At 43.9% G+C, this 71,844-nt stretch overlaps 2 protein-coding genes across 2 annotated transcripts; both read left to right on the plus strand.

Annotated features, from left to right (window-relative positions):
• The first annotated feature begins 15,030 nt into the window (after window positions 1–15,030).
• On the plus strand, window positions 15,031–17,550 carry S100A11 (S100 calcium binding protein A11). Its single transcript, XM_007530676.3, has 2 exons — window positions 15,031–15,183; window positions 17,258–17,550. Exons 1-2 carry the CDS (start codon window positions 15,037–15,039, stop codon window positions 17,399–17,401), a joined length of 291 nt encoding a protein of 96 aa, XP_007530738.1. The 5' UTR covers window positions 15,031–15,036; the 3' UTR covers window positions 17,402–17,550.
• A 21,138-nt stretch (window positions 17,551–38,688) lies between these two features.
• On the plus strand, window positions 38,689–54,796 carry S100A10 (S100 calcium binding protein A10). Its single transcript, XM_060201680.1, has 3 exons — window positions 38,689–38,882; window positions 52,026–52,173; window positions 54,404–54,796. Exons 2-3 carry the CDS (start codon window positions 52,042–52,044, stop codon window positions 54,563–54,565), a joined length of 294 nt encoding a protein of 97 aa, XP_060057663.1. The 5' UTR covers window positions 38,689–38,882; window positions 52,026–52,041; the 3' UTR covers window positions 54,566–54,796.
• The last annotated feature ends 17,048 nt before the right edge of the window (window positions 54,797–71,844 follow it).

The following is a 71,844-nucleotide window of genomic DNA, read 5'->3' on the forward strand; positions in this document are numbered from 1 at the left end:
CAAGAAGGCTCTCCCCTTTGGGGAAAAAGAGAGGGAAGGGAGGGAGCAAGGGAGGAATTTGCTCGAGGTTTCTGAGAAACATGTCTCTCCCACTGGACAGGAGCAAGGGCATGCATGGCCTGGATGTGCCGACTATCATGGTAACATAGACCAAGGCTAAAGCAGTAAAAGAACCTCATTCACTGACCACTAGGCTTCTGAATCCATCAGTCCTGGAATTTCTCTTGTCTCCTCTAAACAGTCTTCTGGCTATAGGAATAACCATTAATAATTACATGGTCACTTAAACTAGAGTGGGTCTTCTTAGAGGCAGAATTTGGACCTAAGAAACTGGAGGTAGGCATCCTAGGTGAAGGGAAAGACTTACAAGAACAGAAGTCATTAAGTGGAGACTGGGATTCCTGAAAACTGGGAGATATTCAAAGTATGCTCAGTCAGAATCATAGCCTGGCTGCAGGTCCTTAAGCCCCCACGCCCCCACCCCAAGCACTAGACCTGGGGCTCAATGGGTAGGAGATGGGCTCAGGGAGGGAGTCGGGGAGGGGGTGCTTCAGCACTTAGATGGACAACACTCAGATGTCCAGGCTAGAGTTGAGGCCACATAGTAGACAGAGAAGAGTCTCAACCATTTTATTTATTTCTAAAGAATCAGTGACATTTCATCTTTATTTGTTCTCTCATGTAATATTTTATTTGTTTATTTTTAATGAAAAAGGGATACAGAGAGTGAGATACAGAGAGAGACCAGAGCAATTCCCAATTCTGGCATATGGTGGTGTTGGAGATTGAACCTGGGACCTCAGAACCTCTGGTATGATAGTCTTATGCAGAACCATTATGCTGTCTACCCTATGTGTTTGTTTTTTTCTTTTGACAAGGGGTGAGACAGACAGAGAGGGAAAGGGACAGAGAAGGAGAAACATCTGTAACACTGCTTCACTGGTCCTTTGGCATGACAATGTGTGTGCTCTACCAGATGAACCACCACTCAGCCCTAGAGTTTTTGATTTGTTTTTTCTTAACTTAGTTATTTGATAGAGTTGAAAGAAAGAGACAGAGAGAAGAGCCACCTGCAGCACTGCTTCACTGCTCATGACTCTTCCCCCTTACAGATGAAGCCAAGGGACTTGAACTCACATCCCTGTGCATGGTGGCACACATCAATATTTTAACAACTATAGAGTAAGGGCTGGAAGTTCACCCCTGCCTACAAATGAAGTGAAAAGTTTGAGTTTGAGCAAAGTCTGCAATGAAAGAAGAGCAAGCAGCTGGGGCCATACCACAAACAGCCTTGACTTCATCCCATAAAGAATGTGGACAAGAAATGAAGGGAGACAAATCTACAGGGAATATTTTGATGACATATTCAGACCACAAGACACTGGGCACAGATCTGACATGGTGTGACCTCTGAGGAACAGAAATATAACTCCCATGTGAGAGGGGTCATTCTGAAAGAGACAAGTTTACAACTCCGACTTCAAATAGCTATGTAGACGACTGGAACAGTGTCCAGCCGTCAGAATGAGAGTCATATGAAAGAAGAACATGTAGATGCATTCTGAAAATGGAGGAAAATGAGTCAACCTCATCCCTTAAAAAGCAAAGGGAAAGCCAGGGAGATAGCTCAGGTTGGCAACACAAGGAATGCATGCCTGAGGCCTCAGAGGCCCCAGGTTCAATCCTGGTATCACTTTACACTAGTGATCTTCTCCAACTCCCTCTCTCATAAAAATAAATATAAATGTCTTTTAAAAGATGGGGGCCAGGCAATAAGGCAACCCAGTTGAGTGTATACACTACTATGTACACAGACCTGGGTTGAAGCCCCTGGTGCCCACCTGCAGAGGGACACTTTATGAATGGTGAAGAAGTGCTGCAGGTCTCTCTCTCTCTCTCTCTCTCTCTTTCTCTTCCTCTCTATCTCACCCTCCCCTATCAATTTCTTTCTGTCCAATGAACTAAAACAGACACCTGGGTGTGGTATATTACATCAAAGCAAGGGATGCTGGGGAGGGAGGGGAGTGAGGGGAGGGGGTGAAGAGAGTCTTGGGGGTCCTGGTGCATGATGGGGGGAAAGGACCTAAGTTGGAGATGCAAGTGCTCTGTAGACACGTATCATAAGGAGATGAGATATTACACCCATGTGCCAGTAACTGCACTGTAATCCTTTGATGCCCCCTAAAAATGATAAAAAGAATAAGTTCAAGAAAATTAAAATGTGGGAGTTGGGCGCTAGCAGACGTGCTTCACCACTTATGAAATGACTGCCCTGCAGGTGGGGAGCTAGGGGCTCGAACCGGGATCCTTATGCCAGTCCCTGTGCTTTGAGCCACGTGCACTTAACCCACTGGGCTTCCCTGTGCTTTGAGCCACGTGCACTTAACCCACTGGGCTACTGCCCGGCTCCCTCAAATTCAATTCTTTGCATAAGCCAAAGCTGAGACTCAGCTCTGGAAAAGAAGGAGGAGGAGGAGAAAGAAAGAGAGGGGAAGGAAGAAAGAAAAGAAGGAAGGGAGGGAGGGAGCGAGGAAGGAAGGAAGGAAGGAAGGACAACAAGGCAATAAAAAGGAAATAAATAAATATTTTTTTAAAAAAACTTTAAAAAGAAAGAAAGGAAAGGAGGAAGAAAGAAGGAAAGAAAGAAAGGAAGGAAGGAAGAAAGAGAGAAAGAAAGACAGACCTGTGGTCCAAAATACCTGTGGTCCTGCACTTCCACTCCCAAGATCTATTTAAAGGACATAAGAACACTAATATGAAAGGATGCATGGTCCTCCCAGGCTCACAGCTGCATTATTCACAATAGCCAAGAAGTAGAATCAACTTAAATAATCATCTGAAGATGACTCAATATAGAAACTGTTGAATATATATTCAATAGTATATTACTTGATCATGAAAAAGATGTTGAGGGCTGGGAAAACAGCAAAAATGGTTATGCAAAAGGCTCTCTCATGCCTGAGGCTCTAAGGTCCCCAGCTCAATCCCCAGCTCACAATAAAGCAGAGCTGAGCAGTGCTCTGGAGCTTCCCCCATTTGAAAAATAAAATATTTAAAAAAAAACAACAAAAGAAACTTAAAAAAGAGGAAGTTGTGCCTTTGTAAACAAATGAGTGGAACTTGAGGTAATCACAATAAGTGAGAGAACTAAAAGAAAGACAAATAAATGCCTGATAGCTTCACTCATATGTAGATTGTAAGTAATTAAAATAAGCAAACTTACTAACAGTAACAAAACTATTTTTAAATTAAAATATCAAAAGTTGTATTTATAAGGAAGAAAGAGAGAAGAGAAAAAAAATCACTCTAGCACATACAATAATGAGGACTAAACTCAGGACCTCAAGCTTTATCTACTGTGCCACATCCCAGCCCACCAAAACACTTCACTTAGACTGAACAAACTCTGGTGGTTATCAGAAGGGATGGGGAGGAGAGTTAGGGGAATAAGTTGAAGGGTCTCTTAGTGTAATGACACTAAAATTTCCATAGTGGGTGTGGTAAGACTACCACACATACATAGGTGTGAAGCTATACCCCTTAAGATGAATAATATCATAAAGTAATGCTGAGTCCATTAAAAAACTAAAATTAGTTGATTGGTTGAATAGTAAGGCAACCATATGAAAAATGCAGCTGGCTCCCTCTAACTTGGTTAGAGATGCCTAGCAGCAATGAGGATGCAGGGGCATTGACGCTAGGGAGCCAGAACAGGATCAGCAATTAGGACAGAGACAAAGGGAAATGAGAGGAGGGAAGGACCTGGAGGGATAGTAATAAAGACACCTGGACTCTGCAAAGCACACCTTACACAGCACATTTTCTTTTAATAAACACAGCAATACCTTGAGTAGTAATTACAATTCATCTGGCACCCTGGTCTTAAAAAGCCCTTTTATGTATGTTATCTCCACAATTATAATCCATCCCCCATCTTTCAGATGGGAAAACTGAAGCTCAAAAGTCAGAAAGCAGCTTATCTCTTAAGGTCTGGAATTCAAAATCAGGCATTTAGATTCAGGACTCAGCATTTTCGTTTATATCCAGAGATTACAGGCAGGAGAAGCGGGGGGGGGGGGGGGGGGCTGGGGAGTGTCACTGCTGAATGTTTCTAATGTGACCTCAGTGCTCTGATGCTTATCACTTTCTGGAAGGATCCCAAGGATCCCATTCCTATCCAGTCAAATTTTAGGAATCACAACACTTTAATCTTTGCATCCTCAGACCCTGGTGCAGGAGCCAGTACTCAATAGATAGTTGTTGAATCACTTAATGAATATAGATTTCTTGGCAGAAATGTCTTCAGATCCTCCTCCCCCCCAAAAAAAAAGAGAGAGAGAGAGAGAGAGAAGGGGAAAAAAACAGTTGAATAATTCTTGGAGAAGCAAGTCATTTAATGTTATGTAAACATAAATATTAACATTAAGTTAAATTACTATTAAAGTATACATAATTTTAAAATTCTGTTTTATTTATTTATTTATTTATAAGATAAGAGAGCAAGAAAGAGAACCAGACAGCACTCTGGTATATGCATTGCAACGCAATATGTCTACTTAACTGGGTGTGCTACCACCTGGCTCCCACTTGTTCTATTCTTTTCTCTTAGAGAGTGAGAAAAATTGGAGAGGAAGAGAGAAAGAGAGAGGGAGAGAGAGAGAGACCTACAGCACTGCTTCATTGCTTGTGAAGTTTCTCTTCTGCAGGTGAGGACTGGAGGCTTGAACCTGGGTCCTTGAGCACTGTAATGTATGTGCTCAACCTGGTGCACCACCACCCAGGCCCTGCAAACAGGACTTTCTAAGGACTTCGGGTTGAGCCCTATCCTGTTAGAGCTTATTTTGTATAGACAGTCCAGTCTTCGAGGCTGAGGGATGCCTAAGAAAGATGATTTCCTAGTTGTATGAAGGATGCTCCAAAGTTCATATGCTGAAGCTCTAACCCCAGGGTCACTAGGAGAAGATTTTGGTTAAATGAGGTCAAATGACTGGGAGCTTGAGGCCAGATGGTGGTGCTGAACCAGAAAAATAGATGAACACATGCATACTCTCCTGATTCACCCTATGTAGGTATTATAATCTATGTGCCTGGTAGAGATTTTTATTTCCTCTGTGATATAGGGACATAGAGCCCAAGTCTGTATTTCCTCTGTTCCTGATGGGCCTCACCGCAATCAGTGACTGCAGCTACCACACCTCCTCCCTCCACATTCCTAAGCAGGATAGCTACAGAAGAATCCAGCCTAGACAGAAGACATAAGACCCCCATATCCAGCTAGCACCAGGGCCAAAGATCCGGAGCCTACAGTGCGGCGATGTCTGCATTCTCTTTGTAACCAAGATGTATAACTACATCAGGAGTGCTGTTCCTTTGTCCAGGGTGCAGAGAACTTCCTGGAGAGATCCAAATCTCTTCACCCACTAGTGTATTAAAGTTCCTCTTTTTTTCACCACACCCGGCTCTGGTCTTGTGTTTGGGGATAATTTCTGCAACAGTAAACACATCTTACTACACACAAAAACCCTGATCCCCACCTGCAGAAGAGAAGTGCATAAGCAGTGAAGCAGTGCTGCAGGTATCTCTCTTTCTCTCTCCCTATCTCCACTATCCACCTCAGTTTCTCTCTGTCTCTATGCAACAAATTAATACATAAAATATTAAGTGGAAAGATTGAGGGCTTAATTCACACACACACACACACACACACACACACACACACACACACACACACAGTTGCCTTCTGCAAGCCAGAAAGAGAGCCCTCACCAGGAACCAAATCAACCAGCACCTTGATGTTGAACTTCCCAGATTCCAGAATGGAAAAAAAAATTCCAGCTATTTAAGCCACCACGTCTATGGTGTGTTATTATGGCCACCCAAGCAGACCAAGATAGACTATTGGAGGAATGAGAAAGACCATTGTGGATGAATGTGTAAAGTTTTTGAGTGAAACTGAGGGAAAGTGAACAATCTGCAAGTGATGGCATCGAAAATGTTAACTATTTTTTGTCCTGTTTTCCTTATGGTAAATTCACCCCCTTCCCAGACATAGATGCCAAATTAGTTCTTTTCTTTTTTTTTTTTTTTAACCAATTCAGAGCTCAGCTCTGGCTTAATTCCATGTGTCACTTTAGGGGCCCAGCAGCCACCTGTGGAACTGCCCCCCTCCCTCAACCACCTTAGGGTTGGGGTCTATCCAAATCAATGGCAGGCACTATCATATTCTGCCTAACCCTGAATAGCTTCCTGCTAGGTTTCCAAAGATATTTTTATTGAGTGAAAATTCATTGATTAGTTAAGGTTAAACAGGGATTACATTGTTTGTTTTTTGCTTTTGTGTGTGTGTGTCACCAGGGCTTTTTGTATGTAAAATTGCACTGCTCCAGACAGTCTTTTTCAGATCCAGAGATCCAGACAGAGACACAGAGAAACAGAGAGATATCACAGATCACAGCACCAAAATTTCCCCCACTGCCATAGTACTCCCCTGTGGTGTGGTGGGGACTCAAACCCAGACTAGGTACGTGGCAAAACAGGTGCCCTTCCTGGTCAGCTATCTCGCCTAAGGTGATTTTTCAAACTTGGATTTGATATAAAAGGCACCTGGGAGTAGATCTGTCTGATTCTTTTGTTTTGCTGTGTTTTGTTTTTCAGTAGGCAGTTGATCAGAGCTGTGCACTGGGTAATTTTTTTTTCCACAGAGCCAATAAAAGAGGTAAGAGGAAGGGGTCCTGTGCTTTGATTTAAGTACCCACCCCCACCCCATCCCTCAAGCTTCACAAGCAGTGGAGCAGTGCTGTGGGTGTTTCTCCTCTCTGTTTCTCTACCTGGCTCCTTCTTTATCTTTCACCTCTTCAAAAAAGAGAGAACATGAGAGAGAGAGAAGCAGAGAGATAGAGAGAGAGGGAGAGAGAGAAAGGAGAAAGAGAAAGAAAGGAAAGGAGAGGAAGACAAAGAAAAAAACAATGGCCACTGAAAAGATGGAGTTCTTATGCCAGTGTTGAGCCCCAGCAATAACTCTGCTATCAGAAAAGGAGGAGGAGGAAATAAATAAGTAAATAAACAAGAGGATGTGCAACCAGTTAGGAAATTATAGGAAAAAGCAAGTAAACACATAAGTTAGAACACTGAAGATGAGATTAGATAATATGAGAGTCAGATCCAGCAGAGACTGTAAGAAAAAAAACGACTCTGTTGACACTTATTCAGACAGGGGGTATTTGCTAAGAAAGATATTTATACAAACCTAGCATCAGTTGTTTTCAAGTTCAGGTTGGGAGAATGGAAGACCACAAGAACAACTAGTGAGGATACAGTGAAACAAAGCAATGGGGATGGGGGTGGTTCTCGGTTTATGGAGCCTAAGGTGCAGGCGGGTCTTGCACATGGTTTCTAGAACACACCTAGAAGCACAGGTCTGGTATAGTGGAAGGTAAAGTTCTGCTCACTCTGGGCTCAAGTTGCAAGAGCAGGGTGGCAGCCAGGAAGCAATTTGCACAATACCTGACAGCCCACTGTCCGATTTTGCAATTGCTCTACAGTTCCTGAGGCTCTCTCTAAGCAGTCATTTGACTTGCCAGTCCAATGAATCTTAAGAGAGAAGACATGCTGAGTGGTCTTCTCTTATAATTAAGTAAGCTCAGGGCAGTGAGGGATTTTGCCAGAAGTTTTTGGATTCAGTAGCAGCCTCAGGAACAGAACCCAGAATTTGGGTTTTCTGTATGTATGTATGTTTGTTTGTTTGTTTTTAACCAGGACACTGTTCATTTCTGATTTGTGGTGGTGCTGGAGACTGAACTGAGGACCTCAGAGCTTCGGGCATGAATTTTTTTTTTTTTTTTTTTTGCAAATCCAAAAGGTTATGCTGTTTATGCTGTCTCCCCAGCCTGAGTTTCTGGTTCAATAACACTCTACTCTCAAACTACACACAGACAGATGCCTTACTTCCTTCTCTCCATTTTCATTTGTTGTAATGCTTTAGTGTTTTTGTTTGTTGGTTTTGTTTCTGGGTGGGTGAACACTATTTAACCAAATCACTTTGTTGAGGCTTACAGGATTGCTGTTGTCACAGAGGTACAGCTTCACATCTCCCTAAAATAAGTGTCAGTACACTTCATCCTCCACCATAGGACACTGTGCCCCTCACCTCCTTTCATCCCATTTTGCGTCACTGGGTGTGCTGCAATGTATCGCACTTCATTATTCTTTCACCCATTACTTCCTCTGTTTCCTAATAAGACCATCCAATATTTGTTCTTCTGGCTGATTTCACTCAGCTTGACTCCTCCAGCTCCAGACATGTAGCAAAAGAGCAGAATTTGTTTTTCCTTACAGTGGAGGAGTATTAACTGCTGATTTAGAGAGGGTGGTGGTGCACCTGATTAAACACATACATTGTCATGTGAAAGGACCCAGGTTCAAGTCCCTGCTCACCACCTGCAGGGGAACACGTCATTCATGGTGAAACAGATCTGCTGGTGTCTCTCATTCTCCCTCTCTCTCTCTCTCTCTCTCCTATCTTCTCCTCCCCTCTAAATGGCTGCTGGGAGCAGTGGGTTCATAGTGTCAGCACCAAGCCCCAGCGAAAACCCTGGTGGGGTTATAGAATATAGAGAGGTTGTTGATAACAGTGCTGTATATGGCACAAAGCAGCCCTGCCTATTAGTGATCTTCAGACTGAAGGAAGTGGTTTCTAGGGTCCTTCTTTTATTCCACCATTACAGTCCCCATCCGTGGAGCCTTTGTGCCCATCAACCCCCCTCAAAAAGTAGAGTGAGCTCTTACTTGAAAAAGAACTCTGGAGTTGGACAAACCTCCCACAGACCACCCTGCAATTTTTTTTAAGTTACCTTTATTTATTTATTGGATAGAGACAGCCAGAAATTGAGAAGGAAGGGGGTGATAGAGAGGGAAAGAGAGGGGCCAGGTGGTGGCACACCTGGTTCAGCACACATGTTACAGTGCACAAGGCCCCAGGTTCAAGCCCCTGGTACCTACCTGCAGGGGGAATGTTTCATGCTGCAGGTGTCTCCCTGTCTCTCTCCCTCCCCTTTCAATTTCTCTGTCTCTATCCAATAATAAATAAATATTTTTTTTTAAAAAAAGAGAGAGACACCTGCAACACTGCTTCACCACTCTCAAAACTTTTCCCCTGCAGGTGGCGACAGGGGCTCGATCCCTAGTCCTTCGCATTGTGACATGTGTGCTCAACCAGGTGCACTACCACCTGACCTCCTGCAATTTTTTAATCCTAGGGCTCTGGCTTCTCTCTGACTGTCTCTTCTGTAAAGGTCTCTATTATTTTATTATTAAATAAAATAAATCTGGGATTGGGGAAATAGCATAGTGGTTCTACAAAAGACACTTGAGGCTCTGAGGTCCTGGATTCATGGCCCAGAACCATCATAAGTCAGAGCTGAGCAGTGCTCTGGTGGAAGGAAGGAAGGAAGGAAGGAAGGAAGGAAGGAAGGAAGGAAGGAAGGAAGGAAGGAATGGAAAGGAGAGACAGAAAAAAGAAGAGAGAGAGTGAAAGGAAGAAAGAAAAGAGAAAAGAAACGAAACGAAAAGAAAAGAGACCAAACTTGCCCTTGTTTCACCGGGAAAGGAGAGGCCATTGGGGTCTGAGATGACAATGGGCTGGGTGTCGGTTTGGAGGTGAAGCAGTGTTGCTGGGGGGAGGGAGGGGTTGGCTGACAAGCCCAGATCTGCTCTGGGCGGGCCGACTGGAGGAGGGGGCGGCGGGCGTGAGTCAGCCGGGGCTGGCGGGGCGGGGCGGGGCGGAGACCCGGGACCTGCCGCCTCCCGGCCCAGGCTCCAGCTGCCCAGAGCTCGCCTGCGCCGCTGCCCGCTGCACCCCGCTGCGCCCGCTGCACCCCGAGAGGTAAGCCCACTTCTAACGTGTCTCCTGAACTTCAGACAGCCAGATTGGGCACTCCCGCAGGCCTGATCTTTGACAGATCTGTAGACGTGGCAGAACCGACAGTTCTGGAGGAGCTAGTGGGGGGAGAGAGGCTGGCAGCAGTCACCCCTAAAATTACACCTGTCCTCACAGCCTCCGGGTGCCCGCAAGGGGTTCCTGAAGTGCTGGCCCAGCTGAGATAAGGTCTGTGTGGAGGAAGTGAACTTGCAGGGCCCTCCTACCACCACCCCAGGGCGCCGGCCGCGCCCTTCCCTTCCGCAGCTGAGAGCCCCTCTCCCTGGAGCCTGGGAGACAGCACCAAGTTTCTTCAAATCCGGGTGGGCTTCTGGGAAGCGGCGTAGGTGTTTGTTGAGCAGCGAGGGAACATATTCAGAACTTAGTTGGAGTAAGTCCCAGAGAAAGTCCAACTTTCAGTGAAGCTGCCAGGCAAAGAGCCAGGAAACCAAAGCGGCTCCAGAGAGCGGAACCGCGGCCAGGAATGTGGGAGGAGCCAGGCAGCCAGGGCCAACGCCTTTATCCCCTCCATCTTTTTTCTCTTTTTTCCTTTTTAACGTTTTTGTTTATTTTACTTTAACGAGAGCGAGAGATACAGAGAGAAAGACAAAGAGGGAGACCAGAAGACTGCCCAGCTTTGGCTTATGGTGATGATGGGGATTGACCCTGGGAACTAAGAGTCTCAGGCATAAAAAAATATTTTGTATAACCATTATGCTATCTACCAACCCTGCCCCTTTTGTTAACTTATTTTATAATAGAGAGAAGATCAGAGCCCTCGCTTAAAGCGGGGCTGGGAAGTGCACGTGAAACCGCTGGGGCCTTAGACCTGACACCAGGCTATCTCCCTAGCTGACCCTTAGCCCACCTTTTAAGACACTTCCACCATCACCCACCCCACCCCCCTTCCTCCCACCCTCACTCCCAATTCTCTTTCTCTCTTTTGCGTAAGTCACCTCCAAGCCTACCCTCTTCCTTGGCTTCCTTTAGTGGCAAACTTCCACCCTCCACCCATTAAAAAAAAAAAAAAGAAGTTTGACCAGCGCCCTTCTCAGCTCTGCCTTACAATGGTACCAGGGCTTGAAGCTTGGAGCACAGAGAGCCTCAGGCCAGAAAGTCTTTTTGTGTGATTATTATACTATGTCCTGGGCCCTGAATTGTACGATTTTTAAGCAGCTGGAAAGAAACCAAAGGAGGCAAAGCATCTGTGGTTAGTAAAAAGATATATATATATAATCAAGCTTCAGCTTTCATGAAGCTATATAGGTGCCCAGCCACACCCATTGGATTTTGTGTTGCCTGTGGTTACTGTCCTGCCACAGAAGCAGAGTGACGACTTTGTAGGCCACATTGGCTTAAAACATTCCCCCACTGACCCTTAACAGAGTAACAAGCTGTGTGAACTTGACCAAGCCATGTTAGTGCTCACGCTGTATCCCTGGCTCCTTTCACCATTTGCTGTCTATGTGAGGAGAGAGAATTAGGGTCCTTGAAAAGGTAGGGGTAGAATTCCTGGAATGATTGCCCTAGAGAAAGGGTTAGGGAGAGAAAAGGGAGAGAAAGGGATCCTTGGGAGGACTGGAGGGTGTTGGTTAAGAATAAAGGGCCTGGGAGGGGCACAGTGGATAAAGCACTGGACTCTCATGTCTGAGGTCCTGAATTCAGCCCTGGCATCAAATGTGCCAGAGTGATGCTCTGGTTCTCTCTCTCCTTTTTTTCTCTCACAAGTAAATAAATAAAGAGGAGGTTGCAAAATAGCTCATTTGGATGGCATACCTTCTTAAATGTAATTTAGTTAAGCCTGGCCCCCACTCATTGTAGGAAGTTTCATTACTGAGGTGATGGTCCTTCTCCCACTCTCTTTCACTATTTCTGTCTGAAAAAATTCAGCCCAGAGCAGTGAAGCCCCAGTTACAACAAAGAAAGAGAGAGAAAATTGCATACTTAAGTTTCCTTCAAGTGTTTCTTTTTCTCCTCTCCCTCTCTTTCTTTCTTTCTTTCCTTCTTTCTTTCTTTCCTTCTTCCTGTTCTTCTTTTCTATTCCCGAGCACTGCTTAGCTCTGGCTTATGGTGGTACGAGAGATTGAACCTGGGACTTTGGGGTCTCAGGCACAGTTACTCCCTTATATAGCTGTTATGCTATCTCCTCCCACCCCAACCCCCTTAAAGTGTTTCTATTTTTCACATTTCTTTTTTCTTTATTCTCAAATACTGGATGTTTCACTGCATTTTTCATTCCTTCATGGTATTCGCTTGTAACACTGATTTGCCTTTGCTCTAGTGGTTCCCACCAAACACAAAACTGTCAGGGCTCCATGAGGTATCAAGGTGCTTGGGACCTTCAAACAGGAGGTCTGGATCTCTACTCCTTTAGCTCTGTCCCACCTCCGCACCCTCCCCCTCACCGCCCCCATTATCTCCTCTGGTTCTCCAGGCCGCCATTCCACTTCAGTAATCTGACTATTGTTTTTCTTTTCATTTGCTTTCTGAAGTATTGGAGGAGGAGGGAGAGTACAGAAGTTTTAAGTTTTTCCACGTGTCTAATTGCAGTCAAGGCCCAATGATTAAAAAAAAAAAAAAATCAAGCGAAAAGCCATTTTTAAAGTGGAAAATCAAAGCAATCTGAACTCTGCAAGGAAGGGGAGTTGCTGGTCCAGAGAAAGCTCATGAAGTCCCTGCTTCTCAGTCTTGAGCTTTCTTCCCTTTCTGCTGTGCCTTCCCCGTCAGCCTTTCTGTTATCTGACACATCTGTAAAACTGAGATTCTAGCCTTGATAGGAAAAAGCGGTTGTGCAAACACATGTTTCTAGGCTACCATGTTTTGCTTTGGTTCCCCCACACACACACACACACACACCCAGAACCTACCAACATAGTTTTTTAAGAAGAAGTTCTCATGGAGGGAAAAAAAAAAAAAAATCAACAATGTGACTGTTGGGAAAGAATTTGTCTTCTGAGGAATTCAGGATGTACTACTGGGACACAATGGACAGGACCTGGCCAGGCTGGTCAATCACTTCGGAGAGGAGATGACAGGGCTACAGAAAAGAAGCAGCTGTGCCGCTGGGGGCTCATATCAGTAACAAGGCTGCAGTCAAGCTTTGGCACATTCATAGTGGGACATGGAAACCTCTGTCTGGGCTCCCGGAAGTCCATACTGCTAAATACTAACAGGCACATGTCACCAACAAAATTTAGAGGAAGGGTGTGACCCAGCAAGTTTTCAGTGTCTGCATTTGTAGATCTTAACCACTAGGGGAGCCCTTCAGTCCCCGTTATCTATTTTCTCCCCTCCTGTCCCCTTCCTGTCTCTCCCCTCCTCTCCCCTCCCCTCCCCTTTTCTCTCTCTCTGGGTTCCACTCTAGTTATCTCCAAGTGACAAGCCAAGATCCCCACCCCACCTTCAAGAAACTCCTTCAGCCATTCCTTTGGAGTTTGAGGTATCTGGAGGAAAAGGGACCAAGGCTACGGAATAAAGGTGATCTGACTGAGGTTGTAAAGTGGTTCTACCATGCCACTCCCATTCTCTTGCCTCAGTTTCCTCGCTTATAAAATTGATGGTTCTTTAAGTTTCCAGTATAGAAGCTGCTATTAAAAAAATAATAATAATCTGAGGGCTGGGGAGACATCATAATGGTTCTGCTAAAAGACTTTCATACCTGAGGCTCCGAGGTCCCAGTACTGCCATAAGCCAAGCTGAGCAGTGCTCAGATAAAAAGAAAGAAAGAGGGCCAGGTGGTGGAACACCAGGTTAAATGCACATAGTACTACTGAAGCATACGTAGTACAAAGCACATATAAAAACCCACTCAAGAGTCTGGGTTTGAGCCCCACCCCCAGCCTGCAGTCAGGGTTCACAAGTGGTGAAGCAGATTTGCATATGTCTATCTTTCTCACTACCTACCCCTCTCCTCTCAATTTCTCTGTCCTATCCAATACAATGGAAAAAATGGCCACCAGGAACAAAAGATTCATAGTACAGGCATCTGGCCCCAGCAATAACCCTGGAGGTAAAGAAGGTGGGGGGAGAAGAAGTAAGTGTGTGTGTGTGTGTGTGTGTGTGTGTGTGTGTGTGTGTGTGTGTGTCTGGCAAAGTAACCCACTTGGGAAAGTGCTCACATTATCATGTGTGTGACCCAGGTTCAAGCTCAGCCCTCATTGCACTGAGAGAAGTTTTAGTACTATAATCTCTCTCTCTCTCTCCTCATGTGTGGGGAAAAAAAAAGTTGGGTACTGAGCAGTGAAGCCCCACAGATGGAAAAGAGAGAGCAAGAGAGGGAGAGAGAAAGATAATAATAGATATTATTAATTTATATTATAAAATATTATTAATTTCATTATTTTATATGAGAGAGAAAGAAGCCAGAACAACACTCTGGTACATGGAACCCAGAGCCTCAGACATGCAAGGTGCTTCTGAACAGCCAAAAAGTGCTCAGATAATACACCTCACACCCAATGCTGACTTTTTTTTAAAGCTGTCTAGAAAATGCATGAATCTCAGGGATCCAGTATTGCTCTAGACAGAGCTGCTATTTTATTTATAAATTCTTGGAAAATAGGAAATTATTTATTCATTCATTCAATTATTCTTATTGTCATTATTTTAAAGCAGAGCACCACTCAACTCTGGCTTATGGTGGTGCTAAAGATTGACCCTGGGACTTCAGTGCCTTGGGCTTGAGTCTTTTGTCATCTCCCTGGCCCAATAGGAAATTATTTAATCTACAGACAATTCTTAGAGGGCATGTGGATTGGTAAGTATTGAGCTATGTTCATATTTGCTCATTCAGAAAATGTAAGCATGCCCTGCCTTCTTCACTTTCAGCTCCCCTGCAGGTTGCTTTCAAACCCGGGGGCACTCTCCGTATCTGCTCAGCACTGTCTCCTCAGAAGTAGACATATGCAGGCCTCTGGAAACAAAGTCACAGAATGTGACCTTCTGTGTTGTCTTGGGTCCCCCCCCCCCCACGCACACACACAAATGACCCAATGCTTTAGGAAACTGCTTTGCCCCCAAATGAAAAAGTGAAAGTCTATGGAGCATTCTCCAGCATCCAGCCCTTAGAATTTTATCTGAACCTTGATTTCTAACTCTCTCTCTCTCTCTTTTCAAAGACCAAAATGTCGAAGCCTACAGAGACAGAGCGGTGCATTGAGTCCCTGATTGCAGTCTTCCAGAAGTTTGCTGGGAATGATGGCAACAGGAGCAAGCTCTCCAAGACTGAGTTCCTCAAATTCATGAACACAGAGCTGGCTGCCTTCACGAAGGTATGGTCCCACCTCCTACAGCATGAAACTAGCTCCTGGCAGGACAGTGAGGAATAAAGAACCAGAAAAACTCTCTCTCTCTCTCTCTTTCTCTCTCCCTCCTGTCTTCTTTCCCAACTGGAGATCCACATAGTAGCACAGGCTTAAATCCTGGAGTGAGTTGCAAAGGAGCATGTCTTCTTTTTCTTAGAATAAGGTATTTAAAGATGATAGTCACAGGGTAGTGGTAGTGCACATGGTCAAGTGCTGATGCCCTCATATGCAAGAACCCAGGCTCAATCCCTCAGTCCCCGTCTGCAGAGGGAAGCTTCACAAGCAGTGAAAACATAATGTAAATATCTATTTCTATTTCTCTTCCTCTCTCTCACTCTCCCCTCTCAATTTTCTCTGTGTCCTGTCAAATAAAAAAGAAAGAGAAAAAAATAAAAGGTAAAAATGGTCACTGGGAACAGTGGGTTCATCATTCAGGCCCTGAGCTCCAGCCATAAACTTAGTGACAAAAATAAATAAGTAAATAAATAAATATCATAGTTATAAGGCTATAGGACATATGAAACAGTGACTTGGATGGGTTTTTTTTTATTATTATTCTTAGGGAAGAAGGCTCATAAAATGATAAATAGTAAAAATAGTGTTCCAATGTTATTCATTTTTTTATTGGATAGAGACAGAGAAATTGAGAGGAGAGGGGTGTATAGAGGGTGAGATACAGAAAGACACCTGCAGCCCCTGTTTCACCACTTGTGAAGCTTTCCCCCTGCAGGTGGGGACCAGGGACTTGAACCTGGGTCCTTGCCCACTGTAATGTGTGAGCTTAACTGGGTGTGCCACTGCCTGCCCCCCCCCCCCAGTTTATTATTTTATTCTCAAATGTCTGGGTTAGCTCCATCCAACAGAACCTTCTACAGTGGTAGAGATTATGTTTGGTAGCTTCACTGTCTGATACAGTAGCCATGTATGCCTTTTGAATCATTGGTCACATGTGGAGCTTTAAGACTAAATCACTTAGTTAAATAGCTGGATGTAGCCAGTGGCTGGCTGGCTGGCTCTCTCTCTCTCTCTCTCTCTCCCTCTCTCCCCCGTGTGTGTGTGTGTGTGTGTGTGTGTGTGTGTGTGTGTGTGTGTGTGTGTGTGTGTGTGTTGAGGGGTTGGATCAAATCACTTTCTTTTTATATACTTTGCATATTAGCATTGCATACAGAACTTGAAAAAAGTATCCCATTGGGAGTCAGGCAGTAGTGCAGCGGGTTAAACGCACGTGCCACAAAGCACAAGGACATAAGGATCCCGGTTCGAGCCCCCGGCTCCCCACCTGCAGGGGAGTTGCTTCACAAGCAGTGAAGCAGGTCTGCAGGTGTCTATCTTTCTCTCCCCCTCTCTGTCTTCCCCTCCTCTCTCCATTTCTTTCTGTCCTATCTAACAATGATGACATCAACGACAATAATAACTACAACAATAAAAAACAAGGGAAGTAAAAGGGAAAATAAATAAATAATTTTTTTAAAAGCATCCCATTTTTACTTAACTGAAAAACCCCAGTGGTCACAGAGAGAACTCTGGAGGAAGAGCCCTGAGATCCTGGTTCTGGCTCAAATCCCAGGTCTCCCCCTTATGCAAGTGACTGTACCCCCTTTGGTTAGTTCCCGTGTCTCAAAAATAGGAATACTTTGAGTGGGGAGATGACTTGACTGGTAGAGCATCCGATTTGCATGCCTGAAGTTCCTGATTCAGTCTCCAGTGATGCATGTACTGGACTGGTGCTCAGGTTTTTGTTTTTTTTCTGTGTAAAACTCTTGTATGAGTAATAAAAAATAAGTCTTTGAAAAAATGGGAATATTAGACTGAGGAGACAGCAATAATGATTATGCAAAAAAAAAAAAAACCCTTTTCTGCCTGTGGCTTCAAAGACCTAGGTTCATTCCCCAGCACCTCCTCAAGCCATTGCTGAGCAGTGTTCTAATTAACCCAACCCTCACACTTCCCTGTGAATAAAAGGTAGCAACAGATCTGAAAAGGTCAGTGTGATACAAACGTAGAATCACTTACATCATTATTGTTACTGTCACCTTTGCAGCACCAGAGGGATCCCGGTGTCCTTGACCGCATGATGAAGAAGCTGGATCTCAATGCAGATGGGCAGCTAGATTTCCAAGAATTTCTGAATCTTATTGGGGGCATAGCTGTAGCTTGCCATGAGTCCTTCCTCGCCCAAAAGTGAATCAGAAGAGCCCTTTGGCCTGCAGGCCTACCCGCTTCCCTCCCAGCCTCCCAGCCCCATCCACTCCTCATGGCTTCCACAGTTCTCAGCACATGCGCCACCACACAGGCCACTCCTGTTGTGGTAATAAAAGTATCTTTTTAAAAAAACACATTATTAAGAGTCAGTCAATTTGCAGTTCTTCCCTTCCTCCATTGTTCTTGTTTAAAAGTTTCACTTTGGTTTCTTCATGTGAGATGGAGAAATTTCACAGGAGCAGCCCCAGGTAGTGCAGTGGATAAAGTGTTGGACTCTCACACATGAGGTCTCCAGTTCAATCCCTGGTATTGCATGTACCAGAGTGATGTTCTGATTCTCTCTCTTTCTCACTGACATGTAAATAAATCTTAAAAAGATAGAGGAGCTGGTAAATGTCACACTGATTGAACACACATGTCACCGTGCACAAAGACCATGGTTTAAGCTCCTGTTCCCTACCTGTAGGGAGGAATCTTTACAAGTAGTGAAGCAGTGCTTCAGGAATCTCTCTCCCTCTCTCCCCCTTCCCTTTTGATTTCTCTTTGTCTCTATCCAATAAATAAATAATTTTTAGAAAGAAATGCTCTGTAAAGCCCTCCCACACACATACACACAGTTTTGGGTTTTGTTGTTTCACCACTCCAGACTGACCTTTTTGATAGGGAAACACCACAGAACTAAAGCTTTTTCCAGTGCCATGGGAGCCTGGTTTGAAACTGGGCCACACACACAGCGAAGCAGGTATCCTCCCAGGTAAGTTATTTGCCCATGGGTTGCAAAGGCTGTTGGTACAGAGGTCATTTTATTTATTTATTTATTTGTTTATTTATTTATTTTTCCCTTTTGTTGCCTTTGTTGTCTTTTTATTGTTCTTATAGTTATTATTGTTGTTATTATTGATGTCGTCATTGTTGGATAGGACAGAGAGAAATGGAGAGAGGAGGGGAAGACCGAGAGATACCTGCAGATACCTGCTTCACTGCCTGTGAAGTGACTCCCCTGCAGGTGGGGAGCTGGAGGCTTGAACCAGGATCCTTTTGCCGGTCGTTGTGCTTTGCACCAGGTGTGCTTAACTCGCTGTGCTACCGCCAAAGGTCATTTTTTAAGTCTCTTGGCCCTGTTCATATCGTTATTTTCTGGGACCATACATTGTTCTCTCTTAGCAAATGAGTTCCTTTGTTAAGAGGATCAACAATCTCTGGGCCTTGTAGTCTTCCCTCTTCTTTACCTACTTTCTGATTCCTCCTGTCTCAGCAATGGCTGCTAGTCCTGCATTTCTCCGAAAACATGATTCTGCTGGGGAGATAGCAAAGTGGTTCTGCAAAACAAAGTTTCATGCTTGAGGTTCTCAGGGCCCAGGTTTAATCCCCAGCATCACCATAAGCTAGAGTTGAGCAATGCTCTAGTAAAATAGTAATGAAGAAAATAACTTTTCAGTGACCCAGAAGCTAGCACAATGGATAAAGCATTGTATTCCCAAGCACACGGTTCTAAGTTTAATCCTCAGGATCACATGTGTCAGAGTGATGCTCTAGTTCTTTCTTTCATCTATCTCACAAATAAATAAATCTTTTTAAAAATATGATTCCATGGGACAAGGCAGCAGGCAGTGTTAGTCTCTAAGAAATTAACATAGAGGTGGCAGACTTTAGCACACTAGGTTAAGTCCACATAATATAAAGCGCATGGACATGCACAGAGATCTCAGTTTGAGCTCCCGGCTCCGCATCTGCAGAAGGTCTCTTCACAAGTGGTGAAGCAGGCTTGCAGGTGTCTATCTTTCTCTCCCCCACTCTATCTTCCCGTCCTGTCTCAATTTTTCTCTATCTTATCCAATAAAAATATAGGGAAAATTGGCCTCCAGGAGCAGTGGATTCATTGCACCAGCACTGAACCCCAGCAATAACCTTGGAAGCAAAAAAAAAAAAAAAAAGAAAGAAAGAGACATTAACATAGATGCATTTCTTTCTTCCTTTCTTTCTTTCTCTATTTAAAAAAGGAGACTTGAACAAAACCGTAGGATAGGAGGGGTACACCTCCACACATTTCCCACCACCAGATCTCCATATCCCATCCCCTCCCTTGATAGCTTTCCCATTCTTTATCCCTCTGGGAGTATGGACCCAAGGTCATGTGGGATGCAGAAGGTGGAAGGTCTGACTTCTGTAATTGCTTCCCCGCTGAACATGGGTGTTGACTGGTCAATCCATACTCCCAGCCTGCCTCTCTCTTTCCATAGTAGGGTACGTCTCTGGTGAGTCAGAGCTCCAGGACACATTGGTGGGGTTGTCTGTCCAGGGAAGTCTGGTTGACATCATGCTGGCATCTGGAACCTGGTAGCTGAAAAGAGAGTTAACATACAAAGCAAAACAAATTGTTAAACAATTATGGACCTAAAGGCTGGAATAGTGCAGATGAAGTGTTGGAGGGTACTCACTGCAGACTGTTGTGTACTTTTGCTTTTAGGTATATATTTTGCCTTAGTTTATGGATACATATGAACATATGCTCTATCTCAGGGGACCTGCTCTATGTCTAGGTTTTGGGACTTTGTTAGGAAGTGAACCACCTGGAATGGAATTAGAGGATACTGTGGAAGGAAAAGTCTCACCCAAGTGATGAAGCTGAAGGGTTGTCATTTCACACCTGAAGTCTCTGGACACAGTCTGAAGTGAAGCATGCTGAGGTGGCATTCGTTGCGTTGGTTGGGTTGTGATCAGTGGATGCAATATTATTTGGTATGAATTGAGAGAAGCATGCAAGAAAGTGAGTCCCACCCTAGAGGTTCCAGGACTGGGGGAAATACAGACTCTATAGTGGAAATGTGAGGTTCCTGCTGTCTTAGGATTCAAGAAGACAATAGAAAGTTATTGTTATCATCACATTATTTGATAATTGGGTTAACTTTGAAAAGTCCCTTTGTTAGGATTTGCTGTATAATACCCAACATCTTGTATATAGCTGTGCTACCGTTGTTTCTGTTCTCCCCGGTCTAGGCTTTTGAGACAATCAACATATCAAAGACTCAGCCCATGTATTAAAAAGATTAAGTCTGTGCTTTAAAAAGGAGATATACAATCAAATTTCCCCTCTCATATTAATTAAATAGTGATTTATATGACTACAAATTAATAGGAGTGTACATAAACACCATTCCCATCACCAAAAGACTGTGTCCCATCCCACCCAACCCCTGCCACCCCGGAAAGCCGAATGTCCACCCTCACCCTTACCACAGGGTTTTTACTTTGGTGCCCTACATAGATGCATTTCATGTGGTGGTGGCCAGATATTTACTATGATGTGTAAGGCACTGCTCTGTATATCAGAGAAGATTCTTGTCCTCAAGAAACTTGTTTTTTCTAATCCATCAGATCCCAAGTTGAGTTTAACATCTTTCAGACCTCCCCCAACACCCCTGCTTCCACTTTTATTCCCTGCCTTCCTCCTTCACCTTCAAGAAAACATTCCTCTAGATGCTCCCTGTAGAAGCACAGATTTTTTTTTTTTAATTGTTACCAGGGTTCCTGGGTTATTCATGGGGCTTGGTGTCACCATGACAATTCACTGCCCCTTAGAGCCATTTTTTCCTTTTAAAAAAATTATTTTGAGAGCTAGTCAGTCGCATACCCAGTTAAGCACACATATTATCTACCATATGTGCAAGGACTCAGGTTTGAGCCCCTGCTCCCCACCTGCACAGGTAAACTTCACGAGTAGTAAAATGGGCCTGTAGATGTCTATCTTTCTCTCTTTTTTCTCACACACACATACACAGACACTCCCTCTCTCCCCTTTCTCTCTCTATTGCTCTCTGTCCTATGTAATAAAATAGACAAGAAAAAAGAAAAAGGAAGAAATGGCTGCTGGGAGTGGCAGACCTATAGCATTGGCACTGAGCCCCAGTGATAACCCTGGTGGCAATAATGTTTTTTTATTTGATAGGACAAATTGAGAGAGGTGAGACAGGAAAAGACAGAGAAAGAAAGACCCGCAGCACTCTTTTCGCCACTTGTGAAGCTTCACTTCTCCAGGTGAGAACTGGGAGCTCGGAGCTGGGAGCTGGGAGCTTGAACCCAGACCCCTGAGCGTGGTAATGTGTGTGTTCTGCAGGATGTACCACTGCCCAGGCCTGAGAAGTCAGCTTTGACTACTTCTGTCTCACTTTTTAAAAAAAATTTATTTTCCCTTTTATTGCCCTTGTTGTTTAACATTGTTGTGGTTATTATTTTTGCTGTTATTGATGTTTTTGTTGTTGGATAGGACAGAAAAATGGAGAGGAGAGGAAGACAGGGGGAGAGAAAGACAGACACTGCTTGTGAAGCAACTCCCCTGCAGGTGGGAAGCTGGGGGCTCGAACTGGGTTCTTTATGCCAGTCCTTGCATTTTGTACCACATGTACTTAACCCGCTGTGCCACCACCTGACTCCCTCTATCTCACTTTCATTTTTTTAATTAATTAATTTATTTAAAAAGGGAGACATTAACAAAACCGTAGAATAGGAGGGGTACAACTCCACACAATTCCTATCACCAGATATCACTTTCACAGTCAAGCAAACCCCCCACCCTACCCCCAGTTCACTGAAAAGTAACCAGATGAACCCTGACTCCACCCCCAGGGCACAGGTAGCCACCACCTCCCTTCTGTACACTCCCAGCCTCCTGACCTCAAACCCTCTGACTTTGTGCCTCTCCAGTCCTCTATCCCTCATGAAGCCTCTGATCTGGCTTCCTCCAGCCCAAAGCCCTTGCCTGGGTTCTTCCCCAATGTTCTTGGACATGCTGGATCAGACAAGACACCTCCTGCACTTGGTTCATGGCTTTATCAGATTTCTCCATCCTGGCCCAGCCCTCACAGGAACCCTGAAAATTCCAGCCACACTGAGCTCACTTAACTCCCTTCACACTGGGCCTTCTCTCAACACCAGGCCTGAGCTCTCTGCCTGGAGCACTTTCTCACCCTCAGCACCCAAAGTCACATGCACTTAATCTTTCCCATCTCATTCTGGATGGCTTTCTCCTCCAGGGAGCCCTGCTAGATTAGCTGTGAGGAGACATCCCTCCTATGTGCTGTCATGCCCTGCAGCTAGCTGCAAACTGGTTCTTCCTGGGATGTCTCCAAATTCATGACTTTGACCTATGCTAGTGACTAACGTGTTTATCTGCAGCTCACACCTGTCTCTGGAATTTTCAGTTCATCTGTTTAAGCTAACGTTCCAGATCTATCTGTAGAAAATACAGTCATGCAAATGTGAGGGAGGGAGGTCTCCCTACCCACTGCATCCCAAAGAGGCCTCCATGCCTCCCCCTTCCAGCCCACTTGACAATGACCCTGTTGTGCTAGAGAGAGAAAGGCTGGGAATCTGGACCAGGAAGAGGACCACACCTGTGAATTCACACTTTGGCTAAGCTCCTTGGCATCCCAGCATTCCTAGAAGAACCACAACCAAGAGAGACAAGTCTGCACTGGCTGGGAACAGGAAAGGGGTTTGAGTGACCCAGCCTCCTGTGAGAACAGGCAGAAGGAAACCACAGAAAGACTTGGGTGGGCCCCATCCCTCCTGGCTGACTGAGCAGCCAAGCAAAGTTCCTGTGAGCAGACTCCAGTTTCATCCTCACAGCAACTCACTGTTAGCACTGTCATCAGACCAAATCTGAGCAGTGGCCAGGCTTCCAGTGGAAATGCAGGCTGGACCTAACTCCAGAGCACTGAAAACCCGGGCTGGCAGGACATGAGCCTCCAGCAGGAGGAGAAAAACCAGTGAGAACTGCATTAGTTGAACCTAGCACCAGAGGCTGCTTCACAAAATGTTAGTGAAGCCTCGCTTCTCTCCTTCAGTCCTTGCAGTCAGGCTGCTGTCTCCTCCATGGGCTTGAACTACTTTCCTCCAGGGTCAAAGAAGTCGTAACTATATCATTAAACCCAATACACTGGTCTCCACCTTCCACATCCTCCGTTCACAGCACTGGTGGGCAGTGTTGACTGCTGGCTCTCTTGTCTCCAGCCCAGATCCCCGCCCCCCTGTCCCCGCCATTAGATTGTCTTCTTCCAGATTCAGATGGCACAGCAGATGGAGCAATTAGTTGCTATGTATTTTATAGTTCTTTTATTCAGTACTCTCTTCCTTTGACTTCCTTTGGCTTTCCTTTGGCTTGTAGGAGTTCTTACAGTCTGTTTCTTACTGACTACCTTCCTATGTTAATGTTCTTCTTCCCTTTACATTTTAGAGTTACTTTTTTATGAGAGAAAGCAGAGTACCACTCAATTATGCCATCTCCCTGGCCTTTTCAATAGTTTCTAGAAACTGGAGTCAGACCTGGAACTCAATCAGAATTAAGTTAGAGAATTTGGTAAGAACACCTTAGAAATGATGCAGCGTGCTTTCAGTACTGAGTCACTCACATCTTATTGCATCTCTTTGTTTTTTAATTTTTTTTTTCAGCCATCAAGTTGCAGATGCTACCATGATGCCAGCCTGACTTCCCTGGGCAAATGACCTCACCAGTGTGTCCTGGAACTCCACCTCTCCAGAGCCCTGCCCCACTAGGGAAAGATAGAAACATGCCAGAAGTATGGATCGACCTGTCAACACCCATGTTCAGTGGAGAAGCAATTATAGAAGCCAGACCTTCCACCTTCTGCACCCCGTAATGATGCTGGGTCCATACTCTCAGAAAGGGATAAAGAATAGGGAACCTCCCAATGGAGGGGACAGGATACAGAACTCTGGTGGTAGAAACTGTATGGAATTCTACTCCTCTCACCCCACAGTATTGTCAATAATTATTAAATCACTAATAAATTAAAAACAGATTTACTTATTTAATTATGAAAGAGAGAGAGAGAAATCCAAAGCATCCATCTGACACATGTGCTACTGGGGATGAAACTCAGGACCTCATTCATGCTTATGAGTTCAGTGCCCCATTCATCATGCCACATTCTTGACTGCTGCTTCTCCTTTATGATATCATAAATGTATCATGATGTTTATTGTCCAGAGTCATTTATTTTACTAAAAGCTGCAAAATTAAGTTCACTTTATTCTGTTTTCTTCACTGTTAGTTATAATGATTCTATAAAGATAAGAGTCTCTTCATCAACTACTGTTTATTCTACAGTATAGCTTATGTGAGAATAACAGGGTGAATACTTTATTCTTTTGCATAACCGTTATGTTATCTACTCAGCCTGATTATCTGATTATTTTCCTTTCTTTGCCTGTCTCCAAAGTAATAGTTCCCTAGCAATCTCTAAGGTTGATTGATAAGATCATTTTTGTGGGTGGTGATTATTATCAATAACTCATAAATTTAAGCACTATGGGTGGATCTCAGTGCTGTCCTTATTAATGTTTGCATGTCCCATGTTCAGTAAGTGAAAGCTCCTTTAAATCAGCTCCCAGGTCCCTCTGACATAACTTAGTAGTTTCTGATAACAGCCTTGTTTACTGGAGTAAGGTGTTCCTGGCACACCTGCTGCACCAGCTCTCTCTTCAAAGAGTCTTTCTTCCTTTCTGCAATCTTTCTTTTCTGTTTCCTTTGCCAGCTCTTCTCCCTGTAGTTTAACCATCATCATTCCCAAATTCAGCCTTTGGCAGTCTCCTCATATGTCCAGTGGTCTCTCCCATCAGTGAGAATGTAGTTATCCATCCACATTCAACTAGCATCCACTCTGGTCTCTTTTTTTTTTTTTTTTTTTTTGCCACCAGGGTTATTACTGGACCTTAGTGCCTGCAAGATGAATTCACCCCTTTTGGAAGCCTTTTTTTTCCCATATAAAAACAGAGAAAATTTGAGATGGGGAGAGAGGGAGAGAGAGATCTGAAGCACTGCTTCATCACGCATGAAGCTTTGGGGAATGAGTGATTGAACTTGGGTACTTTGCATGGGAACGTGTGTGCTCTATGGGATATGCCACCACGTGGGTCGCATCATTTTTGTATTTTTAAAAAATATTTACTTATTAAACATTAATCCCCCAATAAAGAAATTAAAAAATATTTACTTATTTATAAGAAAGAGAGAGGGGAAGAGAACCAGAACATTATTATGGCAAGTGCAGTGCCAGAGACTGAACTTGTGTTTGAGAGTCCAACACCTTATCCAGTGTGCATCTTCTGGGCCACTATTTCCACAGCCTTAACAAGTACAAGAACTTCATCAAAGAACCACTGCCTCTGCATCTTTGCTATTTCTTCCTTCACATAGTATTCAATTGGGTGTAATCCACCTTAAATATCTTCAGATCCTTATGCTGGATTCTTTTTTTATTAGAGGTTTAATGTTGATTTACAAAATTATAAGATAACAGGGGTATAATTCCACACTGTTCCTACCACCAGTTCTCTGTCCCCATTCCCTCCACTGGAAAATGCAGTGGTTCTCCCAAGGTCACAAATAAGGGTTGACTATTATTTTTATATATTGCCCTTTTTTTTTTCCTATGGTCCTGCCTTCTTTTCCTTTCTAAGTCATACCTATGCCTACTTCTTCCCAATGTCCTTTCTTCCTCTTCTCTCTCCAGATCCTGATGGAATTGGAGTTCAGAGCCCTCTGGTCATCTTCTCTATCATTTCTCCCCCACTGGAGGTATGGACCAAAATTCTTTATGGGGTGTAGAAAGTGGGAATTCTGGCTTCTGTAATTGCTTCTCAACTGAACATTTACATTGGCAGGTCAATCCACACCCCCAAACCTGTTTCTATTTTTCCATAGAGGGGTAGAGATCTGGAGAGGGATTGAGATGAGGTTCCAAGACACACTGGTAAGGTCATCTGCCCAGAGAAGTCAGGATGGAATCATAGTAGCATCTGCAACTTGGTGGCTGAAAGGCAGTAAGATATAAAGCAGAACAAAATGTTTAGTAAACAGGAACCAAAAAGTAGGAATAGAGCAGCCTCCCTTTGAAGAGTAGGGCAGTCTTTACCATTGCTACTTTTTTCTTCTTTCTCTTTTTTTACCAGAGCACTGCTTAGCTCTGGTTTATGGTGGTATAAGGGATTGAACCTGGGACTTTGGAGCTTTAGGCATGAGAGTTGCTTTGCATAACCATTATGGTATCTGCCCCCACCCTTTTTGCTATTTTATAGAGAGGGCAAGGTCCTGGAGAAAATGCTGGATTCCTACAGTGGTATTAAAAGTGATAAGAGCAATAACATAATGAGCAATTACTATGTGCTATACACAAAACACTTTATACACATCAGTTATTCCTCTTAATAACACTATGATGTAGGCACAATTATTAATACCTGTTTCACAGCAGAGGAAATAAAGGCACCAAGAACTCAAACATTTTGGAGGTCTCATAACAAATAAGTATGAGACCAAGCTCAACTCAGGCAGACTGCAGGTGATGGTTAATTATACGTGTCAACCTGAGTGGGCAAAAACCTGCCCAGACAGCTGGTAAGAGTTTTGTTTGTTTTTTTTTTCTCCTCCAGGATTATCACTGGGGCTTGGTGCCTACACTATAAATCCGTGGTCTTTTTTTTTTTTCTTTTGATTTTTTTTGGATAGAACAGAGAGAAATCGGGAAGGAAGGGGAAAACAGAGAGGAGGGAGAGAAAGATAGATGCCTGCAGACCTGCTTCACTGCTTGCAAAGCTACCCCCCTGCAGGTGGGAAGTTGGGGGCTTGAACCTGGACCTTTGTGTGTGTGGGGGGGTCAAACCAGGACCCTTGAGTGGGTCCTTACACTTTGAACTATGTGAGCTTAAGCCTGTGCTTCACCACTGGGCCCCCAGTAAGAGGCTATATATGGGAATATCTTTGAGAGTATTTCTGGAAGAAATTAGCTCCTAAACTGATGGACTGAGTAAAATGAATGGCCCTGGGGGCCGGGTGGTGACATGCTCAGTTGAGCATACACAAGGACCTGAGTTCAAGGCCTGGTTCCCTACCCACAATGGGAAAGCTTCACAAGTAGTGAAGCAGGTCTGCAGGTGTCTATCTTTCTCTCTTCTTCTCTGTTCCCCTCCCCTTTCAATTTCTCTCTGTTCTATGAAATACAATAGGGAGGGAAAAACAGGAGCGGGGGAGGGGGATGGCCACATGGATCAGTGGTTTTGTAGTGCCAGCCCCAAGCCCCAGCAATAACCCTGGTGGCAAAGGAAGGAAGGAGGGAGGAAGGGAGGGAGGGATGGAAGAAGGGAGGGATGGAAGGAGGGAGGGAGGGAGGGAGGAAAGGGAAGGAAAAACTAATAGCCCTCTGCAGTGTGGGTATGCATCATCTGAAGACCCACAGATAAGTCCCAAAGGAAGGGTGAGGGTGAGTGCACCCTCCCTCCTCTCAAGTTTAGACACTAATCTCTGGCACTCCTGGTTCCTGGAGCTTCCACATGCAAGTAGAAACCTATACACCCAGTCATCCAGGTGCTCTGCCCTTCAGACGCAGAGTGAGAGACAGAGTAATACTGAGCCATGTCCCTGTTTCTCCAGCTCACAGGCAGCAAATCCTGTGACCTCTTAGTCTCTGTCACTTTGATCTGTCACCTGTGGATGCCATGTCCTGAACACATGGCCAGGAACACACAAACCTTCCATATGATCAACCCAAATTTTCCAGATACCTCTCCCTTATGGTGGCCTCCCCTGACTCCTCACCTGGCTAACTCTTACCACTTGGATTAACTCTGAGTGTCTCCCCCTTCAAGAAACACACCCCTTCCCTTCCCATTTCTGCTCTCTGCTCTCTGCTCCGCATGGCTACAGTGACCAGGGACCACACCACAGTCCTTTTCACCTGTCCTGCCCTACTAGACTGGAATTATTTTTATCTATTTATTGGGGGATTAGTAGTTTATAGTTGACAGTAAAATACAATAGTTGGTACATGCTAGACTGGACTTCTTGAAAACCCAGAATGTCTGCCTTTCTGCCTCCCCCCTCCCTTATTACCCTCCACCAGTGTACTGCTCAGCTCTGGACTAGCACCTGGGACCTCTCTCATGCAAGTCCTGTGTACTACCACTGTGATATCTCCCTGTCCCCATGTTTTTATTTCTGTACCCACAATGTTTAGATAGTGTTGGCATATGGCTGGCACCCAGGAGGTATCTGAAAATACTATGTGATGCATAATTTTCCAAACATCCCCTTACTTTGAAGGTGAAGAATCAAGTTCTAAGAGGTTAGGTGACTCTCCTTAGGTCTCAAAGTTAAGGAATGGGAGAACCTGTATTCCAACTCATTTTTTTGAATTCTCTTTCTACTTTATCACATCTGCCACTATTAAATACTCACAATTATATATATATATGTATATATATATGTATATATATAATATATCATTATGTTCTGGGTCAAGTTAATGGGTTGATATAGCAAGAAGTTTTGTCATCATTAATAAACCTTTATGAGACATATGACTAATGAATCTACTGTAGTCTTTTAAGAAACAAGTGGGATGAAACTGAACCACTATATTTCACCAAATACAAAAGTAAATTCCAAGTGGATCAAGGACTTGGATGTTAGACCACAAACTATCAGATACTTAGAGGAAAATATTGGCAAAACTCTTTTCCACATAAATTTTAAAGACATCTTCAATGAAACAAATCCAATTACAAAGAAGACTAAGACAAGCATAAACCTATGGGACTACATAAAATTAAAAAGCTTCTGCACAGCTAAAGAAACTACTACCCAAACCAAGAGACCCCTCACAGAATGGGAAAAGATCTTTACATGCCACATATCAGACAAGAGGCTAATAACTAGAATATATAAAGAGCTTGCCAAACTCAACAAGAAGAAAACAAATAACCCATCCAAAAATGGGGGAAGAACATGGACAGAATACTCACCACAGAAGAGACGCAAAAGGCCAAGAAACACATGAAAAAATGCTCCAATTCTTTTCTTTGATTGTCAGAGAAATGCAAATAAAGACAACTGTTGTTAAAATTCGGAGGCTCCAGCTGGCCGGGCTAGCTTCACGGGCAGGTAACAGAGACGACCAGAGACATACGGCTGGGCAGGGAAGCTGTATTTCTTTATTCAGGAACAACGATTCATAAACTAAACCAAACTAATCACCAAACAGAACTCTGCTGTCTCTTTGCGGCTGCGCAAGCACTCTCTCTTACTCTGGAACTCAGGAACCCTCTCGGGGCGGGGCCAAGCAGGCCCGCGAAACTAACAGGACTGATCCAATTCTCTTGGCGGGGGAGAACTAGAACCCAATGTAAAGCATACAACAATTCCCCCTTTTCTTTTTAACTAAATGACTACAGTATCAAGGGTATGGGGTGAACAGAAACCTATATCATACAGGCATTTTTAAAAAAGAAACTGGCACAAACATGGAGAAACATGTAAGCAAGTAACAAGAACCAGTGTGCTGTCAAGGGAAGGCCTGAGGGGGCCATTTTTGCCTCTGTGGGCAAAACTTTATCAGCTTAAAAAAAAACATTTCTTGCCTCTGGGGGGCATACTTGTCTCGACAGACATTTGCATGGGGGCGGGGAACGGCCTAGAGTCCCAAAGGCAGCTGGCTGCAATTTACTTACTATGAAACAAAACTTGTTATTAGCATATTTCTAATAGAGAAGGAATTTGAGACTTTTACATATCAATAACCTTTTGTTACACCCATTCAAATGGAGTCACACCCTAGTTGTGTGCGGAAAGGAAACCTCAGGCATGAGAATAATTAGCATAGCCATTGTGCGATCTACCATTTCTAATAGAGAAGGTAATGGAGAGTTTTATATATCAACAAGTCTATTTAACCTTTTGTTTAGACCAACTTAGTTGAAATATATTGATTGTTAACTAATTTTTACCTCAGACTTTAAATGTAAGTTAATTTTATCTTTATGAGAATTACGTTGAAAACCTTTTTCATTTAACTTTGACTAGTAAGAATTTAGCCTTAAAGTTACTGTTTACCAAACTTTAAACATACACATAAACATGGTCATTAATACACAAGGAGAGAAACCTTTGTTATGAAGACATGTCATTTTAAACACGAATTTAAATCTGTACTGTCTTAGTTGTTGGGGGGGTGCGTTGTCCAGTGGTGGTCTCTTGGGCAGCTTCACTTCTAGGAATTGCAGGTTGCGATCTCTGCACAAATCTCTGCGTACTCCAGCTTGTCTGCCTTCAGACCGGACCGGCGGCTGGAGATCTCGTGTGCCCAGTTTCAGCAGGGAGCCCGGGGGTCCGGGAGGTCCGGGATCGTTACAGAATTTATAGCAAGAGGGCAGGCAGGCCAGCTTTGTAGAAGGCGTGGGCCGAGGTGCCCAGGGGTGGTGATCATGATAGGCTGCAGCGGCCCTGCCCCATGGCCCTGCCATGTCTGCTGCCCTGTTCGCAGTGGCCGAGCAGCGTGGAAGGATCACACGTCCAGTGCCCTGCACCACGTGGTGGAGAGCCGGCTCCTGTGGGCTGGCCTGCGTGCTGGCATTGGGCTCCTGCATGGTGGCATCGGGCTCCTGTGTGCTGGCATTGGGCTCCTGCGTGGTGGCATCGGGCTCCAGCATGCTGGCATCGGGCTCCTGTGTGGTGGTATTGGGCTCCTGCGTGTTGACATCAGGCTCCAGCATGTTGGCATCGGGCTCCTGTGTGTTGGCATCGGGCTCCTGCGTGCTGGCATCGGGCTCCTGTGTGGTGACATCGGGCTCCTGTGTGATGGCATCGGGCTCCTGTGTAGTGGTGTCAGCCTCCTATGGGCTGCAGGGCTGCGGGGCTGCGGGCGCGGTGCGCAGGGTTGTCTGGGTGCAGCCGGCTGGCTGGCTGTTTAACCAGGTGGAAACAGCAGCTCCGCGCCTCGCCTCCCGCCCGCTGTCTATTCCCGCTGGCTGTCCCGAGCGAGTGGAAACCACAGAGTGGTCCAGAGATAAATGTTCCAGAAACAGCAAAACAGTCTCGTGAAGAAAGAGCAGAGGCCTTTGGAGATTGCTTCCCAAGCAGAAGAGAAGGCCATAGTACATAGGTAGCCAAATTGTCTTTACTTATCTGAGAGATGCGCAGGTCAGATCCACGTGGGCGCCATTTGTTGTTAAAATTCGGAGGCTCCAGCTGGCTGGGCTAGCTTCACGGGTGGGTAACAGAGACGAGGAGACAACGGCTGGGCAGGGAAGCTGTAGTTCTTTATTCAGGAACAATGATTCATAAACTAAAACAAACTAATCACCAAGCAGAACTCTGCTGTCTCTTTGCAGTGGTGCAAGCACTCTCTCTTACTCTGGAACTCAGGAACCCTCTCGGGGTTCCTCGGGGCAGGGCCAAGCAGGCCCGAGAAACTAACAGGACTGATCCAATTCTCTTGGCGGGGGAGAACTAGAACCCAATGTAAAGCATACAACAGACAACAATGAGATACCACTTCACTCCTGTGAGAATGTCATACATCAGAAAAGGTAACAGCAGCTAACGCTGGAGAGGCTGTGGGGTCAAAGGAACCCTCCTGCACTGCTGGTGGGAATGTCAATTGGTACAACCTCTGTGGAGAACAGTCTGGAGAACTCTCAGAAGGCTAGAAATGGACCTACCCTATGACCCTGCAATTCCTCTCCTGGGGATATATCCTAAGGAACCCAACACACCCATCCAAAAAAGATCTGTGTACACATATGTTCATAGCAGCACAATTTGTAATAGCCAAAACCTGGAAGCATCCCACGTGTCCAACGACAGATGAGGCAGAATCAAGAAAAAGAGAGAGAGGAAGAAAGAAAGGAAGAAAGAAAGGAAGGAAGGAAGAAAGAAAGAAAGAAAGAAAGGAGGGAGGGTTGGCAGAAGGAAGGAAGGGAGGGAGGGAGGGAAAGATGAATATGGGATGATCTCACTCATAGGCAGAAGTTGAAAAACAAGATCAGAAGGGAAAACTGTAAGCAGAACTTGGACTGGAGTTGGTGTACTGCACCAGAGTAAAAGACTCTGAGGTGGGGTACAAACTATTATATTTTATTGTTGGCTGTAAACCATTAACCCCCCAATAAATAAAATAAAATATAAACCCAACTGTAATATATATGACCCTGAACACCAGTTTAACATAACACACCTCTTTTCCTTTTTTTCCCTTGGCATCTTGCACACAGAGCATTACTGTGCTCTTGCTCAAGTCTTGAAAAAGGTCAGCAAAGACTTGAGAGAAGGGGGTAGGAGGCCAGCCTGAATCACAGCCCCCTGCCAGGCCTGCTAGGTGAACTCCCAGCCGCACTCTCAGTCCTGCTCATATGCCAGGGCCACTCAAGAGAACGCTACTTCCTCAGCAGCCACCAGAGGGGCCCATAGCACTAGCTAGGAAAGCCAGGACACACCCCTCCAGGGACTCGGAGCTTAACTACTGCCAGAGCACCTTTCCCAACTTTTTAGTCAGGAAGCCCGATGGGTCAGGGGACCCTGTTGTAATTAGAATAAACAGAGCTTTCATTTTAATCACAACAAATAGCGCCCCAACGTGTTACAATTTTTTTTTTACCCCACCCGATTTTGGTTTGACTTTAATCTGTCCCAACGTGTTCAAATTTTTACTCACTTTTTGCTCTATGGGGTTTGACTATATCTCCCACGAGTGGACTTACTATGTACGGTCCACCTGATTTTGCCCACTGCAGGTTCCAAACATGTTCCAAAAATTTTTTAAAAGAATTTAAATTTTTTTAAATATTTATTTATTTATTCTTTTTCTGTTGCCCTTGTTTTATTGTTGTAGTTATTATTGTTGTTGTTATTTGTGTCGTCGTTGGATAGGACAGAGAGAAATGGAGAGGGGAGGGGAAGACAGGGGGAGAGAAAGACAGACAGCTGCAGACTTGTTTCACCGCCTGTGAAGCAACTTCCCTGCAGGTGGGGAGCTGGGGGCTCGAACAGGGATGCTTAATCCAGTCCTTGCACTTTGTCCTGTGCTTAACCCGCAGCGCTACCGCTGGACTCCCATGTTCCAATTTTTTTATTTTTATTTATTGGATAGAGACAGTCAGAAATCAAGAGGGAAGGGAGGGATAGAGAGCGTGAGAGACAGAGAGACACCTGCAACACTGCTTCACCACTTGCAAAGTTTTCCCCCTGCAGGTGGGGACTGGGGCTCGAACCTAGGTCCTTGCGCACTGTAACATGTGCGCTCAACCAGGTGCACCACCACCCAGTCCGTTTCAAATTTTTAACCCCACTGTGATGTGGCTTGACTTTAATTTGCCCCAGCATGTTTCAGTTGTCACCCACTTTTTGCCCACTGCGATTTGACTTTGTATTTCCCATTTGTCGAATTACTATGTATGACCCCCTTTGATTTTTCCGCTACTGTTCCCAAAAGTGTGTCCCAATGTTTTAACCTACTCCTGTTTGCTGATGTAGTTCAAATTTAAACCACCACCACAGGTGTCACAGATTTCTGACCCACAGTTTTGTTGTTGTTGTTTTGTTGTTGTTCTCGACCATTTTTATTTGACTTTAATCTACCACACGTGTTGGATTTTTTAAATATTTATCCCCACACCCTTTACCGCCTTTTTCCTCTTGATCTTAAACCTACAGCTCTAGACTCCATAAGCTGATTAGGGACCCAGCCAACATATGCTAATTCCTGCTAAGTGCTTTGGGGAGCCTGGTTCCTACCTGCAGCCTGAGTCTAGTATGTAGACAGGAAGAATGTGGTTAACTCACCTTTGAGTCACCTTGACCTGCAAGTGACATAGCACTTCTAGTCCCATCCTGTGTCATGAGTGGCAGAATCCTTTGTCATATCCATTGTCACTAGGAAAATAGCAGCTAGGAGCTTGATCCCTGTGATGAGTCACTTCTGGGCAGCACCTCTATATTATGAGGGGATGAACACATATTTCCAGCAGAGAGCTGCTCTCTTACTACAGCCACAACTCTCCAAAAGTTGAGAACCATGTGAAGAAAAGGGAGAATTTGGAGCCAGGTGGTAGCTCACCTGATAGAGTACCCATGTTGTCATGTGCAAAGACCTGGGTTCAAGGCTCTGGTTCCTGCCTGCAGGGTGGAAACTTTAACAACGGTGTAGTAGTGCTGCAGCTCTCTCTCTCTCTCTCTGCCTCTCTCTCTGTCTCTCTCTCTTTCTATTAAATGAAAAAGAAAAACAGTCACTGGGAGCAGTGGACTTGTAACATAAGCACCAAGCCCCAGCAATAACTCTGGAGGCAAAACAAACAGGAAGAAAGGAAGGAAGAAGGAAGAAAGAAGGAAGGAAGGAAGGAAGAAAAAAAATGGAAGAATCTCCATTACTGAGTTATTGCAGGATGCTGCTTCCTGCTCTCAGCATTTTACATGGCAAACGCTAGAAGAAGAAGAAGCATTTTACATAGTGCTAGGTAGGCCTGGTGGAGAACTTAACTTTGCAAAAGCAAAAGCTTTCTGATGGATAGGATAGGATAGGATAGGATAGGATAGGATAGGATAGGATAGGATAGGATAGGATAGGATAGGATAGGATAGGATAGGATAGGATAGGATAGAAATGGGATAGAGATAACATAGAGAGAGATAGATTAGAGGGAGAGATAGGATAGAGGAAGAGGATAAAGAGGGGAGGGAGAGACAGAGAAGGAGAAAGAGAAACACCTCCAGCACTGCTCCACTGCTGGTGAAGCTCCCCCCTCCAAGTAGTGACCAGGGCTTGAACCCAGGTCCTTGTGCATGTGCACTTTACCAGATGAGCCACCACCTATCCCCTTGCTGCCACTTTTTAAATGGGAAAGCTTTATATTTGATGAAAGCCTGGATCTAGAACCACTGCCTTAACTGTCTAGTTCTAGATCTTTTTCAGAGAGTCTGAACCTCATGCATGTGTGATTTCCCAGGCCACTTTTTCATTCAGATAGAGACAGGGAGATAAAGAGAGGGAGAGAACCACAGCTCCGGAGTTCTGCCTGCGGCCACAGTATCTCCCATGTGGTAACAGGGTTCAAACACGGATCTTGTGCATAGCAAGGTAAGCGGCCGACCAGATGTCAGGTGTGTTCTCACTCCAGCCCTGCCTCAACCCATTTTTTTTTTCTGAACCACATTTAGGTGGTTCAAATTCAAATTCAAGAACAACTTCCAGGCTCAAGTTTTCAAAATACAATTTCCCCCCAAATGATATAGTGATAGATATATATAACACATGTACTAAAGAGTAGAGGAAATACATTAGCACATCTATCTTATACATTTCAAAGGTTTGTATTTCTATTTAGTTATTTACTTAGTACTTTATACATTGCTGTATTTTCCACAACCTAATATTATAACCTTTATACTTTTTTTAAAAAAATTTTACACTTATTTTATTTATTTATTTTTATTTATTTATTTTATTTATTTATTTTGTTGCCCTTGTTGTTTTATTGTTGTTGTTATTGATGTCGTTGTTGTTGGATAGGACAGAGAGAAATGGAGAGAGGAACGGAAGACAGAGAAGGGGAGAGAAAGATAGACACCTGCAGACCTGCTTCACCGTCTATGAAGCGACTCCCCTGCAGGTGGGGAGCCGGGGTCTAGAACCGGGATCCTTAAGCTGGTCCTTGCACTTCGCACCACCTGTGCTTAACCCGCTGTGCTACAGCCCGACTCCCTAACCTTAATACTTTTAACAATTAGATCCAAAACGCATAGGTATTATTGCTATTGTAAAAATATCTTTTAAGGCAGTCCAGGAGGTGGCTTAGCAAGCAGACTGTCTGACCTGTGCGCATGGGGTCCTGAGTTGGATTCCCAGCATTGCAAGTGCCAGAGTGATGCTCTGGTACCCTCTCCCTCATAAATAAAAACAAACAATCAAAAAATTGAAAATCAAATGTCTAAGACTAATCCTCTGGGAATAGTTCTTTGACCACTCTCAGGTCCTCCTCAGCCTCCACGTAGGGTCTGCTGTCATTCACCCCACTGCTGAAACCTCCTTCTTCTTCTTTTTTTTCCCCCACCCCAAGTTCTTCTTTTTTTTAATCTAAAGTTGGAAGCACCCATGATTTTTAATTTTTTAATTTATAAAACGGAGATATTGACAAGACCATAAGGTAAGAGGGGTATAATTCCACACAATTCTCACCACTATAATTCCATATCCAACCCCCCCCAAAGCTCTCCTATTCTTTATCCCTCTGAGAGTATGGGTCCAAGATCATTGTGGGGTGCAGAAGGTGGAAGGTCTGGCTTCTGTAATTGCTTCCCCACTGAACATGGGTGTTGGCAGGTCGATCCATACTCCCAGCCTGTCTCTCTCTTTCCCTAGTTGGGCAGGGATCTGGGCAGGCAGGATTCCAGGACACATTTGTGGGGTTGTCTGCCCAGGAAAGTCAGGCTGGCATCATGGTTCTTTGAAGGAAGGGACTGCTTCTGCAATCTCTAAACCCCCAGGAACTAGCTCACACTGTCCCTAAGCATACCTTGTGGATCTTGTAAAAATACACAGAATCCCAGTATTCTCACTCAGAATCCAGCTGTACTTCCTCTGGAACTCAAGGGGTCCACGGTTTTCTGCACTGGTGGGGCCTGAGAAACAGAGAGAAGCTGAGAGAAGGTTCTGGAGAGCTGGCGCCATTGCAGAGTCAGCACTAATACAGCCATCCTGGGAGAGTGAGAGTTGAAATCCTGTTTGGGTGTTCCCTGCTCCAGCCAAGAGGAGTCACTTGGCTGCACTTGAAGGATTCCCCTACTTTGCTCATTCCTCTGGAATCACTCACTCCCCAGGACTTCCCCTGGGAACAAAGGAAAATGCAGGATTTGGAGCTGGCCTCATGCCACCAAAGGCTAGTGGTAGTTTGCCTTTAACTTTAAACCACAATAAAAATAAATGTGTGTGTGTGTGTGGGGGGCTGACCTACAACTGTTAGGGGAAATTTCTTTTAGACAGACTTGAGAACTAAAGGGGTCAATTAAAAGACAAAAAGGAGGGTTTGTGTGAGTTTGACTTTAACCTCACCAAGGGTCTGGAGATAGCTCTGTGCTTTTAAGAGAACAAGATTTGCATGTGTGAGGTTCCAGTGGCCCAGGCTGGATCCATCCATCACACCATTACTGTGTCCTACGTCATTCACAAAGTTCACTGCTTATCTCTCCAAACCTGAACTGTATGTGTGTGCTCATAAAAATAAGTAAATAGGAACGAGATATCACAGTAGCTATGCAACAGACTTTCATGCCTCAAGGTAAGAGGTCTGGGATTTAATCCCCCACCCCACCCCACCACCATTAGCCAGAGCTGAACAATGCTCTGGTTAATAATAATAATAATAATAACGTGGAGTTAGATCATGGTAATGCAAAGAGATTCTCATGCTCCAAGGTCCCAGTTTCAATCCTCTGCACCACCATAATATGCCACAGCCGAGCAGTGCTCTGGTAAATAATATAATAACAATTAAGTATTTTTTAAATATTTATTTTATTTTTAAAGAAAGGGACAGACAGAGCGTGTTTGTGTAAAAGAGGCCACAGCACTGAAGCTTCCTTCAATGGGATGGAAGCTGGGCTCAAACATGGGTGATGAACATAGCAAAACAGTGCACTAGCCAAGTAAGCTATTTTGCCCACCCAACTAAGTAATTCTTAGCAATATCAACCACATCGACCAAGGGAAGTCAAAACTCTGGTCCAACAAAGGGCAGCGACCAGGAGGTGGCACAGTGGATAAAGTGCTGGACCTCAAGCAGAAGGTCCTGAGTTCAATCCCTGGCACCACATGAGACCGAGGGATGTTCTGGTTTCCTCTCTCTTTACAATGTTGGCCTTAGCCCTTATCCCGCGCTAGTAAATAAAGACAAAGGTCTTTACATCACCCTGGTCTCTTGGTGAATTTCTTGGATTACTGAACCTAACAGTTAATTGTGTGTGTGTGTGTGTGTGTGTGTGTGTGTGTGTGTGTGTGTGTGTGTGTGTGTGTGTGTGTGTTGAGCGGCGGGTGCGGGGGTGGCGGAACCCAAGCCTGTTACACAGAACTCAGCTCCCATTCTGCTGCGGGAGAACCCAGCACTCCCGCAAGACAGTGGGGGTGGGATCCCCAGGTCGAATCTGGGAGGCTCCAAATCAGGCACTTCCTCGGTGTGTGCCACCCTGTAGTGTCTTCTAGAAAAGAGTTCCTGGACCTGTAGGTTATGGGAGGAACCGTTCACCGCTGGGCACGAGCCAGGGCGCCGCGCCCACAGCTCGGCGGGATTCTTGGGGTTCCACACTCGCTCACTCGAGAAAAGCCGCCCGGTGGGGAAGGGCCTGGCCTGGGTGGCGGTGTCGGGGAGGATCAGGGTGCTGGGAGGAAAGGGAGGTGACAGGATCGCTGTGACCCGGCTCTGGCAAAGCTGCACCCGCGGGGTGCGCGCGGGGCGGGGGGGGCAGGAAGGGGAGGGCGGGAAGGGGTGGGGTGCCCGGTGAGCCCAGCCCAGGCTCCTCCCGCCTCCCCCTCCCCTCCCCGCCCGCTACTAAGGCGCGCAGCCCGCGGCACTGCTCACTCGCTTGCGCCCCAGCTCTTCGCCTACCGCTCCCCACGCCACCCGCCCAGGTGAGTACCCCGCCCGCAGACGCCTGCGCCAGACCCGCGGGGGCCCAGCCTGGACTGCGCCGCCCCCCGGATCGCGCCCCGAGGGCGTCCCGGCACCCCAGGGGAGCCTTGGCAGAGACCTGCCCGGGTGACCACACCCAGGTCAAGAAAGCAGCGCCCCTCCACCACCCCTGAGCGCCGCGCACTCCTTTCCTCCCGGGTGGAGGGCTGGGGTGGAGGGTGGGGGGCTCGTCCTACAACTGTACCTGGCCATCTGCTGTCTCCAACTTCCTGCCTCTTTCTTGACCCCTCGCTTTCCTAGTGACTCCTGTCGGGCCAAGCATGCTCACTGCGCTCGGGGTGCAGGCTGACCGCTGGCCTTCCTCCGCTGGGAGCCCACAGCAGGGTGAAGGGGCTGGGAGGCGTGGGGTGGCCACTGGTGACCCATTCCTGTGGGGCATTCCCAAGCCCGAGCCCACATGCTTCAGGTTGAGCTTCCTAGTCTTTGCTCAAGAGAAATTCCGCTACTGAGGCTAGTTGATTTTTCTTTCTTTTCTTTATAAATCAGTTTTGTTACGGGAGTACGCTGTTTTTTATGCCTGAGACTCTGAGGTCCCAGGTTCATTTCCCAGCACCACCACAAACCAGACCTGAGCAGTGTTCCGGTTAAAAAAATTGAGAAGGGGGTAATGATTACACTATGTCCCTGGTTTTCTTGACTAGCAAGTGGAACTCTAAAGAGGCAAGGAGAGTGCATATTTGTTGGTGGAACTTCCAAACACAGGGAGCCTGACTCTGCAGTCAGACAGACAGACATGCTCTGGTGACAACTTGAACTTGGGCGAAATAATGCCCATTCCTCAGACCCGAGATACTGCAGCCCAGCCGCCACCCTCAGTTAGAGCCAGGATTCTGGCGGTTTGGGTGGGTGGGGGTGGCGAGAAAGCAGAGCCCCAAGCCAATCTCTGGGAGTACTTTCAGCCCACTCGGTCCTGGAGGAGCGGGGCTCATTCTTCAGGGCGTGGCTATCACTGTGGCCTCCAGGATTCTCCCGGGCGGGCGGTGGAGGCCGAGTGACTCAGCTGTGAGGCCCTGTGGGTGTGGCCCTGAAGGTTCTAGATATTCTCTGCAGATACTTCGGACCACCGCCACTCCCTGCAGGAACGATGCCATCTCAGAGGGCACTTTCCAAGAGGAAGTGAGTCACAACAGGCCTGGCCAGCGCTATGGCAGAGAGTTCTCCACGGGACTGTGGGTAAAAGCTGCAATTAGATTGGCTGGGCGGTGGCTAGACAGCCGCTGGCCTCTGCCTCATTAGCCTGTGAGCCTGCTGGCGGGCAGCCCGGGCTGCCTTGGGAGGCCTCTCTTCCAGCTCAGAGGTTTGCAGTTTCTGCAGATTTGATTCCCCTCCAGTTTGGGTTTAGACTCAGCACTATACCCTGTGCCTGATTTTTTGTCTCCAATGTACTTTTCAGCGAATGCCAGGGAGCAAGATTGGGGTGAGTTCATGTAGTTCCTTTGAAATGTCTTCCTCAACCCAACCTTCCAGATTCCCATCCAGTTTGTATTTATTTATCTACTTAATTATTTTAGAGAAACGCAGAGGAAGCACGAAAAAGGTAACTGAAGGGTCAGAGGACTAGCAGAATGTTTATGCAGAAAGACTTTCGCACCTGAGACGCCAAAATCTGAGGTTCAACCTCTTGTACCACCCTAAGCCAGAGCTGAGCAATGATCTAATATAAACAACAAGAGTAATAATAATAAAATTTTAGGGCAGGGGAGATAGCATAATGATCATGCAAAAAGACTCATGCCTGAAGCTCCAAAGTCCTAGGTTCAGTTCCCAAACCATCATAAGCCAGAGCTGAGCAGTGTTCTGGTGTCTCCTCTTGTTTCCTTTTCTCGCTTGTCTCTCTATATCTTTCTCACTAAAAAATTATAAATAGGGAGTTGGGCGGTAGCACAACAGGTTAAGCGCAGGTGCTGCAAAGCACAAGGACTGGCGTTAAGGATCCTGGTTCGAGACCCCAGCTCCCCACCTGCAGGGGAATTGCTTCACAGGGGGTGAAGCAGGTCTGCAGGTGTCTATCTTTCTCTCCCCCTCTCTGTCTTCCTCTCCTCTCTCCATTTTTCTCTGTTATATCCAACAATGACGACATCAGTAACAACAACAGTAATAAATACAACAATAAAACAACAAGGGCAACAAAAGGGAATAAATAAATATTTAAAATTTTTTAATTGCAAATAAAGTAAATGTTTAAAGATTTTAAGGAAGGAGACCACAATACAAAAACTTCCTTCAATACACTTGTGGGCTAGGCTTGAATCTGGGTTGCACACATAACAAAGCAGTGTGTAACCTAGGCAGCTGGTGACCCAAGTGAGCTACTTCGCTGGCCCCCATCCAGTTTTCATTTAATCATCACTTTAGAATGGTCTCTACTAATCTTCACAGCCAGAGCTACCCTTTTCACCTTGGGTTGGGACTCTCCTCCACCTGGAATTTTGATTTTCAATTCTTCCAGTTTTCTTTCAAACCAGAGTACTGCTTGTTCTGGCTTTTGGTTGTGCAGGGGATTGAACCTGGAATCTCAGAGCCTCAGGCAGGAGAGTCTTTTTGCAGAACTACTATTCTATCTCCCCAACCCTCTTCAAATCTTCTTAAGGGTTTCCTAGGCACAAAGCGTCCTGGTTTTTAGACCATGCTGTTCCCAGGCCTTTGCTGGATACAGCATCTGTTGGGTCCTTTCCCTCCCCTGCCTGGCTCCTTGCAGGCCTCTCTGCTCTAGTGAGTTCAAGACTGTGGGATGGGTGGAGCTTTCTGCCGACAGTTCCAGAAAGATGGCTTTTTAGAGCACTACCCTTGTGGTATGCCCTTGGACATAGTCCAGACTTCTAAGTAAAGGGGAACAATGGAATCCTCTGAGGGTTATAATGTATAAGTTAGCACTCAGTGTTGGAAAAACTGAGCTGATGTTGTCAGATCTTTCTTTTCTCCTTTTTTTTTTTCCTTTCTGGAAACTCAGCAGTTAGGAATCTTGCATTAAAAGCAGAGAGAATGCATTTACTTGGCTTTTAAAAACAGCTTTCAGCCTTTCCTAGTCATTTACTAAATAACTACCACCTAGCCCACCATGCACTGTAGTAGCAGTTATCACAAGGTCTATCCTTTACCAGTTCAGACTGTCTGACAGCTCCTCAAGGAAACATGAACAGCTCCTTTTTGGGATACAGAAGATTTCTTTCTTCCTACCCAGTAGCATCTGGAATTTTCCTTTGCTGCCCACTTTTTAGCAGGCAAACATAGGGGAGACACAGCTTGTATCTGGATTCATTGTCTCTGAGTGTTTTTTTCTGAATTCCCTTTAGGGATCATATTCATTAATGTCTTCTAGGTTCACTTTGAATTTTTTTTGTTTTCAAAGTCCTCAAAACAAAAGAAACTTTAAACATTTTTTTTTTTTCGTCCAGGGTTATTGCTCTGTGTCTGTACCATGAATCCACCGCTTCTGGAAGCCATTTTTCCCCCTTTTGTTGTAGCCTCGTTGTGGTTATTATTATTGCCATTGTTGATGTTGTTTGTTGTTGGATAGGACAGAGAGAAATGGAGAGAGGAGGGGAAGACAGAGAGGGGGAGAGAAAGATAGACACCTGCAGAACTGCTTCACCGCCCGTGAAGCGACTCCCCCGCAGGTGGGGAGCCGGGGGCTCCAACCGGGATCATTACTCCAGTCACTGCGCGGGTCCCTGCGCTTTGTGCCACATGCGCTTAACCCACAGCGCCACCGCCCGACCCCCAACTTTAAACATTTTTATTGAATAAATAAGTTTACTTGAAAGATTTAACATGTTTGTTTTTACTGATGCTTTGCAGTTTATTTTCTGGGTGAGCTATAAAAAAAAAACTAGGGTCTGAGCAAAACACAGGAGAGCGAAGGGAATCAGACCTCTTGCTCTCAAGGGTTTGTTTGGTTTGCTTTGCTTTGCTTTTAGATAGAGACAGAAAAACAGAGGGAGAGAATTAAAGAGCCCACAACATTGAAGCTTCCTTCAATATGGTGGGACCCAGGCTCAAACCTGCATTCTATACATGGCAGGCAGCACACTAAGTGAGCTATTTCACCTACCCTCAAACCCCTTGGTCTTTTTTTTAAATTTATTTATTATATTTATTTATTTATTGGATAGAGACAGCCAGAATTGAGGGAAGGGAGAGGTAGCAAGCCAGAGAAACACCTGCAGCCCGACTTCACCACTTGCAAAGCTTTCCCCTTGCAAATGGGGACCCAGAGCTCAAACCCAGGTCCTTGCACATTGTAACATGTGCTCTCAACCAGGTGCACCACAGCCAGGTCCCCTCTTGGTCTTTTGAAGTATCCTTTTTAGAAATCATATCCTAGGTGTAGGCATAGGTTCAGAGCAAGCATTTGTTCACCAGAACCTACCTACCTACCTACCTTTCTTTCTTTCTTTCTTTCTTTCTTTTTTTCCCCACCAGCACCTTTCTAAGGAAGTGTCCTTCTCTGCTGCTTCTAGGAGGATGGAAATCTGCATTGCTGTTCATTATTTTAAAAATTAGGGAAAACAGGGCCGGGCAGTCTCACAGTGGGTTAAGCACACATAGCGTAAAGCGCAAGGACCGGCGTAAGGATCCCAGTTCAAGCCCCTGGCTCCCCACCTGCAGGGGGGTCGCTTCACAAGCGGTGAAGCAGGTCTGCATGTGTCTATCTTTCTGTCCCTCTCTCTGTCTTCCCCTCCTCTCTCGATTTCTTTCTGTCCTATCCAACAACAACAGAGACAGCAATAACAACAATGATAAACAACAAGGGCAACGAAAGGGGAAAAATAGCCTCCAGGAGCAGTGGATTCATAGTGCAGGCACCGAGCCCCAGTGATAACCCTGGGGGCAAATAAATAAATAAATAAATAAATAAGAAAATCAAAATGGTAGTTCATTTATGAGAGAGAACCACAACTCCACTCTGGCACATGCCATGCCAAGGCTTGAACTCAGGACCTCATGCTTGAGTTCATCACTTCATCCACTGCGCCACATAAGACACAATTATGTGAGACACACATAATTGTTAATTTTTGCTGATACAGTAAGCAGGATCTGTGAAGGCAGTGTACTAACAATCTAATAAGGGAAGAAACTCAAATTCACTTAACTAGAGGCTAGTACATTTCTTTTGTCTCCTAGGTTTCACTCCTGTGTGCTGACTTTTTCAGATAAAGAGAGAGAGCGAGGGAAAGACACCATAGCTCTGAAACCTCTAATGTGGTAGGAGCTGGACTTGAACCTGGATTATGCATAGGGCGAAGCAGACACACGTACTTTCCAGACAAGTTATCTCCTAGGCCCATATTTTCAAATTGCACATCATTAGTTGGTGAACTCAGAGGTAAGTGCCATAGAATGTGTATGTGGTATGTGTGTACATGCATGTTTATGTACACCTAACACCATTGCCAGAGCATGTAACGGACTTGCTCAATAAAAGAGAATCAGAGATGGACTTTGGGGCAGGGGAGACAACATAATGAAGCTCATATGCCTGAGGCTCCAAAGTCCTAGGTTCAACACCTAGTTCTGCCATAAGCCACAGCCGAGCAGTACTCTGGTTAAAAAAAAAAAAAAAAAAAAAAAGTTTTGTTGTGTGCATAACCCAGGTTTGAGCTAGGCCCTCACCACAGTGAAGAAAGCCTCAGTGCTATAGTCTCTCTCATTCTATCTCTGCTTCATTGTATCTAAAAAAGAGAGTCACAAATGAAAAGTTTTAATTCCTGCCACTGTGACTAAAGTGGTGGAGTCTAGAATTCTTTACTAGAGAGACAACCACACAGAAATACTCTAGGTTTCCCTGTTTCCACTTTTATGACCTACTGCCCAGGCAGGTGTGTGTAAGGGGCCACACAAGAGCCAGACTGGAGTGATTCAGTGTAAGTGATGGATGGGGCTGTTGTGCCCTGGGAAGTACATCAGCAAAAAACCACATGAGACACAGTGGGAGGGAGAGAGGGAGGGAGGGATAAGAAAGAATCGTTGTCAGGGGCTGCCCAGACCTGTTTGGCAGCACACATTTTTCCACCTGGGATGGAATGTGCTTTCCTCTCTGTGCTCCACTGTTTCTTCTTCCCAGGCAGCTCCTCTGAGGCCCCCTTTTCCAGGCCCTTCCCACCCAGCTCAGGTCCTCCAGCTGAGCTTGCAGTCCTTACCTGGGTGTCAATCCTGATCTCAGCTACTGCCAAGGGAATGAATGGGTTCATTCATTGGATAAAGCAATGATGTACAGTTATTTTTTATTGATTTAATAATGATCAACAAGACCGTAGGATAAGAGGGGTACAATCCACAAAATTCCCACCACCAGAGTTCTACATCCCATCCCCCTCTACCCAAGATCATTACGGGGTGCAGAAGATGGAAGGTCTGACTTCTGTCATTGCTTCTCTATAGGACATGGGCATTAGCAGGTCAATCCATATTCTCAGCCTGTTTCTGTCTTTCCCTAGTGGGGCTTGGCTCTAGAGAGGTGGGGTTCCAGGACTCATTGGTGAGGTCGTCTGCTTAGGGAAGTCAGGTTGGCATCATGGTAGCATCTGCAGCTTGGTGGCTGAAAAGCATTAAGATATAAATCAGAACAAATTTTTAAATAATCAGGAACCTGTATGTAAGAATATAGCAGGTGAGAATTGGGGTCTTTATGTTGGAAGCATCTAGGAAATCTCTAGGGATATTCCAAGGGGCCCATGACTTTATTGTTTTTGCCTTAGCCCGACAGCTAACTTGCAGGTAGGCTAAAGGTATTGTCTGAGAAGATGGTGTCAGAGTTGGGGATAGAAATAGAAAGCTGGATCAAGAAAGAGAGTAGCTCCCAAATATGGGAAAAGTATATAAATACTGTTAACTGTAAACCCCATTGATCTGATCTGGGGCCCATGTTCAACACAAGAGCCTGTGTAATCTCTGCGTCCCTGTAGGCCTGAGCTCACATTCCGTGGCTACAGCTAGGAACAATTCAGGACCAGTCTTCCTCAAGTGGCAGAGTATGTTGACCCAGCCTCCCTTCAGAGGGTGGGGCAATCCCTACCATTGTTGTTTCATCTTAAGGGCAGAGTCCTGTAGAGACCCACAAAAGGGTCCATGATACTGTTCCTGGTGGAGATGACTAGTGATGGTGGAGAGAGGGATCCGCTAGAGGTCTAGGCCCATCATGTCTATGTGGGAATCCCAGGCTTCCCTGACTAAGGCCCCAGAAGATGGGGTAACCTAACGTAGAGCTCTTAATCAGAAGGAACTTTACCTAGAGAGACACACAGATAAATGATTAAACAGACAGAGTGTTTCAGGTGTTGTCTCTCAAACCCAAACCCCAGCCAAAGTGTCCCCATTCAAGAGGGGTGGAGAAGTGACTCTGGTAGAGCATAGGACTTCTGTGCTTGAAAGCCTGAGTGTGATCCCTGGTGTTGATAGTGCTTGACTAATATTCTAGTTCTTTGTCATTAATACAATTTTTGAAGTATTTTTTTTTACTTTATTTTTGATATATTTGATAGGATAGGAAAAAAATTCAGAGGGAAGAGGAAGGTAGAGAGAAAGAGAGAGAGAGAGACCCCTGCAGCACTGCTTCACCCTTGTAGATGGGAACAGGGAGCTTGAACCTGGGTCCGTGCACATGGTAACAAGTTCACTCTACCAGGTGTGCCACTGCCCAGCCCTAATAATTTTTTTTTAAGGTACAGGACTTGCATGTAAGAGGCCCCAGGTGGGGTCCTCCTCCCACCAGTTGTCAGAGCTGAGCAGTTCTCCGGTGGAAAAAAGTGCTATTGGGTTGACAGGATTACCCAGTAGAGTGTGTATGTTACCATGCATGAGAGCCCAGGTTGAGCCTTTAGCCTACACAGGAGCATCTGCAGTGGAGAAATTCTCACAAGTGGTGGAGTGGTACTGAGGTGTCTCTTCTCTCTGTATCTCTCCCTCTCTATGTCTCTCTGTCTCTCACTATCTTATCTAAAGGGAAGGAAAAAAATGGCCACTAGGAGTGGTGGAGGCACTGAGCCCCAGTGGCTAAATAAAGAACAGAAAATAAAGTCTCTTCCTGCCCAGAAGTAGAATATGTGTCCCAGCTGGGAGTATTTGAAACATCAAGTTCAAGAGCCTGAAGGGTTCTGCTAGCCTCCAGTGGTCAGCACCTTAGCCAGCCCTGCCCACATGGGAAGACTGGGCCCAATGGACTCGACTGGGCAACCACTACCCTTAGAGAAGAGCAACATGATTCAAACACTAATCAAAGAGACAGTTTTGCTACACCTGCCATCACTACACCACTCCTCCTTGTGAACAGAATCACCTACTTTAGCCCTGGTCAGCACTCTCTGTACCACAGGATACTGGTGGGACATCACCTTCACAGTCTTGGCTCTCCTGGGGAGCCCTTGTTCTTTATTTCTTAAAAGTATTTTATTTATTTTTATTTTTGAGAGAGATGCAGAGAGTGAAAGACAGAGAGAAATACCAGAACACTGCTCAACTCTGGCTTATGGTGGTACATGCAGGGGACTGAACCTGGGGCTTCGGAGCCTCAATCTGCATTTTTTAAAAAAAGAGAGAGGGAGAGAAAGAGACCATAGTACCGAAGCTTCCTTCAATGAAGTAAGGGCAAGGCTCAACCCTGAGCCATGCACATGGCAAAGCAGCACACTATCCAACTGAGATATTTTGCTAACCCTGTTTTATATTATTACAAACTTTTCACTGGACAGATAGGCAGTCAGCTAACTCCTGTGTCCACAGTGAAGGAAGACAGGGGAGAGGTGGTCCCATGGGACCACAGCAGAGCAGGAGCCCTGCCACAGGGAAAGTACAATTGTGAGTGGCCCAGTGGTGGTGCAGCTGTTTGAGCACACATGTTACAGAGCACAGTGCTGTGGCTTCAGAGAGGGAAGCCCAGCCCACTGGTAGTGCATATGGATGAAGAAGGGATGGGTTTGAAGTGACCAGGGTGTCATTCGGAAGATTGAGCTCTCTCTGAAAGAAGATAATCAAGGGTGGCCAGGAGTTCTTCAGCTTATAACTGTATTTATTTATCATTTTTAATTTGATAAGACAGAAATTAAGAGGGAAAGGGTGGGAAATAGACACCTTCAGCCCTTCTTCATTGGTTGTAAAGCATCACCCCTGCAGATGGGGACGAGGGACTTGAACCTGGGACCTTGTCCACTGTAACATGTGTGCTCAACCAGGTGCACCACCAACAGGCCTCTCACAACTGTACTTCTTAGCCATCCCTGCCTCACCCAGTTTCCCTGTGGCACCTTAGTTGTTTCCATATCTGTAAAGCAATTTTTAAAACTTTATTTATTAGTGGGGGAGTGGGAAGGGAGAACCAGAGCATCACTGTGGCACATGTGATGCAGAGGATCAGACTCAGGACCTCATCTTGAGAGTTCAAGACTTGACCCACTGCACCACCTCTGAGGCCACTCTTCCCATGCTTTAACATTGTAACAACACTGCAATAAACATTGGCACAGATGATACTTTTTGTACTCATGTCCTTCCATTAAACAGCGATCCGGAAGTGGGATTGTGAAGGAGTATGTCACTGCAGTTTTGATTTCCATTTTCCTGATAATCAGTGATTATGAGCATCTCTCCATATTCCAGCTAACCATCTATATATGACCTCATGGGAGAGGTATCTAATCAAAGTATCTATTCAAATCATCCCTCCATTTTTTTTTGTATTGCTTTCTTTGTTTGTTGTCGAGTTATTTACAAAATTTGGCTATTAAGCCTCATTGAACATATGTGTTGGTGTCTCCTCCCATTCAGTAGGCTGTGTTTTTGTTGTTACTATACAAAATATTTTTACTTGGAGTCAAGTCTCTGATGACATCTTTAACACTGAAGCCACAGGACATGTCACCTATGTTTTCTGCAATGCACTTTATGGTTTAAGTTCTTATATACATGTCTTTAGTCCATTTTTGAAATTATTGTCTGTATGTGGAGTTAGAGAATAGTTCAATTTCATTCTTTTGCATGGAGCTATCCAGTTTTTCCATCATTGTTAAAGAGATTTTCCTTTCTCTACTGTATAGTCTTGGATCCTTCATCATAGATTAAATGTTTTTAAATAACTTTTCTTAGTGATTTAATAATGATTAACAAGAGTATAAGATAAGAGGGATACAGTTCCCTCCACCAGAGTTCCCTATCCCATTCCCTCTACTGAAAGTTTCCCTATTCTTTATCCCTCTGGGAGTATAGACCAAAATTCTTTTGTTTTTAAATTTTTTTAAATTATATTTATTTTTGTCTGATAGAAACATCCAGAAATCAAGAGGGAAGGAGGTGATAGGGAAAGAGGCAGAGAGACACCTGCAACACTACTTCACCACTTCCAAAGCTTTCCCCCTGCTGGTGGGGACCAGGGACTTAAACCCTAGTCCTTGCGCACTGTAATGCATGTGTTCAACTAGGTGTGCCGCCACCTGGCCCCGCAAAATTCTTTATGGGGTGCAGAAGGTAGAAGGTCTGGCTTCTGTAATTACTTCTCCACTGAACATTGACATTGGCAGATCAATCCATACCCCCAGCCTGTTTCTACGTACATTAATTATTAACATATGTCTGGGCTTTCAGATTCTGGGCTTTCAGTTCTATCCCACTGATCTGTATGTCCACTTACATTCTAGTACCATAGCATTTTAATTATGGTTGCTTTGTAATTCAGTTTGAAGTCAGTTAACATGATGCTTCTGTCCCCCACTCCCGAACTGCTTTAGCTATTTAGAGGTTTCTTTTTTTATGGCTATGTATAAACATTAATTTTTTTCATTCTGTTTCCTTTAAATATATATTGGAATTTTCACTGATGTTAAGACTGTGTAATGAACATTTTCACTATCTCCAGATCCATACACATGGACTGTCTTTCTTGTTCTGTCTTTTAAGTAGTGTCTTATGGTTTTTCCTGGTAGAGATTTTTGTTAATCATTTCAGTTATTGAGCTTCCAAAATCAGCCCAGTCAAAGAAGACTCTATCCACCTCCACTACCACCGGAATCCATTCTCTTTCCTGTGTAGGAGAAAGAGAAAAAACATGCCCCCTCAGGCTCACTCACAGTAGCCCCTCAAGCATTCATTTGCTGTGCTTCCCAAGAAAACTGCTTCCAGATGAGTCATGCAGACTCCAATTCATAGTATCCTCTAGAGTCATGCATTCCTTGGCAAGCTGGCTCCTGCCTTTTTTTCTGGGGATTAAGAGATAGAATTTGCAGTTCCTTTGTAGAATTGCTCAATTTGTGCTCCACCTTCTCACCTGTACAGGTCTTTGAGCACACACCTGTTGGCAGCTGACACCAGGCTGGAGGCAGGTCTCCTTAGTTCTCACTGACATTCCAGCAGAAGTGGTGCTGGCCCGTCCTGTGGCCTGTGCTCAAATGCTATTATGATGTGGTATATTTGTAGGTACTTAGACAAGTAGAGAGATCAATAGTTTTTTTTTTTTTTTAATATTGTATCATTTTTTCTCTTCATTCAAGTTCACTTTCCTCCTTTCCAGCTTTAGATGAAGCCAATGTGGGTGTCACAGGATTTGGGCCCCTCCTCCCTTCCTCCATGACAAGAGCCACAAAAGGGTGTTCAGAGAATAAAATACTGACCTTAGTTCAGGTGTGAGCTCAGTGCCCAAGGAACACCCACAGTTACTACACTGGTTGAGCATTTTATGTCTAAAGGTGACCCCGTATGTCAGCTAGATTTCTCTTTGTGGGTGAGGCCAGAATTCACTAGTGCCCCAGGGAGGGATAGCTTCATAGAGCAAGTAATTGGTCACTCTGAGGAGGGATTTCTGAGTGCAGTTTGTAAACTTTCAGCCCACTCTGGCACAGTCTCAAGACCCTCACTCACTTGCACAGGGAAAACTTCACAAACAATGAAACAGTGCTGCAGATGTGTTTGTTTCTCTCTCCCTCTCCACCTCCCCTTTTTTCTCAACTTCTCTCTGTTCTATCCAATTAAAAATAATAAATATTAGGAAAAGAAGAAGAACAACAACGTTGTGCTGGTTTCTAAGTGGCAGGAACCAGTGGGCTGATCATTAGAAGACCTACACCTGCATCCAGTTCTCTGGTGCTGGAACTCCTCTTTCTAGAACAGAGCCATTCTATGGTCATTGTGGCTCTAGAAAAAAGTGTATAGAAACCACTTTAGCAACTCAAATACAAATGTACTGAAATGTTCCCTCAAAGTAGGAAAAACATACATTTAACTGACATCCCAAAGTCACTGGGCGGGGTAGAGTCCACATATGACCATGCACAAGGCCTTAGGTTCAAGCCATTGGTCCCCATCTGCAGGAGGGTTGCTTCATGAACCATAGAACAGGTCTGCAGGCGTTTTCTTTCTCTCTCCCTCTATATATTCCTCTCCTCTCTCAATTTCTCTCTGCCTTGTGAAATTTTTATTTAAAAAAATGGTCTCTGGGAGAAGTAGATTCATAGTGCCAGCACCAAGCCCTAGTGATAACCCTGTTGGCAATAAAAATAAATAAATAATAAGTTAAAAAAAAAACTCACTGACAAGGTATAGGCAGTGGCTTGCCTGGCTGAGCACAAATACTACCATGCCCAAGGACCCAAGTTCAGGCTCTAGTTCCCCACCTGTAGCTTCATAAGTTGTGAAGCAGTGTTGCAGGTGCCTCTCTATCTATCTGTTGATCTGTCTGTCCCCTTCCCTCAAAACTTCTGTCTCCATCCAAAAATAAATAAAATATATATATTTTTAAAAATATCAGTGACTGGACCAGCAATATAGCTCATCTGGGTAGTGCACTGCTTTGCCTCATATGCAACTCTGGTTCTAATCCAGTCCCCAACACATTGAAGGAAGCTTTGGTGCTGTGGTCTCTTTCACTGTCCCTCTTTCTATCTTTCTCTTAAAAAACAAAACAAACAAACAAAACAAGCAATGATTTCATAAGCATCCAATGGCATGGCCAGCTACAGTAGGAAGTCCTTGGTGCCTGCTAAGACCTGGCTGGGAGGGCAGTCTCCTTGCAGGGAACCCAGATGCAGGTTGAGGCTCCCCGTCATAGAACACAGTATTCAGGAAGGTGACCTGCATGCCCTCTGTTCTTCCTCATGCAGCTGCCATCCCACCAAGATGCCGTCTCAGATGGAGCATGCCATGGAAACTTTGATGTTCACCTTTCACAAGTTTGCTGGGGACAAGGGCTACTTGACGAAGGAGGACCTGCGAGTGCTCATGGAAAAGGAATTCCCAGGCTTTTTGGAAGTAAGTAGTGGTGAAAGGGTTTCGAAAGAACCAGACATTAAATTTTAAAAATCATTGGTAACTTATACTTTTCTTCTTCCTCTTTCTTTTTTAAAAAATTTTTATTAGGGAGCCAGGCGGCGGCACAGTGGGTTAAGCGCACGCACATGGCACCAAGCACAAGGGCCGGCATAAGGATCCTGGTTCGAGCCCCTGGCTCCCACCTGCAAGGGGTTTGCTTCACAGGCGGTGAAGCAGGTCTGCAGGTGTCTGTCTTTCTCTCCCCCTCTCTGTCTTCCCCTCCTCTCCATTTCTCTCTGTCCTGTCCAACAACGACAGCAGTAACAACAACAGTAACAACGACAATAACAAAGGCAACAAAAGCAAGAAAATTTTTTTTTAATTTAATTTTATTTATTTATTGGATAGAGACAGCCCAGGGAAGGGGTGGTAGAGAGAGAGAAACAAAGAGACACCTGCAACATTGCTTTACCACTTGCAAAGCTTCCCCCTTCAGGTGGGGATTGGGGGCTCTAACCTGGATCTTCTTCCTCTTCCTATTCCATCCCTGTGAAGGTCACCACTAGAAAAATACTTTCACTTCATTGACCTGTTAAGTAGATGGAGTGCTTATTGTGTGGAATATACAGTAGATGAAGATGGGGGGGGGGGGCTGTGGAGACAGCATATGAATTTCATGCCCAAGGCTTTGAGGTCCTGGGTTCAATCTCCAGCACCACCATAAGCCAGAGCTGAGCATGGTCTGGTTAAGTACACACAGTATTAAGTGCAGGGACTTGTGCAAGAACCAGGGTTCTAGCTTCCAGCTCCCCACCTATAGGGGACTTGCTATTACCATACTTTTACATTTATGTGTTAGAAGCCAGGTGAGTGTCACAGGAGATTTGGCCCCTCCTCCCTTCCTCCATGGCAAGAGGCACACAAGGGTGTGCAGAGCATGGAATATTGACCTGAGCCCAGGTGTAGGCCCAGCATCCTAGGCACTCCCATAGCTGCATACTAGTTGAGCATTTTGTGTCTAAAGGTGGGCCTGTGTGTCAGTCAGATTTCTCTGTGGATAAGGCCAGAATTAATTCACTGGTGACTTCCATTGTGGGAGGCAGATAGCTTCATAGAGCAGGTGTTGGTTTGGGGATAGAGGTTTCTGAGCACAGTATGTAAGCTTTCAGCCCACTGAGGCACAGTCTCAGGACCCTCACTCATCTGCAGGGGGGAAGCTTCACAAACGATGAAACAGTGCTGCAGGTATGTTTGTTTCTCCCTACTCCTCTTTTCTCTCAACTGCTTTCTGTTCTACCAATTAATAATAAATATGAGAGCTAGGCGGTGGTGCAGCGAGTTAAGCGCACATGGCAGAAAGCCCACAGCCCAGCTCAGGATCCCGGTTCAAGCCCCCGGCTCCCCACCTGCAGGGGGTCGCTTCACAAGTGGTGAAGCAGGTCTGCAGGTATCTTTCTCTCCCCCTCTCTGTCTTCCCTTCCTCTCTCCATTTCTCTCTGTCCTATCCAACAACAATGGCAGCAATAACAACAATAGTAGTAACAGTAATGACAATAAACAACAAGGGCAACGAAAGGGAACTTTTTAAAAAAAAACAAGAATAATAAATATTAGGAAAAGAGGAAGAACAGCAACGTTGTGCTGGTTTCTAAGTGGCAGGAACCAGTGGGCTAATCATTAGAAGACCTGCACCTGCATCCAGTTCTCTGGTGCTGGAACTCCTCTTTCTAGAACAGAGCCATTCTATGGTCATTGTGGCTCTAGAAAAAAGTGTATAGAAAGAAACCACTTTAGCAACTTAAATACAAATGTACTGAAATGCTCCCTCAAAGTAGGAAATACATACATTTAACTGACATCCCAAAGTCACTGGGTGGAGGGTAGTGCCCCTCATAGAGTGCATATATGACCATGCACAAGGACTTGGGTTCGAGCCCTTGGTCCCCACCTGCAGGCTTCATGAGCAGTGAAACAGTGCTATAGGTGCCTCTGTCTCTCTCCTCTACTTCCTTCCTGATGTCTCTATCAAGAAAAAAAAAAACGCCACTGGAAGCAATGGATTCATCATGCAGGCACCAAAACCCAGCAATATAGCCCAGTTGCCAAAAAGTCACTTAGAATCCAGAGTAAGAATTTAAATTAATTGGGAGATGAGCTCAAATCGGAGAAGTGAATCAGGCCACCGTGAGTGAGCAATTCTTACTTTTGGATTTTCATTTTTGTTTTTCAGAATCAAAAAGACCCTCTGGCTGTAGACAAAATCATGAAGGACCTGGACCAGTGCCGAGACGGCCGTGTGGGCTTCCAGAGCTTCTTCTCACTGATCGCGGGGCTCACCATTGCCTGCAATGACTACTTCGTGGTGCACATGAAGCAGAAGGGCAAGAAGTAGGCAGTGCTCAGCCATGGCTTCCGCTGAGGCAGGCTTTCCTCCAAGAGGTCCCCAGCTTCCTCCATCCCCCTGTGTAAAGATGTCATAAGAAGTGGGGACCCTTAGAAAATGTACAAATTCTAACCCCCAGCCCCCACCCCTCATTTGTCCTGAGGAGAAAGAAAAGGGCAGACCTTGGATTTTTGTATTGCTTGCCCCCCTCTTGCCCTCAATAAACAAATTCCTTTTTTAGTTGCTGACTTGAGCATTTGTTCCTTCTTCAGAAAGACCTGTTTCCGAGGCTGGCAAGATAACTTACCTGGAGAGTGCACCTGTTTTGCCTAGTGTGTGCCTAGTTACCAGCCTGTTCCCTGCTACACTGGAGGTGCTGTGGTGTGTGTGTGTGTGTGTGTGTGTGTGTGTGTGTATATGCAGTGGTGCACCGGGTTAAGCACACATAGTATGAAGCACAAGGACCCACTCAAGGATCTCAGTTTGAGCCCCGGCTCCCATCCTACGGGGGGGTCACCTGACAAGACATGAAGCAGGTCTGCAGGTGTCTATCTTTCTCTTCCCCTCTCTGTCTTCCCCTTCCCTTTCAATTTCTCTCTGTCCTATCCACTGGGGATGGGGGGGGAGGATGGCCTCAGGAGCAGTGGAATCATAATGCAGGTACCAGAGCTCCAGCAACAACCCTGGAGGCCAAAAAAAAAAAAAGTGAGGGGGGAACGAATCACAGAAAAGAATCTGGTGACATGCCTCAGTAGCAAGGTGGTATTAACACTGAGTTGCTCTGACTATATTGTGAAGATGGGACATAGGCCTAGTATGTTATTATTGAAAATGAAGGTACCAGTACTACTGACTGGTACCAGTACCAGCACTACTGTCTTGATAAAAGTAAAGTGATTCTCCCAGCCTTTTATGTGTCTCATACAAGCCTCAACATTTATGCTTCATAACCCACTGGCTTCTTCACAGTGTAGTGGGGGAAAGGGAAGATAGCAAAAAGTTTCTTCATGCTTAAGACTCCAGAGCCCATGATTCAATCCCCCATACTAACATAAGCCAGAGTGGAGCAGGTGTCTCTCTCCCATTCTTTTTTCTTTAAGACTTTATTTATTTATTAATGAGAAAGATAGGAGGAGAGAGAAAGAACCAGACATCACTCTGGTACATGTGCTGCCGGGGATCAAACTCAGGACCTCATACTTGAGAGTCCAAAGCTTTATCACTGTGCCACGTCCTGGACCACCTCTCTCTCATTCTGTCTCTTCTTTTCCTTTCTCTGAATAGCCAATAAATTTTTTTTTTATAAATTTAAAGCAAACAAGAGAGAGCAGGATAGTCCAAAACTAGCCTCATGGAAACAAAATCCGCAAGGAAATAAAAATCAACAATAGAATCCTAACCATTTTATTTTGTCAAAGCTAACAAAGAAACAAAGTCAGAAGAGATCTTGCATGGCAGCCACAGGGTGCTTTTGGTAAATACAAAAGAGTTATTACAGGATAAGTGGAGTACAGGAATGACTCCCATATTGATGCCATTGAATCAGGGCACTCCTTTCTGAGCTGACCAGCTCCAGAAGCACCCAACCCAGCCACGGTCAGCACGCACCAATATGGGCACCCACTGTCCTGCCTCCCCACACATGACTGTGCTTCCCCCATCCAGGACTCAAGGGAATGCATCTAATAAATCTGCAGAGCCTCATTCACACCAAAACCCTATCCTCAAGACAGTCAGGGAAATGGACATGGAGCCATCATTCCTGCCATAGTAGCTGGCTGGCTGACTGACTGACTAACTGGCTTATAGTGGTGTTGGAGACTGAATCTGGGAACTTTGTTGTGTCATGCTTGGAAATGCTTTTTGTAGACCCATAATGCAATCTCCCTGTTCTGTAGACAACTGTTAACTTTAAACTTTTTTTTTTGTCATCACTAGGGATTCACTGATCCAAGGCGACTTTTTTCAGATACAGAGAGATAGAAACAGAGGGAGAGGGAAAGATACCATAGCACTGAATCTTCCTCCAGTGCAGTGGGGGCCTGGCTCAAACCTGGGTACATGGCAAAGCAGGTGCACTATCCAAGGAGCTGTCTTCCTAACCTTATTCTTAACTCTAAGTGTCCTCCCACCTATAGATAGACAAACTATGGCCCTGGGATTTGGTAGAGTGTCAGACTTGCATGCCTGAGCTTTCAGGTTCCCTCCCTCATGCTGCCTAAACCAGAATGGTGCTCTGGTCTTCCCCCACGTATACACCCATGGACTGATGTGAAACTCTCAAAGTAGGATAAGTAAAATAAATGTTTCAAAAACAAATGGATGGGGGAGACAGGCCATGGTACACTTAGTAGAGCACATGTTACCATACACAAGGACCTGGGTTCAGGCTCCCAATTTGTCACTACGGCAAGTTTCACAATTGGTAGAGCAGGGCTACTGGTATTTCCCTTTCTCCCTATCTCCCCTCCCCTCTCAATTTCTTTCTGTCCTATCAAATAATGAATAAATGAATGAGAAATGACCACAGGGAGCAGTGGGGATTCATTGTGCAGGCACTGGGGCCCACTAATAACCCTAGTGGAAAAAAAAAAAAAGACTGTGATGCAGCCTGGGAAGGTAGTATAGTGGATAAAGCACGGAACTCTGAAACATAAAGACCTAAATTCTGACTTGCTCGAATTTCTTCTCTTTATATAATTTTTCTTATGTTATATATCTGTATTTTGAGTATAATAGGGTGAATTGTTAATGAAAGAGCTCAACTAGCTTCCTAAGTAACATACATTTCTTAGTTTGCAACACTGAGAATCTAAAAGCAGATTATATTCTCTAGACTAGAAGAACAGAGAGATCATTATACTATTTTACAGATTAACACTTGAAAGTCTTGTATTTTGCTACCCTGTACTATATATATATATCAGTTTCATTATCAGTTTGTCAAACGCCAACCAATATTCCCTACTCTCCAATAACCTCCCAGTTACTGATATGGAAGTCTCCACCACAAACTATTTAACTAAAGATCACACTAATCTGTACATTGCAGTGAATCTGCAAAAATCATTTCACTTCTACTATATTTACTTTACAGAAAAAACTGCAGAATGAAACATTGTATCCTAGATATTGCGTACTGTTTAAAATTCATCTTATAACTATATTGTTTGAGTTAGGAATCATAATCACTGCTAAGATGTGTAACAAAATGATGACTGTGATATCTGATTGACAAATATCTCTTCACTCATTGTTTTACAGCTATTGAATTTTCTTAATGACAGTCTTATGTTTAAGTGATACCCATAAGCACTCAATAAAAAATCATTATGGACAAAAATAAATAAATAAATAAAGACCTAAGCTCAATCCCTGGCATCACATAGGTCTTTTGCCCCAAAGCCCCCTCCCTTTCTTCCCTAACATTTGGAGGTACTATTCTAAGTACTTTTTTAAGTGTGCAAACTCAATCCTTACAACTTGCAGAACATACACACACACACACACACACACACACACACACACACACACAGAGAGAGAGAAACAGTCTCTAAGACTTTATGAGAACTACAGTGGTGACTGTAGGAAGGTGGGGGCACAGAACTTTGGTGGCAAGTGTGGTGTATAGTCCCACAACCATACACTGTAATCTTACAGTCTTGTAAAGCACTATTTGTTTCAAATGAAAATGGTGAAAGAAAGAAAGAAAGAAAGAAAGAAAGAAAGAAAGAAAGAAAGAAAGAAAGAAAGAAAGAAAGAAACTTCTAAAAAATAAATCAAGTCAGTCTGGAGCAGTGACATCCTAGCAACAACCAAAGAAAGAAAGAAAGAAAGAATAGTACTCATAGTTGGAAATGCCACACAGCTCGAATACCAATGAAAGCACGCAGATCACACATACTGACCTAACAGGGCAGCATCCTGGCTTCAGGCCCTTCAGTTGTAGGACTCCCAGAGGGCAAGCCTACAATTGTGCCAACAGCCATCAAGAGGAACCATCTGGAAAATTCCACTCATTCTGTAGCAAGGCTGAGTCTTAAAAGCAAACCCTGCCTCCCTCCACACCCAGTTCTGAAGTTAAAGACAGAGGAGTGCCAGAGACCCTTTAGAACTGCTGCAGATGCAGAGCTGAGCCTGAGAAACACCCCATCATCTCCCTCTCCCCTCTCCTTCCCCCTTTTCCTCTCCCCCCTCTCTCCCTCTCTCCCTCTCTCCCTCTTCCCTCCCCCACTCCCCTTCTCCCTCTCCCTCTCTCCCTCCTTCCCACCTTCTCTTACCAAAGTTCGCTGAGCATGTGCCAGTCACCCTTAGTGTAATATTTATTCTACCCAACTCCTTTCAGTGGGGGACTAAGAACAAGTCTACAAAAATTGATCAAAGGGCCAGCATATAAGTTACAACGCACAAGTACCCAGGTTGGAGCCCCCCAGTCCCCACCTGCAGGGGAAAAGATTTGTGAGTGGTGAAGCAGGGCTGCAGGTATCTCTCTGTCTCTCTCCCTCTCTATCTCCCCCTTTCTTCTTAATATAATAATAACAAAATTAAAATATATCAAAGGGGTCAAGCACATCCTCCAATTTTTAACCCTAGAGGCATAGCTGGAAAGATAGCTCACCAGATAAGATGCCTCCATCACCACACATATGGCCCAGGTTAAAGTCCCAGCTATGCTATGATGCTATGTCTCTAAAAGAGTCGCTAGTGCTGAGGTGTCTCTCCCTCTCTCAGCTTCTCTGCATGTCCATCTGTGTGAAAAAGTTGACAAGAGCAGTGCAATCACATCAGTGCAAGGACCCCATTGTATAAACAAAAACTAAATAAATCTTTAAACATTTTTAAAGAGACTCACGGGGGGGGGGGGCGGCCAGGCAGTAGCACAGGGGGCTAAGTGCACCTGGCTCAAAGGCACAAGGATCCCCAAGCCCTGCCCCTTGCTCCCCACCTGCAGTGGGGGGAGAGGGTCACTTCACAAGTGGAGAAGCAGGTCTGCAGGTGTTTATCTTTCTCTCCCCTTCTCTATCTTCCCCTCCTTTCTTGATTTCTCTCTGTCCTATCCAACAACAATGACATCAATAACAACAACAACAACAACAATGAACAAGGGCAACAAAGGGGAAAAAATAGCCTCCAAGAGCAGGGGATTCATGGTATAGGCACTAAGCCCCAGCAATTACCCTGAAGAGGGAGGAGAGAAAAAGAGAGAGAGAGAGAGAGAGAGAGATGCATTTATTTAGCAAATCCTGATGAAGACTACTCTGCATGTGAAGAACACAAAACAAAAGTTCCTCTGTAGAAACAAAGAAACAGATGGGCAGCAGCTGCTCAAGGAAATTACATTCTAGGTTGAAAGAATAGAGGAAGCAGACAGTTACATGATAAACCTGTGTATCAGGGGGCAAAGTGAGTGAGAGATGATAGACATTCCTAGATGAGCATTTCTGGACACTGCTGATTCGCATGTAAAAAATGACAGTCTTGGGCCAGCATGATCACTTACTTGGACAATGCACTTGCACTGGGTCATAACCCAGGTTAAAGCCCTGCTATCACTGCACTGAGGGAAGCTGTGGCATCTTTCTTTTTAAAAATATTTTTTTAATTTATTTATTCCCTTTTGTTGCCCTTGTTGTTTTATTGTTGTAGTTGGATAGGACAGAGAGAAATGAAGAGAGGAGGGGAAAGGCAGAGGGGAGAGAAAGACAGACACCTGCAGACTTGCTTCACCGCTTGTGAAGCGACTCCCCTGCAGGTGGGGAGCCAGGGCTCAAACCAGGATTCTTAAATTGGTCCCTGTGCTTTGCGCCACCTGCGCTTAACCTGCTGTGCGACAGCCTGACTCCCCTGTGGCGTCTATCTACCTTTATCATTTCTTCCTTCCTTCCTTTTTCTTTCTCTATCTTTTATTCTTATTTCAAATATATATATATATATATATATTTTAATTTACTTTAATTTAATAGAACAAAGAGAAACTGGGGGGAGGAGATGGGGGAGAGACACCTGCAGCACAGTTTCACTGCTAGCGAAGTTTCCATCCTGCAGGTGGTGACCAGGAGCTTGAACTTGGGTCCCTGTACATTGGTGATGTCTGCACTCAACTGAATGCACTGCTTGGTCCTTTATTTGTCTTTATATCTGAAAAAGTAGTCCTGGAGCAGTGAAGCCCCAGAGACTATAATAATAATACAATATCTTGGAAAGCCAAAAGTGGAGTTTCTTTGATATGATACCACTTTTTTGTTGTATTTAAAGTTTTTATTTTTACTTAATTATTTTTTATTCTTTCTTTTGATAAGGTAGACACAACTTGAGAGGGGAGGGGAAGACAGAGAGAGAAAGAAAAACACCTGTAGCACCACTCATGAAGCTTCTCCCCACAAATGGGAGTTGGGTACTTGAACCTGGATCTTTGTGCATGGTAACATGTGTGCTCAACTAGGTGTACCACTGCGTGGTCCCTGAGCTGATATTCCTTTTTTTTTCTTCTTCCTCTCTTATGACAAATTTGATTGATTTATGGATCACAATACAAAAGTCAGCATGTTAATTTAGCCATATCGATGCTGTTTAACTTTCCTTTTAATCTTTCTTTCTTTCTTTCTTTCTTTCTTTCTTTCTTTCTTTCTTTCTTGGATGGAAACAGAGAGAAATTGAGAGAGAAGGAGGAGAATGAAAGGGAAAGAAAGAGAAAGATTATAGTACTGCTTCACCACCTCTGAAGATATGAGTAATTTTTTATGGTCAACACTAGCAAATTGAGCTGGAAGTGTGTATTTGGTGTATTACAACAATTAGACCAGATTAAGAGGTAATGAAATGTGCTTCTAATGACTTGAAGTATCAATAACTATCTCTATCACTTTATAATTATGTGAATCTTTGCAAAATGTTTAATGCCTAGTAGCTTTAACATGTATAAGATTTAGTAATTTATAAAAAGGTTATGAAGAATACAAGAACTAATAGTTTTCAGGTAATATACTACAATAATTTCCCAAAGTGACTGTAACAAGTTCAGTAACTAAAAACAAGTTTATTTCAGTGATAATACTTCTGAAATTAAACATCCAAAATTAAGATGTTGGCAGGATTGGTTTGTTGTAGAAATTGAAGATAAACACATTTCATATATTTTTCCTAAGTTCCAGTGGTCACTAAATCTTATTAGGCTCTTTGGCACATATACCTATCACCAATCTTTCTTTCCCTCTACCTTCACATAGCATTCTTTTCCCACATACCTCTGGATTTTCTTCTTTTAATAAGGATCTTAACAATTGGATTATCAGATGATCTGTTTAACTTTTATAAAACTTATTTTTTATTCACCCTATTGGCAGTCTCAATACATTTTTTTCCAGTTTTGGTCTGGCTTTTATTGATGTGGTGAATCACATTGATTTATTTGCATATATTAAACCAAACTTGCATCTCTGGGATAAACCCCATTTGGTCATGATGAACAATCTTTTTTTAATTTCTTTATTGGGGGATTAATGTTTTACATTTGGCAGTAAATAACAATAGTTTGTACATGCATAACATTTCTCATAATACAACCCCCACTAGGTCCTCTGCCATCCTTTTTGGACCTGTACTCTCTCCCCCCAGCCCCCAACCACCCCAGAGTCTTTTACTTTGGTATAATACACCAATTCCAGTTCAAGTTCTACATGTGTTTTGTGTTTTTTTCTTCTGATCTTTTTTTTTTCCAACTTCTGCCTGAGAGTGAGATCATCCCATATTCAATCTTCTGTTTCTGACTTATTTCACTTAACATGACTAGTTCAAGCTCCATCCAAGATGGGCTGGAAACAGTGAAGTCACCATTTTTAATAGCTGAGTAGTATTCCTTTGTGTATATACACTACAACTTGCTCAGCCACTCATCTGTTGTTGGACGCTTGGGTTGCTTCCAGGTTTTGGCTGCTAAAAACATAAGTATAAACAACTCTTTTTGGATGGGTGTGTTGGGTTCCTTTGGATATATCCCTGGGAGAGTAATTGCAGGATCATAGGGTAGATCCATTTCTAGCCTTCTGAGAGTTTTCCAGACTGTTCTCCATAGGGGTTAGGCCAATTTACACTCCCACCAGCAGTGCAGGAGGGTTCCTTTGACCCCACAATCTCTCCAGCATTTGCTGCTGTTACCTTTTCTGATGTATGACATTCTCACAGGAGTGAAGTGGTATCTCATTGTTGTCTTTATTTGCATTTCTCTAACAATCAAAGACTTGGAGCATTTTTTCATGTGTTTCTCAACCTTTGGATCGCTTCTGTGGTGAATATTCAGTCCATGTCTTTTCCCCATTTTGGGGTGGGGTTATTTGTTTTCTTGTTGAGTTTAGCAAGCTCTTTATATATTTTTGTTATTAAACTCTTGTTTGATATATGGCATGTAAAGATCTTCTGCCATTCTGTGAGGGGTCTCTTGGTTTGAGTAGTGGTTTTTTGTTTGTTTGTTTGTTTGTTTGTTTTTGCTGTGCAGAAGCTTTTTAATTTGATGTAGTCCCATCAGTTTATGCTTGCCTTAGTCTTCTTTGTAGTTGGATTTGTTTCATTGAAGATGTCTTTAAAATTTATGTGGAAAAGAGTTCTGCAATATTTTCCTCTAAGTATCTGACAGTCTGTGGTCTAACATCCAAGTCCTTGATCCACTTGGAATTTACTTTTGTATTTGGTGAAATATAGTGTTTCAGTTTCATTCTTCTGCATGTTTCAACCCATTTTTTCCAACATCATTTGTTGAAGAGACTCTGCTTTCCCCATTTAATAGTCTGGGCAGCTTTGTCAAATATTAGATGTTCATAGGTGTGGGGGCTTACTTCTGGGCTCTCAATTCTATTCCACTGATCAGTGTGTGTATTCATGTTCCAGTACCAAGCAGTCTTGATGACAGTAGCCCTATATTACAATTTAAGATCTGGGGGTGTGATGCCTCCAGTTCTGTTCTTTCTTCTGAAGATTGTTTTGGCAATTCTAGGTCCTTTCTGGTTCCAGATAAACATTTGTAGCACTTGCTTTATTCTCCTAAAAAGTGTGCTTGGGATCTTGATGGGGATAGCATTAAATTTGTATATGGCTCTGGGTAGTATATTCATTTTGATGATGTTAATTCTTCCAACCCATGAACATGGAATATCTTTCCACTTCTTTGTGTCTTTTTCAATTTCCTTGAGTAGTGACTCATAATTTTCAGTATACAAGTCTTTCACTTCTTTGGTTAGGTTTACTCCTAGATATTTTATTGTTTTTGTTGCTATAGTAAAAGGAATTGATTTCTGGATTTCAATTTCTTCTAACTTAGTGTTTGCATAGAGGAATGCCACTGACTTGAGTCTTAATGTGGTAGCCTGACACCTTACTGTATTGCCTGATGATTTCCAAAAGCTTTTTGCTGGATTCCTTGAGTTTTTCTATGTATTCTATCATGTCATCTGCAAATAGGGAGAGTTTGACTTCTTCTCTTCCAATCAGTATCCCTTTAATTCCTTGCTTCTGCCTGATTGCTATGGCAAGAACTTCCAACACTATGTTGAATAGTAATGGTGATAGTGGGCAGCCCTGTCTAGTACCTGATCTGAGTGGAAATGCTTCCATTTTTCACCATTGAGTCTGATGTTGGCTGTAGGTTTACTATATATGGATTCCACTATCTTGAGGAATTTTCCATCCATTCCCATTTTTTGTAGCATTTTGATCATAAAAGGATGTTGGGAACAATCTTTTTAATATACTGTTGTATATTAAAAAGATTGTTCCCAACATCCTTTATTAAGGACATGTTGATTTACCAGTTGTTGTTGTCACAGGAGTACAGTTTCACCTCTCCCTAAGATAGGTGTCAACACATCTCATTCCCCCACCCCAATGTGTCATCTCTCTTTACCTCAGGTCACTGGGTCCCTACCCCACCCCAGCACCTCTTTCTCCTCTTCTGAGTCCCTGATGTGCTGTGATAGACCATTGCCCATTGAGGCTTCACCCTATACCATCCCTTGCTTTGTTTCTTAGGTCCCATCTATCAGTGAGATCATCTGGCATTTGTCCTCCTTTTGACTGCTTTTACTTAACATTAATCCCTCCAGCTCCATCCATGTTGGAGCAAAAGAGATGCCATCATTTCTTCCAGTTAGCATCCCTTTGGGTGTCCATACCACAACTCCCCTAACTACTCATCTGTTGTTAGACACTTGGGTTGTTTCTAGATTTTTGCCTATTACAAATAGTGCAAGGAAGAACACAAAGATTTTTGGTGCAGCATTATTTAGAATATTTAAAACCTAAATACATCCTCAATGTCCAACAATAGGTCTATGGTCACATAAGTTAATGGATGCATGAAAAATGTTAGCACTTTGAAATCAGTGACTCTTGAGTGAGTAACAGAGTGAATAAATAGAGGCATAAAAACTAAGTAGTTTTGCAAATTTGATATATAGTGGAATTCCTTCAGTTAATCAAGTGTGTGCCTGCACACACATAGAAAAAGACAGAAAGAAAATCTATGCAACTATGCTTTCATTTCTAGGATATTGGCAGAGGAAATTACTTCCAGAAAGAATTTTTTTTTTGTCTCTCCTTCTCTGTTGTTCACCATCTATCTGGAAAAAATGAAAGAAAAAAAGTTGAGCTTGCTGAGACACAGACTTAAGCCCCAGAGAAGCCTCTGTGGAAAATAATGATGATAAAGTAGGGGGTCAGGTGGTAGAGCAGCAGGTTAAGCACAGGTGGCACAAAGCACAAGGACTGGCGCTTAAGGATCTTGGCTCAAGCCCCCAGCTCTCCACCTACAGGGGGGTCGCTTCACATGAGGTGAAGCAGATCTGCAGGTGTCTATCTTTCTCTCCCCTCTCCGTCTTCCCCTCTTCTCTCCATTTCTCTCTGTCCTGTCCAACAACATCATCAATGACAACAATAATAATCATAACAATGATAAAAACAACAAGGGCAACAAAAGGGGAAAAAATGCCCTCCAGTGTTGGTATGCTTCTGGATTCTGCTTGTGAAGCCTTCTGTTTTTTATCATCACATTGGGTTCGCTTGTGTTGCTTGCTATGTGTTCTGTTTGCACGTCCACTGTTGGCTGGGCACCCCCCTGCCTCCGGGACATTGGTTTGGTCCCCACACACACACACACATTTGGTTTACTCATTGCTGGTTCGGGCTTCTTTCTTCTCCCTGCCCCCTATCCTATGTATTTCCTTTGTTCCTGGCTCTTCCGCCAGAGGAGAGAGATGGAGGACAGAATTGGGTTGTGATTAGATTAGTTTATTGAACCACATCTCCGCTAGTGAATAAAGATTGAACTGCATTCTCAGCTCAGCCATGAATCTCTGGTTGTCTCTGTCTCCCGCGAAGCCAGCCCGGCAAAAACGACACTCCAGGAGCAGCGGATTCATGATGCAGGCACCAAGCCCCAGCGATAACCCTGGAAGACAATAAATAAATAAATAAATAAATAAATAAATAAATAAATAAATAAAATGATAACGTACCTATTGTTGTAAGATCAAAGAATAAAAATAAAATTTATCTGATCATAACATAACATGATAAATGCAAGAGGTTGTTGTCACTATGAATTTACCTTTATGCTATACTGATTCATAGGCTAAGTACAAAAAATTCTGAAGTAAGCCCAGGCAGTGGCACTGCTGATTAAGCATACACATCACAGTGCTCTAGGACCCAGGTTCAAGCCCCCAGTCTCCACAGTGCACAAGGACCCAAGTTCAAGCCCCCATCCCCACCTGCAGGAAGAAAGTTTCACAAGTGGTGAAGCAGGGCTGCAAGTGTCTCTCTGTTTTGTTTTTTTTCCTCTCTATCTCCCACCTTCTCTCAATTTATCCAGTCTCTATCAAATAATATATAAATAAAAATATTTTTGAAAGAGTTAGATTTCACTTAAACATTATCTGAGAAATACCAACTAGCTTGCAGATGTTTAACATATAGAGACTCACCAAAGGTGTATCTATATATCATCCAGAAAGAAATTTACAGGATTATTTTAATTTTCTTTTCCAAACACGTTTTTTTCCTTTAAAAAAAGGCGTATCAAATGTATTATACATGAGAGAGTGAGTTTCTTTTTTCTTTTTAATTTTTTAATATTTATTTATTTCCCATTTTGTTGCCCTTGTTGTTTAACATTGTTGTGGTTATTGATGTCGTTGTTGTTGGATATGATAGAGAGAAATGGAGAGAGGAGGGGAAGACAGAGAGGGGGAAAGAAAGAGAGAAACCTGCAGACCTGCTTCACCGCTTGTGAAGCGACCCCACTGCTGGTGGGGAGTTGGGGGCTCGAACAGGGATTCTTATGCTGGTGGTCCTTGCGCTTTGCGCCACATGCTCTTAACCCACTGCGCCACCGCCCAACTCCCAGAGAGTGAGTTTCATGAGAGAGAGAAAGAAAATCTGTAGCACTACTGTGTCATATGTGGTGTCAGGGACTGAAACAGAAACATCAGCAGTATAAACTCAGTGCTCTACCAGTTGAAATATTTTCCTTTTTTTTTTTTTTCCGAGTCAGGGCTTTGCTGGGTCTTAATACCTACTCAATTCCATGATTCCTGCTGATCACTTTATTTTTTTTCCCAGATAGAGGGTGAGAAATAGAGGTGAGACCACAACACTGCCCCACCTCTTATGAAGTTTGTTTGCTTTCTGCATGGTGCTTCCTTGTGGTGGAAGAGGGTTTGAACTAGGGTCCCTATGAATGGTAAAGTGTGCACTCTGCCATGTGAGTTACTTTCAGCCCTCTATATACTGATATACCATCTACATTTTCTACAGTGATTCTACTTTTGCAATTGGGAAAATGAAATGAATTATCAGGGTCAGTTGGTGGTGCACATGGGTAAGTACACATATTATAGTGTGTAAGGACCTGGGTTCAAGCCTCTGGTACCCACCTGCAGGGAAAATGCTTCACAAGTGATGAAGCAATGCTGCAGATCTCTCTCTCTCTCTCTCTCTCTCTCTCTATATATATATATATATATATATATACATATATATATATATATGTATATATATATATCACACACACACTTCTCTATCTCCGTCTTCCCTCTCAATTTCCTGGTCTCTATGCAAAATAAATATAAAAAAACCCCAACTCTGTCTCTCTGTATATCTTTCCATCTAAATCTTTCATTAAAACAAATATACATTTAAAAGAAAGAGAGAGAAGGAGGGAAAGAAAAGATGAGGAAGAGAAGAGGAAGGAAGATTAAAAGAATAGGGGGTTTATACAAAACATTTTCATGGCTGAAGCTCCAAGATTCCAGGCGCAATCCCAGGCATCACTTTAAAACAGGGCCAACCAGTGTCTGGTGAAGAAAAAATAAAATAGGTTACATAAAAGGAGGTAATGGACCAGAGCTACATTCTCCTGGATGTTGTATTCACTTTCCTCTAACCTTCACATTCCATTTTAGGAAAGACAAAGTGGGGTGAAGATTCACATTTATCATACGGAGTTCTGGTGGTGGGAATAGTGTGGAGTTGTACCTCTCTTATCCTATGGTTTTGTCAGTGTTTCCTTTTTATATATATAAAAAAATTTACATTTGTCTTTCTAAGAAACAACCAGGACAGAGAAGGGAAAGAAGTGGCCTTTAGCAAGTCACACAACCTAGAAAAGGAAAATATCAAGATCTAGGGCAAGAAGGTCTTTCGGAAACAACAAATTCTCATGTCCTACAAGCGTTCACTTTGTCTGCAAAAAGGTACGTTCATTCTGACAGTGACTACTGTACACATTTCTAGACACATGGAAGTGGGCAAAGTCTGAAAGAGGTTAAAGTAAAAGTAGTTGTGGCCCAGGAGGTGGCTCAGTGAATGAAGTGTTGGACTTTGAAGAATGAGTTCCCAAGTCTGATTGCTGGCATTGTATGAGCCAGAGCCAGAGCAATCCCCTCCCTCTCCCCTCCTCTCTCATTAGTGAATAAATAACAATTTTTTAAAATAAATTAGGGCTGGGAAACAGCATAATGGGAAACAGGTCTGCAGGTGTCTATCTTTCTCTCTTCTCTGTCTTCCCTCTTCTTCTGTGAAGCGACTCCCCTGCAGGTTGGGGGGGGGGGCTCCATCCGGGATCCTTAAACAGGTCTTTGCGCTTCGCACCATGTGCGCTTTACTCCCTCAATTTCTGTGTTTTTAAGACATTTCTTTTTAGTCAAATTGTTTTAGTAGTTAAATCTTTTAAAAATTTATTTATTTATTTGTTTATTTACTTGATAAGACTGAGAAAAATTGAGAGTGAAGGAGGAAAGAGGGAGAAACAGAAAGACACTCAGAGCAGTGCTGCACCACTCATGAAGTTTTCTCCCTGCAGATGAGGACCAGAGTTTTGAACCCAGGTCCTTGTGCATTGTAATCCATGCACTTAATCAGGTATGCCACCACCCTGCCCCTAATAATTAAATCTTAAAGTTTGGAGTATTTTTCTTTTTAAGTTTTAGGTGTCTGATGTAAAAACTCAAGAAAGGAAAGTTAAAGTCTGGCCAAGAGTACTTAAGGCTGCACATGGGTGCTAAACATCTAACCTCCAGGATCCCAAGAGCCTGTGTTTCTCTCTCTGCCGCCTGGAACATAGGATGTGGGTCAGTGTCAAGATTTATTCAGTTACAGTACAACTAGGGAGCACTTCAATTATTGGTGTCATTTCGTGAGTGAGAGATGGATTTTCTTTTTCTTTTTTAAAAAATTTATTTATAAAATAAAAAATATCGACAAGACCACAGGATAAGGGGGGTAAAATTCCACACAATTCCCACCACCAGAGTTCTGTATCCCATCCCCTTTCTTAAAAGCTTTCCTATGTAATGAAATACCTTCATTTGTTCAGAATGGTTGTTTTTAAAGTTAACTAAAACTAAAAATTGTTTTCCAATGAAATTGATGTATAAAACTATTAAATTAAATATTAAGACATTATAACAAAAGTAGAGTTTGCTTTGTCCTAGCTGATACTTAAATACCAACATATACACTATACAATTTTTTTTACTTGCTCAGTTCCCTGATCAGATGTAGAAATACAGAAGTAAAAATGTTGTCTTCACCTTTTCCTATCCCTAGTATATTTTCAGAATTGTTAAACTCAAAACTTCCCAAAAATGTAGTTACTCTTGTTTCTGTCTAAAGATCTACTTACTTTAAGAAATTTTCTCTAAGAAATCTATAATCTTTCCTTTGAAATGAAAAAGATATGAAATCTTCTGAGTTATATTAATATATTCAGCTCACATATTCTTTACAAGTTATTTTTAATATCACTAATTAAACACATATATCCATAATACATATTCTTGATATTCACATATTTCTTTAAATAATATTCAAGTATAATTGTGCTTTGTTGCTTACATTACTTTAAAGCCTATTTTTAACCTTCAATAAAACTATCTACAAAGAGTTATGAAATATTTAATAAATGAAGCAAAAGTCATTACAAAAATATATACTGCTTCTGTAATTCCTTACCCACTGAACATGGACTTTGATAGGCCGATCCATACTCCCAGCCTGCCTCTCTCTTTCCCTAGTGGGGCTGGGTTCTGGGGAAGTGGAGCTCCAGGACACACTGGTGGGGTTATCCAAGGAAGCCTGGTAGGCATCATGTTAGCACCTGGAACCCGGTGGCTGAAAACAGAGTTAACATATAAAGCCAAACAAGTTGTTTACTAGTCATGAACCTAAAGGCCGGAGTAGTACAGGGTGTTCTCCATTTTGTAGATAGCTAGTAGGCATATTTTAGTTATATTCCAAAGGGCCTGTGGCTATACTAGTTTGTTTTAGTTTTAGTTTTAGGGTTTTTTTCCCTGAGTCTGAAATCTGATATGCAGGTAGAGCCAAGTTATTGTCTGGGGAAATGATGTCATGGCTAGAAAAAGGACCAGAAAGCTGCATCAGGGAAGAGAGTAGCTCCCTAACATGAGAAAGGTGTATAAATACTGTTGACTGTAAACCCCATTGATTTGATGTGATCTGGGGCCCATATTCAGCTTAGGAGCCTATGTGACATCTGCATCCCTGTAGATTCGAGTTCACATTCTGTGGTCATAAGTAGGAATGTTCCAAGCTGCCCCAATATCAGGACCTATCTTCCTCAGGTGTATCTTAGTGTATGTTGTCCAGCCTCCCTTCAGAGGATGGAACATTCTCTACCGTTGTTGATCCAAGTTGAGGGCAAGGTCCTCTGGAGGCCCACAAAGGGGTCTATTGTGTTGTTTCTGATAGAGATGACTGGTAACAATAGAGAGAGGGAGTTATTTGAGGTCTAGGCCCATCATGTCTGTTTCGGAATCTCAGGACTCCCCGAATAGGACCCCAGCTGGTGGGATGGCCTGATATAGACTAAAGGGTCATCATTAAAGTATGCCAGTCTCTTGCCCTTATTCAGCTTTTGCTGTCCTTGCTTTGATAAGGATAGCTTGGGAGGAAGTATAATAGTAAATAGGTGAAGAGGGTATCTACGTCTAAGTGGACACTATTCATTATGAACTTCATACTGACTCATGGCAGACTATTGTGCACTTTTGCTTTCAGGTATATATTTTGCTTTAATTTATGGATACATGTGAACATATGCCTTATCTCATGGGACCTAGTCTATATCTAGGTTTTGGGACTTTGTTAGGAAGTGAACCACTTGTAATGGAATTAGAGAATCCTGAGAAAGGAAAGGTCTTACTGGAGTAATGAGGCTGAAGGGTTGACATTCCATGCCTGATGTCTCTGGACACAGTCTAAAGTGAAGCATGTCAAGGTGGTACTCATTGCATTGATTAGGCTGGGATCAGCAGATGCAGTATCGTTTGGTATGAATTGAAAGAAGTATGCAGGAAAGTGAGCCCCACCCTAGAGGTTCCAGGACTGGGGGAAATATAGGCTCTACAGAGGAAGCGGGAGGTTCCTATCTTTTCTTGGTGGGATATATTTTCCCCCTAACTCTGGGGAGGTGAGATTCTAAAACACACTGTTGAGGTTGTCAGGTTGTCAGGGAAGTCAGGTTGGCATTATGGTAACATCTGCAACTTGGTGGCTGAAAATCAGTAAGATACAAATTAGAACAAATTGTTTAATAATCAGGAGCCTAAGGGTAAGAATAGAGCAGATGGAGCTAAGGGTCTTCATGTGGGAAGAAGCAAGGAAGTCTATTTCAGGTGTATTCCATGGGACCAATGACTTTACTAATTTTTGTCTGAGTCCAACAACTAACATGCATGTGGGCTAAAAGCATTGTCTGGAAAGATGATGTCAGAGTTGAGAAT

Source organism: Erinaceus europaeus, chromosome 11, assembly GCF_950295315.1.
Source record: "Erinaceus europaeus chromosome 11, mEriEur2.1, whole genome shotgun sequence".
Lineage (NCBI taxonomy): Eukaryota > Metazoa > Chordata > Mammalia > Eulipotyphla > Erinaceidae > Erinaceus > Erinaceus europaeus.

What these genes read in the sequence shown, in the direction of transcription:
- S100A11 (XM_007530676.3), top strand. Translation starts at nt 15,037, where the DNA reads ATGTCGAAGCCTACAGAGACAGAGCGGTGCATTGAGTCCCTGATTGCA. An exon ending in AGCTGGCTGCCTTCACGAAG is followed by an intron (nt 15,184 to 17,257) that starts GTATGGTCCCAC and finishes TCACCTTTGCAG; the next exon opens with CACCAGAGGGATCCCGGTGT.
- S100A10 (XM_060201680.1), top strand. Translation starts at nt 52,042, where the DNA reads ATGCCGTCTCAGATGGAGCATGCCATGGAAACTTTGATGTTCACCTTT. An exon ending in AATTCCCAGGCTTTTTGGAA is followed by an intron (nt 52,174 to 54,403) that starts GTAAGTAGTGGT and finishes TTTGTTTTTCAG; the next exon opens with AATCAAAAAGACCCTCTGGC.